At 34.6% G+C, this 70,204-nt stretch overlaps 10 protein-coding genes across 12 annotated transcripts in view; 2 read left to right on the top strand and 8 right to left on the bottom strand.

The window, feature by feature from the left end:
- The window catches only part of LOC116115804 (dof zinc finger protein DOF3.1), a 1,509-nt gene extending 482 nt beyond the window's left edge, over positions 1 to 1,027 (bottom strand). The window contains exon 1 of the mRNA XM_031401942.1: positions 1 to 1,027. This exon is cut by the window's left edge and continues 482 nt beyond it. Coding sequence (XP_031257802.1) covers positions 1 to 514 — 514 coding nt within the window. The 5' untranslated portion in view covers positions 515 to 1,027.
- A 6,707-nt stretch (positions 1,028 to 7,734) lies between these two features.
- Positions 7,735 to 8,816, bottom strand: LOC116115859. Its single transcript, XM_031401987.1, has 3 exons — positions 8,807 to 8,816; positions 8,364 to 8,627; positions 7,735 to 8,009 (listed from the first exon to the last, which is right to left on the bottom strand). The coding sequence occupies exons 2-3, from the start codon at positions 8,621 to 8,623 to the stop codon at positions 7,820 to 7,822; spliced, it is 450 nt and encodes a 149-aa protein (XP_031257847.1). The 5' UTR covers positions 8,624 to 8,627; positions 8,807 to 8,816; the 3' UTR covers positions 7,735 to 7,819.
- Positions 8,817 to 11,071: 2,255 nt separating this feature from the next.
- On the bottom strand, positions 11,072 to 19,761 carry LOC116115858 (serine/threonine protein phosphatase 2A 55 kDa regulatory subunit B beta isoform). 3 transcript variants are annotated; one of them, XR_004125734.1, is made up of 15 exons: positions 19,473 to 19,761; positions 17,187 to 17,290; positions 16,976 to 17,074; positions 16,747 to 16,866; positions 15,597 to 15,806; positions 15,038 to 15,129; positions 14,178 to 14,296; positions 13,560 to 13,683; positions 13,254 to 13,377; positions 12,732 to 12,800; positions 12,539 to 12,630; positions 12,377 to 12,454; positions 12,225 to 12,292; positions 11,737 to 12,090; positions 11,072 to 11,130 (listed from the first exon to the last, which is right to left on the bottom strand). XR_004125734.1 is itself a non-coding variant. In XM_031401985.1 (14 exons), the coding sequence occupies exons 1-14, from the start codon at positions 19,576 to 19,578 to the stop codon at positions 11,954 to 11,956; spliced, it is 1,542 nt and encodes a 513-aa protein (XP_031257845.1). In that variant the 5' UTR covers positions 19,579 to 19,761; the 3' UTR covers positions 11,358 to 11,953. The 3 variants fall into 3 exon arrangements, 2 of the variants coding, with proteins under 2 accessions (XP_031257845.1, XP_031257846.1); XM_031401985.1 differs by lacking the exon at positions 11,072 to 11,130 and having other exon boundaries at positions 11,358 to 12,090; XM_031401986.1 differs by lacking the exon at positions 11,072 to 11,130 and having other exon boundaries at positions 11,358 to 12,090; positions 15,600 to 15,806.
- Positions 19,762 to 21,313: 1,552 nt separating this feature from the next.
- Positions 21,314 to 27,946, bottom strand: LOC116115830 (serine/threonine protein phosphatase 2A 55 kDa regulatory subunit B beta isoform-like). The gene is made up of 10 exons (XM_031401963.1): positions 27,669 to 27,946; positions 25,383 to 25,486; positions 25,172 to 25,270; positions 24,943 to 25,062; positions 23,796 to 24,002; positions 23,234 to 23,325; positions 22,374 to 22,492; positions 21,756 to 21,879; positions 21,462 to 21,573; positions 21,314 to 21,355 (listed from the first exon to the last, which is right to left on the bottom strand). Exons 1-10 carry the CDS (start codon positions 27,772 to 27,774, stop codon positions 21,314 to 21,316), a joined length of 1,125 nt encoding a protein of 374 aa, XP_031257823.1. The 5' UTR covers positions 27,775 to 27,946.
- Positions 27,947 to 34,930: 6,984 nt separating this feature from the next.
- LOC116115835 (inorganic pyrophosphatase 2-like) lies at positions 34,931 to 36,434 on the top strand. The gene is made up of 4 exons (XM_031401967.1): positions 34,931 to 35,068; positions 35,158 to 35,279; positions 35,362 to 35,563; positions 35,886 to 36,434. Exons 1-4 carry the CDS (start codon positions 34,931 to 34,933, stop codon positions 36,258 to 36,260), a joined length of 837 nt encoding a protein of 278 aa, XP_031257827.1. The 3' UTR covers positions 36,261 to 36,434.
- A 2,821-nt stretch (positions 36,435 to 39,255) lies between these two features.
- LOC116115860 (inorganic pyrophosphatase 1-like) lies at positions 39,256 to 40,962 on the top strand. The gene is made up of 4 exons (XM_031401988.1): positions 39,256 to 39,454; positions 39,557 to 39,678; positions 39,803 to 40,016; positions 40,528 to 40,962. Exons 1-4 carry the CDS (start codon positions 39,317 to 39,319, stop codon positions 40,849 to 40,851), a joined length of 798 nt encoding a protein of 265 aa, XP_031257848.1. The 5' UTR covers positions 39,256 to 39,316; the 3' UTR covers positions 40,852 to 40,962.
- A 6,072-nt stretch (positions 40,963 to 47,034) lies between these two features.
- On the bottom strand, positions 47,035 to 48,211 carry LOC116115790 (abscisic acid receptor PYL3-like). Its single transcript, XM_031401922.1, has one exon. The coding sequence runs from the start codon at positions 48,145 to 48,147 to the stop codon at positions 47,569 to 47,571; it is 579 nt and encodes a 192-aa protein (XP_031257782.1). The 5' UTR covers positions 48,148 to 48,211; the 3' UTR covers positions 47,035 to 47,568.
- Positions 48,212 to 50,108: 1,897 nt separating this feature from the next.
- On the bottom strand, positions 50,109 to 56,764 carry LOC116115789 (ABC transporter C family member 8). Its single transcript, XM_031401921.1, has 12 exons — positions 56,523 to 56,764; positions 54,292 to 56,237; positions 53,888 to 54,208; positions 53,730 to 53,816; positions 53,020 to 53,649; positions 52,769 to 52,933; positions 52,367 to 52,661; positions 52,063 to 52,277; positions 51,664 to 51,969; positions 50,931 to 50,994; positions 50,598 to 50,837; positions 50,109 to 50,463 (listed from the first exon to the last, which is right to left on the bottom strand). The coding sequence occupies exons 1-12, from the start codon at positions 56,542 to 56,544 to the stop codon at positions 50,336 to 50,338; spliced, it is 4,419 nt and encodes a 1,472-aa protein (XP_031257781.1). The 5' UTR covers positions 56,545 to 56,764; the 3' UTR covers positions 50,109 to 50,335.
- An 8,068-nt stretch (positions 56,765 to 64,832) lies between these two features.
- Positions 64,833 to 66,722, bottom strand: LOC116115829 (putative disease resistance RPP13-like protein 1). The gene has a single exon (XM_031401962.1). The coding sequence runs from the start codon at positions 66,720 to 66,722 to the stop codon at positions 64,833 to 64,835; it is 1,890 nt and encodes a 629-aa protein (XP_031257822.1).
- Positions 66,723 to 66,813: 91 nt separating this feature from the next.
- Positions 66,814 to 68,289, bottom strand: LOC116115828 (putative disease resistance protein RGA3). The gene has a single exon (XM_031401961.1). It carries the CDS (start codon positions 68,287 to 68,289, stop codon positions 66,814 to 66,816), a length of 1,476 nt encoding a protein of 491 aa, XP_031257821.1.
- Between the last annotated feature and the right edge of the window lie 1,915 nt (positions 68,290 to 70,204).

Below are 70,204 nucleotides of genomic sequence, written 5' to 3'. Positions count from 1 at the left end.
GCACCATTTTTAAACCCGACCCATTTGGATTCAACCCATCCAGGACACTTCCCAGCCCACCAGTGGACGCCAGGAGTGAGCTGAAGCTCCCTGAAATGTCCAGCATCTTATGATCCTGATCCACGGGCAATCCGTATATCCTCCCCGGGTCACCGTCCGAGCCGCCACTCCCGCCCGCTTCCTGCGAAGAAGTGGCTGCCAACAATGACTGCGGGTGTGAATGCGATGGCTCTTGAAATTTCCGGGTCGGGTTGACCCGGGAGGGATCGGGGTCAGGCTTCTGGCGTTTCTTGGTGGTGTTCTTGCGCGTGCCACCGCCGACGGGGATGTTTCTGAGGGCGCCACCTTTGGTCCAATAACGACGGCAATTCTTGCAGAAGTGGCGCGGCTGAGAGAGATTGTAGTTGTTGTAGTAACAAAACTTGGTGTTGGTGGAGTCACAGCGCGGACATTTGAGCTGCTCAAGCTCTGGAAAATGCGGCTTCATTGCCTGGAACGCTGTTGGATCTTGCATTTTTCTGTTTTCCGACACCAAAAAAGACTGAATTTTGATTGATCGTTTATGAATTTCTGAAGATTTGGCGAAGTGGGTTTGGCTCAGAAAATGAAATTGAGAGTGATAAAGTGAAGATCTGAACTGGGATTAGTGAGGTTTCGAAGTGGCAAAAAGGCCAAAACAGGAACTAAAAAGAGGACAAAAATTCAGAATATCTTTTACACACAAACATAAGTTTCCCTGAAAGCTTTAAAAAATGTTTCCAATTCCATGCTTCCTTGAAACTCAACCAAAACCCACCTCAAGAAAGCCGAAATTTTAACACAAATTCTCACTGAAACTCGACTTTCCAGGAAGGACTCAACTTTCTTCTGTTTGAACGGTGGGAAAACTTAGCAGAGAAGATGATCTAATCCGTGTGAGTTAAACGCGTGAGAGTGACCACTAGAGTTGAAATAAAGAGAAAACACACTGCTGATTCTGTGTCGATTGGGATTGGGATTAGGAGTGAGTGAGTGAGTGTGAGTCGGCTGGGCTTTGTTTGTTTTGAAGACAAAAACCAGGGGAAGGAGGCAGAAGGGAGCCCCACCAGAGAGGTTTCCACTAATCCTGTAATTAATTAGAAAGTAATTCACTTTAGATTAAATAAATAGTAAATAAATAATGATTCTGATTCTTCATTCTTTTGTAAGCATGGCCAGACGTCAAAAAAGATTGAATAATTTACAGTTAGAAGAGAGAACAAATGTCAACTTCCATTATGCAATGTCTTTCTTATTTTATTAGTCGGTATGATTAACTCTTAAAGTATTATTTTATCATCTTCTTCCATATCTATTCTTAAAGTGTCTTTAGTGGCGGCATTTTTTTCTTTTTTTCTATATATTTTTGGCTCATTAAAATTGTAAAGGCCAAATTTATTATTAATAATGTTATCTATAACACATCAATTGAGATTTTGGACAAAAGGGTATTTCCAAATAAGGGTTTTATGTTAAATGTATTTGTAAAAAGCATTTGATTTTGATGCTGTAAGGTGAAAAAAAGTCAAACACAAGAATTAAATATTAGTTAAGTCGTAATCTTTCTAGAGTATTAGTGAATAATAGCCGTTAATAACCCACCTTAATAAAGAAATATTAGGCTCCGTTTGTTACGCTATTAGGGATACTATTATTAATATTCTTAATGAAGTTAAACAGTAAAATGTCATTATTATCAAAATATTATTCTATATTTTTTAATTTCTTTTAGACCCTTTTAAATTTGTTAATTTAATTAAATACCTCTAAATATGTTTTTTAGAAATTGTAAAAACACTCTGGCCACCCTCTAGGGGTGGTGGCCGGTGTCTATATTTAATGGACGGATTAGAAGTATTTTTGTTAACTTTTAATATTTTATATAAGGGTGTTTAGTAAATAAATAAACATAAGGGGTATTTTTATTAATTTTCAAATCTTACATCGTAATATTTTCTTAATTTAACTTTTTTTTTTTCAAAATATTACTCTAAAACTATCAGAATGATGAATCAAACGGAGCCTAACACGGAAGTAATTAAATATACGGTAAGATGTCACTAACCCCTTGCGAGTGGAATTAAAATTTAAAGTCTAACACGGGAGTAATTACGAACAACTCCTTTAATACCCTTTTTAGAAAATTATAATATTACTTTCAAAAATAATATTTATATATATTATTTAATAAATTTAATAATTATTTTAATTTTAATTTGTTGATATAATGATTATCATTAAGCCACAATAGCTAAAGAAGCCGAGCCAAATGGGCCAAGCCTGTGAGCCCACAAAAGCTAGCGTGCAAATAAAGCAAGATAGCCCAGAGAGGGCATCATTCGTATTCCATCAAAAAATCAAAGCCGTCCATGTATCACGGCTCAAACCTCGGCCGTCCAAGTGTTTGAAGGATTTTAGGAATTTTAGCGTTAAGCTGCCGTCACCCAGTAGCCAATGTCACCGGCAACACGTGGCAGAACCCCATGAGTATCATAAGCACTACTTAGAGCTGGTAAAGTGACAGGAAAAATAGGGCGGACTCAGTATGAAAGCTATGGATCATTACTGACGTGGCCCCCACTAATCTGTCATTTATTGGTCGGTCGTGTTGGTTTTTGTATTTATCCATATTTTTTGTGATTTTATTTATTTATCACATTTAATTTGGAAACTTCAAGGAAAATTTTGGTTGCTTTTATAATAAAATATTAAAAAGTTCATAAATTTTATTTTAAAGGGAAACCGTAAAAGATAATAATAATAATTAAAAAAAATTGAACACCAATTATTTTATGATTAGGTGCATAATCAACAATAAATTAGATTATCTCATTAAACTTATAAATTAATTTAATGCGAAAATGTATAACACAATCGAACGGTCCAAACATAATATCAATGTAATTAAATTTGTATCGAATAATTTATATTTTACTGGTAATATAGGATTAAGAGAAAATGAGGAATGTCACATTTCAATATAGATAATATTAATTCTAATGTAGATAATAGTTATTCAAATCAATAAATGTGACATGACACAATGAACCACCAGTGATAACAAATAAATGCTGAAAAAAAAAAATCAACAAAGATAATGTTTTCCTGGTTGTGATTATAGTAATGGAACGTTGTGTTAATTATAAATTAAAATTTAGTTAAGATATGCAGAAATTAGCCTAAATATCCTGTTTGAAAAAAAAAAAAAAATTTGTTCTATGTTGACATTAGGTTATGCTTGATCTTTATTATAGAAACAATTTTATGCATGAATCCATCTATCATTTGAAATTTAATTAACAATTAAGTTAAATAATTAATAGTTTTGGATTAAATTAGAATTCAAAATCATTATGCATTGTAAATATTTTTTATTCTTAAATAATAAAAAGATAGTAAGTTCGATAATATATATAATTAATCATATAAGCTTTTACTAATTCATAGATGCTTAAAACTTAAACCAATTTGAGTTGAGCTACACAATATTTGAAATCAATAATAATATTATAAATACAAAGTCTTGCATACAAAATAATCGTAATAATACTTTGTAATATTGTGTCATTCACCGTCATATAATGTGCATTTATTATTTTGATTTTTTACATTAATGCATTCATAGACTCTTTATAAATATAGTATTATTCTATTAGAAATATGAAGTGGATATATAGGGATAGGGGTGTTCAAAAAAATCGATTGGAACTGAAACCAGCGGATACCCGGGGTTTGGTTCCAGTTCTAAGTTTTTGGAATCGCTACTGTGCGGTTCTGGTTCTGGTTCCTATAGTTAGGAACCGAAACTGAAACCGGGAATCGAGACTAATATAAAACATAATTAAAGAGTTGGGGGGTTAATAAAAACTTTTGTAAAAAAAGTAACGTAAATACATTTATATTTATATTTCATAACATTTAAAGTAAGTTGGTTTGACTTTTGAGAATCTACCTTTATAAAGTAATTGAGTTTGTAATTTTGAATTTATAATTTGTAATTTTATTTTTGTTAACAAATGCAAGGTGGAGGGGAGGTTATTTGTAATTTTTTAAGGGTTTTTTTTTTTTTTTTTTGCCTTTTAAAAACTTTTGGGGGATAATTGTAATTTGATAGGGTACCTAGAACCGGAACCGAAACCATTGTTACAGGTTCCGGTTCTAGGTATCTAGGAACCGAAACCGTCGGTTCTAGTTCCCTTTCTCGTTTTTTCAAAAAATACAGGATGTCCAGAACCGAACACTCATATATATATATATATATATATAAACAAAACAAAACAAATAAAAAGAAAAGAGGTATATTATGACGTAAGATCTGATCATTTATTTGTTGGTTTGGTATTTGTGGGAATTCAGAGAGCTAAGATTTTATGATTGATAATCCTTGCTTTCTAGCTTGTCACTTATATTTAATGAAGATCTTACGGAAGGATACTCATTTAATTCCAATTAAAAAGACTTAGAATTTAGTCAAAATATTACTGTAGAACTAGCTACTCACATCCAATATTATATGACATATTATCTTATGGATTCAGTAACAGTATCGACTATCAAATAAGTTTACTCTTCAGTTCAGTGAATAAATTTGTTAATTAAGACGTTATTAAATATAACAACTTTATTTTCAAGGAGTGCTATACTATTATTTAAAAAAAAAAAAAAACTTTGATATCGTATCTGTGGTAACACGGGTGAATAAAATTGAAAAGTTGATATAAGTGTATAATAATGTGTCATTATATAGGGTAATCACAAATACCGAAAGATATTTTTCTTTTTAAAAAAAAAAAATATATGAATTATAAGATGATCCATGGAAAAATTAAACTTATAATTAAAATGGCAAGAGATTTGTGGTTCAATGAGTGCACATAAAAATACAGAGTGACACACATGGTAAACAAAGGAAAAAGAGGCATTGATTGAGGGAGCACGAGAGGGAAATGATGGGGATCAAGTGGGTCAATAATGAGAGTGGATGATGATGAAGAGAGGGGAGAGGGCCATTGATTGATGTTGTGGTGGGTCATGGTAGAGGAAATCGGTGGTGGTGGAAGTGGTGGTGGTGATGGTGCGGTGACTGAGGCCGGCCCAGGTGGCTCCAAAATGTCTAGTCTTTGTCGTGGATGCGTGCAACACGCCTTAGTTGGCGTGCTTCTCTTCCTGCTGTGTTTTTTTGCTTTGCATGCATGCCCTTGTTTCTCTCCGGATTCACCGCTGCTTTTACTAATATTATTATTGTTCTTCACTGTGTTTTCAACTTTCTAACAGTCGTGCTCATGCATGGTGATGGTGGTGGTGCCCTTTTTTTTAAAATTTATTTTTAACCTAAACTGTGGTTGAGTACTAGGATTGGAACACAAACAGTTTGGATGAATAATTTTAGTATGTGTGGTTCGATTGTGTGGGGTAGAGAGACTTCAAACTTCAAAGTAAGAATGTAATTTATATGAAAATTCTCAGATATACAGGTTCTATATTATGGTCTTACTTAAGATTAAGAACACATTACAATTTCTATATAATGTGTTTATTTTTTTTTTTTTTTTGGGTAATAGTCACCCCTTAAGGTGTCCGTCCTGGAAAAAGGTAACGCAGTAATCCACCGCTATAGTCTCTTGTATACTCATATGAGGGATCGAACCTGACAGTGTGCGTCTATCCATATTATCCCAATTCACTTTAACCATCTAGACTACCTATGGATGAGTATGGGGATATCATGCAATTTATAAAAATCACTTTCTCATCCTATTTGCAATTCGTTTGAAGTTATTTTTAACCGATGAATATGTATGAATCTAGAATTGTTTGTTACTCACTATAAATTAAAATGATATTATGATCTGGCATGTAGTTTACTCTTTTATAAAGTTTGAATTTCAAATTTTAAATTACCTCTAGGTAGTTTGATTGTTTGCTTGAGACTCTTGGTGTATTATTTAAGAGATATTGAGTTCGAATCTTCACGACTATAATAAGGGATAGCCACTGAAGGATTATCTGGCCGTTAACTTCAGGGCTCCATGAATAGTTGAGATGTGCGCAAGCTGGCTTGGTCACTCCCGGATGCCAAAAAAAAAAAAAAAAAGAATTTCAAATTTCCTTTAAGCACCTTCATGGCTAAATGTTTATCGTGTGTTTGGTAGAGTATTTAGAATAGTATTTTGAAAAAGTTGAGTTTGGTTGATATTACGAGAATATAATTTGATATGAATCAGAAAATGTGTTTGTTAAATTTTGGAAATTATTTTATGAAATATTTAGATTATTTTTTAATCTCCTACATTTTTAATTTAGTTAACACCATCTACAATAAAAGTTTTAAAATTAACAAAAACACTCTCACCCACTCAGTAAATACCGGAAGCTGACCACCACCACTAGATGGTGCCAAAAACGCCGAAATAGACATACCAACTGGATTTGGCTGATAGTGCGTCGATATGGCATTTTCCTACCAGATCCATCATGGACTTGACAGAAAATGGCCAGATCTACGCGAAAGATTTGGCGTTAATAGTCAAATTTGGTCGTTGACGATGGCCATATCTTGGCCATCGTTGGCAGCCGAGATTATGCTGTCGTTGACGACCAGATCTGGCCGTTAACGACCAAATCTTTGGCTATAGATCTGACTTTTTTCGATTATATCCATGGTAATCTAGTTAGAAAAAGTCATATCGGCGCACACCGACCACACTAACAAACCGTTGCCTTTCTTATAGTTCGCTGCAAAAATATGTGGGTGGATGGGAGTGATTTATCATTTATACACTTTATTCTTGGGTGTTTAATTAAATTAATAAATTTAGAGGTTGAAAAAATCTAAATATTTCTATCTGAATAGAATAGGATTAGTTTAAGAATATTAAACAATTATATATTTTGGATAGGAATGAGAATAGTTGTGTTGTTTTCCTATTTTCAATCCTATTTATGTAGCAAAAGTCATTGCTCAAATTTCAAACGATAGAGAAAAAATTACTATGTTGTCAGAATGCCGACAGATTTATACACAATTTTTGTGACAATATGGAAGTCAAAGAAACTAGAAGATGGATGGAAATTTTAATGGGACTCTGAGACGTTTATTTTTAGCTATTCAATGTGCAAACGTGTTTTGGTTACGTTAAATAGCGTAAAAAAATATTTACGCTTGATTCTCCATATTATTCACGAAAATTGTGTATAAATCATGTCGACATTCTGATAAATATTAATTTTTTCCCTATCGTTTGAAATTTGAAGCAATGACTTTTGCTACATAAATGCCTGCGCAGATTCTTTCAGTTTACTAAATGAACCCAGTTTTCTAATTTCAGGACCCATTTGCAGAAGGATCGATTCCATGGAGAATTGCTTTTATTCTCCATTTCTGGTTTCACATGGCATTGATTTGATCATTCAAGAACTATTTAGCTTAACACGTATTTTCTTCCTTCTTTTTTTTCAAATTCTCAGGTTTTTCAACGGCTCATAATTCTCATGCCGGTTTGATTCTTTGAAATGCTTGTTTACGAAGTCAATGCTTTCACATTTTGAGTTGATGGATCAGAAAAAATACTTCAGATTTTTACATCTAGAAGCGTTTCCGGAAATGCCTGGAATATTATTTATCGAATTTGACTGTTGAATGTTCTCTGGAATCTATTCTCCAGAAAATAGTTGAACAAAGAGTATCCAAAATGTGTCAATTTATTTGCGGAGCAAATTAAAATTAAACAAAAGGGACAAAACTGACTACTATTATTGGAATAGCAGTACTAAAATTCTGAAAATCCTGAAGGAATTTCAATCAAACATAGTAGCCTGTGAAGGTGAAGCCTCTTCCAATAATCTCACCTCCACAAAACCAAGCAAAACACTCAACGCCAAACAAAGCAGCCAGGCCAGCATTTTCTAGATTCAACTCCAGCTGCCTGTTCTTGATTAACAGCTTCACCCCATCAAGTTCCCTCCAGAACGCCTCGCGACGATGAGGGATACTGCAGAATTGCAAGTATCAAATTCGACAATTAACTAATTAACATAATGCATACACAAAACATAGATTTATCTGAATATTCTATTTGTCAAAATCCAAATCCTAATGAAATAGTCACTTTAAGGGTCCTATGAAACGAGGCATGGAACAGAGCTACTATGAACACGTTCAGGGAGTTACAAAGAAAACTTCGAGTTTATATTGGTTATGGGTTGAGAATTTGATTCATTCCGAATTACAGAATTCAGAATTAATTTTGATACAACTCATCTACATGTAAACAAGAAAATTGCAGATCAAACCAGTCTAATGAAATATATTATTATAATGAAATCGAATGAGCTTCAGGAATTACCTGGCGAGGCGAGTGTAGAACAATTGTTTGGCGAGTAATTTGCAGTTCTCAGCGCTTGGTGGATGCTGGACATGGTGCTTGTTCTGCTCCATTAAATTCTTGACATAAGAACTCCCACTCTTAACAACAAATTGTGAGACCTGAACAGCCTTTTCTTGTAACTGAGGCAACTTTGACGCCATTAATCCACTCCCACTCTTAACAACAAATTGTGAAACCTGAACTGCCTTTTCTTGTAACTGAGGCAACTTTGACGCCATTAATCTACTCCTTAAAACAAGATCAATACACAAATGTCAGTCTTTAAACCCTCATAAACAATTAAAAAAAAGAAAAAATAAAAACTCATAAAATTCAGACTTTTGATTCTTCAAAGAAGATATATAATTAAACAGGAGGATTACATAATTAAAGGGTATTAGCATTTAATTGAGAATAATTACCTTTGATTAATTTTTCTCTAGAATTTTTAAGAATGAGAAAGTTTTGGCGATAAAAGAAAAAGGTTTTCTGATCTCTATCCCTTCTGTTATGGGTGAGTTTCTTTGTAACAGCTTACCAAGAAATGTGTATTGACTTAATTTTCAAATAATATTAAAAGGGTATTACTACTATCTTATCATTCTACCAATAATACAGAAAAAATGATACAATGAAATAATTATTTAGTGAAAACTTTGGATTAAGATTGAAAAATTTAGAAATAATTTGTTTGATGGGCATCATCAGCCCTTTAAGATACATAGAGTTAATGCATTAAAAGGCTGATACTTCATAATCATTTGAGTCCACAGTTCTTAATTTTAACAAAAAGTAAAACAAAAATCTTAATTGGAATCATTATTTATGTTATGAGTAAAATGTTTATAGACATTAATTATGAAGTATACAAACTGATATTAAATATTTATAAAAATTTAATGTAAATATCAAATATCTATAAGAGTGATTCATGTCATCAAAGTCTTGTGGCTGAATCCTACATGAAATATTTCAGTTGATGGATGATTAGTTAGCGAGAGATTTTAAAACAAATCCCTGTTGAGATGAATTTCATTTTCTCCCGTTGAGGAATGTTCAATTTTCTCGGAACTTGATTGATGAATGATTAAATACTCAGAGATTCTGTTAGGATCCCACGTTAGGATCTCACACCTACCTAGTGTGATACTTAAACCTAGGGGCTCTTCCACCTATCAGGCCTGTCTTTTGAGGTTGGCTCTCCCTTCGCTTTGAGATCTAATATTGGTGCTTTTTGTTGAGAGTTGGGCTACGGAAAGGACTACCTATAGGCTAGATTAAGGTGCAATATGCATTGAATGACTAATAGGTGAGTGAAGCCGCCCAAAGGGAGAAATGGCTACCGTCAGGTCAGTGCCGATAGAGTGAAAGTCGCCGTAAACAGCGGCTCTTAAAAGAAGGTGCAATGTTAGGATCCCACATCGAGATCGCACACCCACCAAGTGTGGTACTTAAGCCTATGAGTTCTTCCACTTATTAGGCCGGTCTTTTGGGTTGGGTTCTTCCTTAGGCTTGAGTTCTAACATATTCTAAAACAAATCTCTATTGAAAAATATTCAGTTTCCTCCATCATCTTAATGGCTAATTTTCTGTTTTGATTAAATAAAATCCTAATTTTTCAATGGAGGAGGACAGCATTTATTATATATATAAATTAAGTCATTCTAACATGATGATGTTTATCAGCTTAATAAAATGAATTGTGCTACCATCAAAATGTGATAACAACATCATGCAAAGCAAGTTTAGATAATTCTTTAAGTTAGTAAACCCCTTTTTTTCTTGAGGACTCAATTGCGGCGTTTTATCAATTTACGGACACTTTATTTTTAAACTAATTAGAAAATGATCACACAAATAAAATGACAAATCTGTTTAGGTGTGAGGGATTTTGTTTGGTACCCTCACTCGTTTCTTAGTCCTCGGAAATGGGTTCTCTTGTAAAGGATTGTTCGTCCTAGTTTCTTTTGTTTTATTTTTGTTATCGATTCGTCTTGTTCTCAAGGGTCAATTCGTTTAAAGGTTTCCTATTTAGTTGTAATTCTTTATTCATTATAAAATTACCAGATACCCTAAAAGAATATGTTAGATTAAACTTTAAAGAAGGTAAGAAGGTAATTCAACAAATCAAAATATTTCATTAAATATTTATAAATTTAAAAATATTTTTAAAACAATAAAATCATATTTAGATAAAAAAAAAAAATTTAAATTTTAGTTTACTAATTATTTAATTATCGGGTTTAAAAATAAAAATTAAAACTATTTAAAAAATTTAACAATAATTAACAGAATTTTATCCCTTTTTTGTGTGTTTTAAAATTTTATGTTAGTATACCAGTTAACAGTCATTATATAACTATGTCTGGGCTAGGGTGGGCCGGCTGGATCCGGGCCCACAATGATCCCAAACTGATCCAAGTCTTCACCCACATTTATGCACCACCTCAGCAGCCCAATAGGCTAGCCGAAGGATGATCACACAGGCCCAGTTCATGAGATCAACCACAGTCGCATTTTGTGGGTTCCACTTAATCTTGATTAACGGTCAAGCATAGAAATGGATATGGCCGTTTGATTGATGGAGCTTAATTTCATCGATTAAAAGTTTAAGCAGGTTTAGAATTTCAGGATTTGAAGCAAATCGTCTACAATGAATGGACAAACAGTAAAAGCAGAGAGACAAATGGGAAGAACATCATTTCCTTACTATATAAGCGTTGGCTCATCATGGCTCAAAAGTATTCTGAAGAAAAAAAAACAAAAGTTTCAAGAACAAGTTTACAGAAGTACAATGCAAAATCTACATTTTTTTTTTCCAGGACGACAAAAGTTATGACCAAAAAAATGAACAAGAAAAGCAAACAGAGAAGCAATAATCTTAACCCTAGCGGCACGTCCCACCAAAGACTTGATGAAGCCTGGAAAATTTGAATCAGAAGTCATTTGGAAAAACCTAGTGACAAAGAATGAGGAAAGAAAAACAGAGGCTACATTTATCTTAGAACTAAAGGGTTATGTTCCAAACACAACAAAGAATCAATAAAAAAATGATGCACTGCAAGTTTTCAACAGCTCCTTCCCACCAAGATTTGTAAAAAAAATGAAAAAAAAGAAAAAAAAAAAAAAAAACTACATTTACCTTAAACCTAGTGGCAAATATTGAACATCCTTTAGTTTTTGTTGTAGGAGAGCTACAATCACATTTTTCTTCTTGGACTTCGACCCAACACAATTTTAAAACATAACTGCATCTACTATTTTACCAGGAGATGCGCAAAACAGAAAAAGGAAGAAGGAATTTGGGGGCTTGGGAAGAGGAATTAAGTAAAAAGAGAATCAAGCTGCCCACCCGGGAACAAAATCAGGTAGCTTCCTCGTGGATTCTGTGACAGCCATTTCACAACCTTCCTACTATAGCATGTGCTACAGAGTTAAGGGGCACTTGCGCCAGTGTGACGATTTTATGTAGCCTCCAGTTCACTGGTTGGTGGGAAAGGGAAAAGAAGCCTTCTCCGACAGCAACCCAAAAAAGTTAACCAAGAAATACATTTCTTCCCGCACCATCTTTATGCATAGTACATGTACAAGCTGTTTGCAGCAGCACAAGCAATTGAGTTTTCAGTTGGGTGCCATGCTAGGTGGAGCAACTTTGTCGTGAAATCAAAAGAATTTCCATTTGCATCAACTCCAGGACTGTCTGCTCCTGTTACAGTCCCCCAATCCACAGAATAATCAAATTCTAGGAAAGATAACAAAAGTAAATGACGGAGAGATGAAAAAAAGAAGTCCAATTCACTTTAAAATTTGGAACAAAAGAAACTATGAAGTTAAACTTACCTCGTCTGACAACACGTGTTATACTGCTAAGGGATCTGGAAGGCCTTGAAGGTGTTTGAACTTGTCTCCTATAACAGCATATTAAAATTTATATCCTGTAGTGTTTTTACATAAATCCTCAGTTATGCTATTCTTATTGATATCTAAATTACCTCATTGGATTTTTGCTGGCCTCCAACGTTGCTGCTTCAGTACTTCCCGGTGCACAACCAAACACACGGAATAGATTGCTGTGATGATAGTTACAAAATATCAATATGAAGTCCAGGGGTTCTCACAGCAATGAAACGGTGAATTTATACACAAAAACGTACCTGTAAGAACCTGTTGCTACTCGCAATCCATCACCACTTAGGCAACACTCGAATTTATCAAAGATTGAATCATTTTCATATAAATCACACAGCTGGAAACAAAAAAGAAAAGTTTAATCACAATAGACACAGGAAGAGAAAAAAAAAAGCGCAACGTATTGGGTTTGGTTTTGTCCAGAGATAAAATCCTCACCTTAGGTCTTAAATATTCATGAACCTGGAAAGTTGCAACAGGACCTGAATCCATGTTAATATCCCACAACTGCCAAAGAAGTAAAACACTCAAGTTAAAACCAGGAAAAAGTTTATGCAAGTTGCCAAAAAATCTGACAAGTCACATGTGTGCAAAAAGCTAGTCCTTGGAGAAACGCTCAAACTAGTGTTGAGATACAGATGAAGAATAAAACATACAGAAAATATTGTTGGACATGACAATACAGACACAACTAAACAAAACATGTGACCTATAGCTTAGAGCTTTTGATGTGAAAGCAAGGATGTAACTGATCATAATAATAGGAGTACAAAGGAAAACCACTAACAGCCAGGACAAAGGCTCGAAAAAGTAGCATTCAAAGAGAGCATTATGGTCACAATATCAGTAACACAATGAGCAGATAACACAAAATATTATTTGCAATTATGAAATGCAAGTAAAAAACATAGACAAAAATCCCTGAAATGCAAGTAAAAAACATAGACAAAAATCCCTAACCTTAAGAGTCATGTAGTCACGACTAAGTATATATCTTCCGTCCTTTGCAAATTTAATATCTGAGATTGAAGCAATTATCTCTGTGAAAAATGATCTAGAACCAGGCGCCTCTTGTTCCTCAAATCTGTGTACAAAGCATATTAGAGGAAACTGGAAGCAAATTTCTATCATATCCAATAAAATAACTGAAGAGATGCTTTTCCCTGTCTTCCATGAGTAAATGTGTCCAAGCCAATGAAATATCCACTTTTTTTCCCTTCTAGCACAGATGACATTCAAAAAACAAAAACCAACTGAACCACTTACAATTTAGCATGAGAATCACATAAAGCCGATTGTCGCAAATCAATAAGCCGTATTGAGCCTTTAGAACTGCTATATGCTAACGTATTACAATGGGTAGGGTGGAATTCTGCTGATGTTATCACCTCTGCAAAAACAAATAAAAATGGGTAAAAGGTTTCAGCAAGACATCAGTAAAAAAAAAGCATGAACTTAAAAACAAACAATAAAACAAGCAAACCAAAGAAAGAGGGAAAAGAATAGAAAGTTAATAAGGAAATCTATGGAAAAAGAAATGTTAAAAAAAAAAAAAAAGTTTGGCTAGTACAGTGGAAACCAGATTATTCAGGCCTAGCACAAACCAGCTAGCCTGATCAACTCAGTTTCCTACACAAATTCCAACAATCGCCAATTTAGTCCCCAAAGAATTTTAAAAAAAGGACAGGAACAGCGTGAAAAATGTCCAAAAATATGCACAGACAAGAGACACACATGAAAAGGCACAGGGTGAGGACACGAGAAGAAACAAAAGCTTCCATGACAAATCAAAGTACCAGAAATCATATTTCATCAGATCAGAATCCAATAGGAAACCACTGTGAGAAAAAATTCAATACTACCCTAAATACCAAGATATTTTACCAGTTAGATCCTCCATGTTTGCAGGCTTGACATCAACAATATTAAAACTCTGATTGCTAATTTCCAAGTTCCAAAGATTGATGCGCAGGTCATCAGCTGATATAAATGTTTCACCATCACTGTAGTGCAAGACAGAAAGAGGATCAGTATAATCATTCAATCCAATGCCAATAATGAGAGGGGAAGCACACATCACATAATATAACATGCTAGAAAGAGTCAATTCACTACATCGAATGAAGAGGTAAATTTGATGTTCTAAAGAACAAAATAGTGAAAGAATACCCTCAAAGAATGCCCCAATATAAACTCTGAACGACTGAAGTTACTAGCATCAATATTCAAAGATTTAGAAAGGTCAAGCGATTTCTAGGCATCAAAAAGTACATATTGTATATTGGAACATAGAGAGGAAAGAAAAGTAGAGGAAGGCCAGCGACTCCCAGTCCATTTAACATCTTACAAAATACCAGCAGACTTTGAATTTTTTTTATCTGGCTATCCAAACTGCTGAACTCAAGCTCAAATCCTGACCTCATAGAAAAGAAAGGAGCCCTAAGCTAATAATTAAAAAAAATCTAAAATCAAGCAACAAGATACCATGAATAAGTTTAGCTGTTATCACTTGATACTCTTTTCTACGGAAAAAATTTAGTGAATTCTATGTTATGAACGAAAAAGCAAAGGAATTGAAGCACTAATTAGTTATTAATAAGATTTAAACCTAAGACACATCTCAACACCACTTCCATTGCATGTATCTTCCGAGATTAAGCCAATAAAACATTCCAAATGTAAAGCATACAGACTAAAACATCTTCAGAAAGAGTTACAAACTAAATAATATGAGATAAATTTACCTATTGTTTGAGATAGAATTGATATGATAGTCATGAGCATGAGCATATACCCTTCGGCATCTAGCCATTAGGCTAATCTCGTTGCTAGTTACCTGAATAAAAGTTTGAGTCAGTATTGTATGTAATACAACAAGCAGTTCACCGATTGACAACAATAATGGTTATCCAACATGATTTTTTTTTTTCCATTACTAATTAATAAAAGTATTGAAAAAGTAGCATACTCGAGGTGATAAAATCATAAAAAACATATGAAGCTAAGCTAATCACACAGATCATTGATCCACGCCTACCTCAGTTGCAGATTTAAGCCCAAAACTAATTCATTAATATAATGCACTTTATGTAAGGAAAGGCTTTTGCAGGAGTAACTCCTGATTCCCAAGTCTTTTCTTCAGCTTAATTTAACTTTTTAAATGCTGACACATGTTTTTAGGTATGATAAAAATGGCAAAACTGATCCCCCCCAAGAATAACTGGAGCAGTTTAAGTTGCAGAAAATTACACCAATTCTAGATTTATAATCACAGGAAGGAGAATGGACTGGGCTGAGTACAACTACCGTCGGTAAACGTAGTGAAGGAATGCCCCCAGGTGGAATCGAAAATTCATTGCTCAGAGAACTATATGATTTGTCCAGACATCCACCATTTGCAAGATATGGTTTAGGGCTACTAGCATTACTTGAACTAGCAACACTTCCATTTGCTACAGCTTTCAAAGGGTCCAAATTCATGTCAGAAATTTTCTTGACCTTCTTTTCCTGTACCTGTTCAACTCAGACAGATATTGCTAATAAATAAGTAGGCGTAGGGCATAAGCATGCATATACTAGTGTCAAAATATACATGCTTGAAAAATGATCAAACAATAGAAAATGAAAAAAGAATGCGAAAAAATAAGTTAAAAGAAAAGCTGGTGAGAATGAATAAAATTGAAGGTGATACCCTACTTAAATTAAATATTCCTATCACAGTACATCCAGCAGCCTGAAGCTTCAGTAAAAGAATATTAATATAAAGCAATGATGTACACTAGTAACCCAGTCTAGCAAGATTCCAAGCAAACCTCCCTGCAGCTTATACACCTATGTGATCCAAATTCTCATGCACTGATACATTCCCCTTCATAAAGTCTAACACCACATTTTATGCAAGTAACTTCAATCATGTTGCAATACTTTTACAGGAAACTAAACAAAACAATTTTGAATGAAAAGGATATACAAGTGAATCTGCTGTCTGCATAGGAATCAAAGGAATGTTGCTTTTCTATCCACCGTAAGTATTCAAGTACAAAAGCTTTCAATTGTGCAGTTGACAGGTTATAAACTTAGAATCCCTCCAAAAGAACAAGCCCCAGAGAAAACAAAGATACAGAAAACCCACTACATGCAACAAATCTAAACATCAAGGCTCCCAGTGCATGCAAGTTATATTAACTTGAAAACACATGACCATGGATAACAGGTAACCCAAAAATGTGGAGTCGTCAAACTGGATATTCAAGTAGAACAATTGCATGTACTGCTTACATTATATCATACATGAATAAGCAGATACAAAAAGCGGTGGTTTTAGATGCCATATTCCAATTGTTATTAAAAAAATGTCATCTTCTGCACAATCTATAAACAGATTGGGAAAAAATATAGGAAAAGAAAAAGGCAAGAGAAGTAGTTTTTGCTGTTATAAGACCATCCTCCTTACCTTCCAAAATTTGATGGTTTTATCATTAGTAGAAAGGAGAAACAGTGCACCATTGGCTGTTTGGCACCATCTGATCTTGTTGATTTTCTCCTCTATTTCCAAGCTCTTTAGATAGTCAAACTGACATTAAGAAATGCAGACACGGTATGAGTACAAACAATTCAAACTCTGCCGAGTAAACAGAGCATATATATGAATTCAAGCAAGAGTAACAAGCAAAAAAGGATACCTCAGGTTCATGGCTCTGAAACTCGGTTTTGTAACGAAATTCAGGATGCCTAGTTATTGGATAATCCATTCTCTCCAGATCCCTTCTGGATCCTCCATGCTACAAATTGCAGTATAAAATATTTTATTTGTTGTGACAAACAGCAAAAAACAAGGTAATATAACAAAATTAAATCAAAAAAATGAAGCATGAAAGGGAAGAAAGAACCCACATCCTTATTGTCTGTTCGCTCAAAGAGAACCACCCGCCCCCCACGATCACCAGTAGCAAGATGATCGCCAGATTTGTCAAATTCAATTGCTGAAATTATATCAACTGCAGAGAAAAGAAAGGCAGCCAGTTAGAGAAATCCCATCAGACCTTCCAATAAAATAAAGAAATATACAATTGCATTATGATAAGAGAAATACCATCATAATCCTTCGACCAAAATGATGAGTGTAAATTTTCTTTTGTAGGAGATATATTTGATTTACTAGGATATGTGAAAAGTTATATGCTAAAACAGCATTTGCTCAGATGAAGGCCACCTATTATACTGCAAATACAACAACTACCTTTCCTAGTCCCTAGTTATAACTTTTTGTTCATCCCCAAAATATATTTACTATATATATTCTATATATAACAACTGAAGGTTTACACCTTGACATCTCCACCGGTTGTCTGCTTTGTGTCAACTCTTTCTACATAAATACATTGTGAAAACATAATGATGCCACAAAAGAGAGTCTGGCACATTTTCCGGTTTGATAAACTACTTTATTCAAAAACTAAAACACACTATACCAAGAGCACCTGTTCTGAGGATTGCACAGTTCCTCTAGGAGATCAGTCTCAACAAATTCCTGCCTGAAGCTATTACAAGACAGTGAATAAAAATTTCCAGCTCAGTTTGACTGTTCAATAATTCTACTTAAAATATTTCCTACTACCACAATCCTTGGAAAAAGAAAAATTATAGAGATTTGACCCATGGTGGATAAGCACATGCAGGAGGAAGATTATCAACTTAATTGCATTCATCATCTACTTTCTTGAGCACAGGTCTTCAATTCTTCAATGGTTTAACATAGATATCACAGATATAGTTCTTCATCAGAACCCATCTGATGTCAATGATAGGTTTAAAATTTTACATTTTAGTCTAAGTGGTAAAAGCCCTTTAACTTCAACCAAGGGTCAATTGTTCAAATCCCTGGCAACCTACTTGAGATATACGGTATTCAACCTAAATAATCTACTCATTAATGTCTTCTAGGGCTATATCCTCCGTGAAATCTGGAATCATAGTCTACACTCAATATGTTGGCCTACAATTGTTTTGGGAATCATAATATTATTCATGATCCTTCATCACAACTTGTAGCCACTTCTTTTGGAGCCCCATTGCAGTTGATTTCTGTTCCACATTATTTTAGTTCGCTTCCACTGTCTTTTCCTTCATTGGTGATGTCTCATACAGATCACAATCCTCATTCTTGTCCAAGTACAAGATAGTAAAACCCCTTTATTTCGATTTCCACTGATGAAAGAGATTCAACGTAAAACATTATTCCCGAAACGCATATCCAGATTCTCCTCATATGTATGCTAATCAAATCAAACATGGATACAGGCTGAGGTTAAATTATGTCCATAGATTGCACCAAAAGTTATCGCTCCTTAATACATATGATATCAAGATCAGAGATGACTAATCACCACATCCATCCCGATTTCCACAGCAATGCAACAGGTTTCATAAATTGAGCTTACTCATTTATTTCCACATAGTTGTTAGTAAGCACTCAACCCAAAGTATTCTGGGCTTAAACCTTTCTTAACATGAATTAAGTTCAGTTATTGAACTACCAAAATCAAAAACTAATGAACCACTAACAAGTGCTACAACCTCAGTAGCAATGTACATATCCTTTAACCTGAATAATTACAACGGGTGACAGCTACTTAGCTGGTAATACATTCACCATTAGACAACTAACTTGAAACAAAATCCCCAAGCAGACAATAGGGAAAAAAGAACTATCTCCCATGTAGCCAGTAGGTCCTATGCATCACCAATAGTTGCATAACCAAAAAAGAGAAATCTACATGTTATCCTCATTTATAAATCAAGCTAACAAAATACGCTTACACCCATATCACAATTTCAATCAAAATTCCAAAAAATCATAACTTGATGCATGCACTACAATCCCAATGTATCAATTAACAAAACCAAACAAGATCTAAAACATAACTCACAGCTTCAACTTACAAAAACAAAGTGCATGCACTTCATTTCAACACAATACAATCAAACAAAACCAAAACCAAAACAAACCCACAAATCTAAACCCCAATTACTCAATAACCCACGATCCATTTTAGATCCAAAACCCAAAATCAAACCCTAATTGCATCAAACACAAGCTAAACCTAATAGATCCAAAACACATAATAACAACAATACCAATAAACAAATAAAACAAATCAACAAAATAAAAAAATTCACCTTCCTGGACTTCTTCCCCGGCGGTTCGCTCACCGAAGACCTGAGAGAACTTCCACTCGAGCGGCTGCGGTGGAGTCACCGTGATAACCTCTTCACCGCCGTTCATTTCTCTGTTTTGTCCCTTGTTGTTGACCCAAAGTAACCAAAATCAACGGCCAAAGCAAATCAGCAAATCGAAGATCGCATCATTACAGCACCAATGAGATTCCGATTCCTAATTCAACCATTGAACACAACACAACTCAAAACCGAAACAAAAACAAAACTTTATTATTATTATGTTGTGTTGTGTTATGTTATGTTATGTTTTTGTTGTGCCTTGGTTTTTTGCTTCTCTCTCTAGAAAATTAAAATAAAATAAAATAAAATACTTTTTGTCTTAGTTTCTCTCTCTAGGAATTTTTATTTTTATTTATTTATGAAATTTAGAAATTTGGAGTTTTTTTTTTTTTTTCCAAGGGTTAAAACGTTCTTTGGTTCTTTCTTTCTTTTCACCTTTGTTGTTTATGGCATGATATACTAGTGTCAAAATATACATGCTTGAAAAATGCAAACAATAGAAAATGAAAAAGAATGCGAAAAAATAAGTTAAAAGAAAAGCTGGTGAGAATGAATAAAATTGAAGGTGATCCCTACTTAAATTAAATATTCCTATCACAGTACATCCAGCAGCCTAGAGCTTCAGTAAAAGAATATTAATATAAAGCAATGAGTACATAGTAACCCAGTCTAGCAAGATTCCAAGCAAACCTCCCTGCAGCTTATACACCTATGTGATCCAAATCTCAGCACTGATACATTCCCCTTCATAAAGTCTAACACCACATTTTATGCAAGTAACTTCATCGTTGCAATACTTTTACAGGAAACTAAATAAAACAATTTTGAATGAAAAGGATATACAAGTGAATCTGCTGTCTGCATAGGAATCAAAGGAATGTTGCTTTTCTATCCACCGTAAGTATTCAAGTACAAAAGCTTTCAATTGTGCAGTTGACAGGTATAAACTTAGATCCTCCAAAGAACAAGCCCCAGAGAAAACAAAGATACAGAAAACCACTACATGCAACAAATCTAAACATCAAGGCTCCCAGTGCATGCAAGTATATTAACTTGAAAACACATGACCATGGATAAAGGTAACCCAAAATGTGGAGTCGTCAAACGGATATCAAGTAGAACAATTGCATGTACTGCTTACATTATATCATACATGAATAAGCAGATACAAAAAGCGGTGGTTTTAGATGCCATATTCCAATGTGTATTAAAAAATGTCATCTTCTGCACATCTATAACAGATTGGGAAAAAATATAGGAAAGAAAAAGGCAGGAGAAGTAGTTTTTGCTGTTATAAGACCATCCTCCTTACCTTCCAAAATTTGATGGTTTTATCATTAGTAGAAAGGAGAAACAGTGCACCATTGGCTGTTTGGCACCATCTGTCTTGTTGATTTCTCCTCTATTTCCAAGCTCTTAGATAGTCAAACGACATTAAGAAATGCAGACACGTATGAGTACAAACAATTAAACTCTGCCGAGTAAACAGAGCATATATATGAATTCAAGCAAGAGTAACAAGCAAAAAGGTACCTCAGGTCATGGCTCTGAAACTCGTTTGTAACGAAATTCAGGATGCCTAGTTATTGAGATCCATTCTCTCCAGATCCCTTCTGGATCCTCCATGCTACAAATTGCAGTATAAAAATTTTATTTGTTGTGACAAACAGCAAAAAACAAGGTAAATAACAAAATTAAATCAAAAAAATGAAGCATGAAAGGGAAGAAAGAACCCACATCCTTATTGTCTGTCGCTCAAAGAGAACCACCGCCCCCCACGATCACCAGTAGCAAGATGATCGCAGATTTGTCAAATTCAATTGCTGAAATTATATCAATGCAGAGAAAGAAAAGCAGCCAGTTAGAGAAATCCATCAGACCTTCCAATAAAATAAAGAAATATACAATTGCATATGATAAGAGAAATACCATCATAATCCTTCGACCAAAATGATGAGTTAAATTTTCTTTTGTAGGAGATATATTTGATTTACTAGGATATGTGAAAGTTATATCAAAACGCGCCTCTTGTTCCTCAAATCTGTGTACAAAGCATATTAGAGGAAACTGGAAGCAAATTTCTATCATATCCAATAAAATAACTGAAGAGATGCTTTTCCCTGTCTTCCATGAGTAAATGTGTCCAAGCCAATGAAATATCCACTTTTTTTCCCTTCTAGCACAGATGACATTCAAAAAACAAAAACCAACTGAACCACTTACAATTTAGCATGAGAATCACATAAAGCCGATTGTCGCAAATCAATAAGCCGTATTGAGCCTTTAGAACTGCTATATGCTAACGTATTACAATGGGTAGGGTGGAATTCTGCTGATGTTATCACCTCTGCAAAAACAAATAAAAATGGGTAAAAGGTTTCAGCAAGACATCAGTAAAAAAAAAGCATGAACTTAAAAACAAACAATAAAACAAGCAAACCAAAGAAAGAGGGAAAAGAATAGAAAGTTAATAAGGAAATCTATGGAAAAAGAAATGTTAAAAAAAAAAAAAAAGTTTGGCTAGTACAGTGGAAACCAGATTATTCAGGCCTAGCACAAACCAGCTAGCCTGATCAACTCAGTTTCCTACACAAATTCCAACAATCGCCAATTTAGTCCCCAAAGAATTTTAAAAAAAGGACAGGAACAGCGTGAAAAATGTCCAAAAATATGCACAGACAAGAGACACACATGAAAAGGCACAGGGTGAGGACACGAGAAGAAACAAAAGCTTCCATGACAAATCAAAGTACCAGAAATCATATTTCATCAGATCAGAATCCAATAGGAAACCACTGTGAGAAAAAATTCAATACTACCCTAAATACCAAGATATTTTACCAGTTAGATCCTCCATGTTTGCAGGCTTGACATCAACAATATTAAAACTCTGATTGCTAATTTCCAAGTTCCAAAGATTGATGCGCAGGTCATCAGCTGATATAAATGTTTCACCATCACTGTAGTGCAAGACAGAAAGAGGATCAGTATAATCATTCAATCCAATGCCAATAATGAGAGGGGAAGCACACATCACATAATATAACATGCTAGAAAGAGTCAATTCACTACATCGAATGAAGAGGTAAATTTGATGTTCTAAAGAACAAAATAGTGAAAGAATACCCTCAAAGAATGCCCCAATATAAACTCTGAACGACTGAAGTTACTAGCATCAATATTCAAAGATTTAGAAAGGTCAAGCGATTTCTAGGCATCAAAAAGTACATATTGTATATTGGAACATAGAGAGGAAAGAAAAGTAGAGGAAGGCCAGCGACTCCCAGTCCATTTAACATCTTACAAAATACCAGCAGACTTTGAATTTTTTTTATCTGGCTATCCAAACTGCTGAACTCAAGCTCAAATCCTGACCTCATAGAAAAGAAAGGAGCCCTAAGCTAATAATTAAAAAAAATCTAAAATCAAGCAACAAGATACCATGAATAAGTTTAGCTGTTATCACTTGATACTCTTTTCTACGGAAAAAATTTAGTGAATTCTATGTTATGAACGAAAAAGCAAAGGAATTGAAGCACTAATTAGTTATTAATAAGATTTAAACCTAAGACACATCTCAACACCACTTCCATTGCATGTATCTTCCGAGATTAAGCCAATAAAACATTCCAAATGTAAAGCATACAGACTAAAACATCTTCAGAAAGAGTTACAAACTAAATAATATGAGATAAATTTACCTATTGTTTGAGATAGAATTGATATGATAGTCATGAGCATGAGCATATACCCTTCGGCATCTAGCCATTAGGCTAATCTCGTTGCTAGTTACCTGAATAAAAGTTTGAGTCAGTATTGTATGTAATACAACAAGCAGTTCACCGATTGACAACAATAATGGTTATCCAACATGATTTTTTTTTTTCCATTACTAATTAATAAAAGTATTGAAAAAGTAGCATACTCGAGGTGATAAAATCATAAAAAACATATGAAGCTAAGCTAATCACACAGATCATTGATCCACGCCTACCTCAGTTGCAGATTTAAGCCCAAAACTAATTCATTAATATAATGCACTTTATGTAAGGAAAGGCTTTTGCAGGAGTAACTCCTGATTCCCAAGTCTTTTCTTCAGCTTAATTTAACTTTTTAAATGCTGACACATGTTTTTAGGTATGATAAAAATGGCAAAACTGATCCCCCCCAAGAATAACTGGAGCAGTTTAAGTTGCAGAAAATTACACCAATTCTAGATTTATAATCACAGGAAGGAGAATGGACTGGGCTGAGTACAACTACCGTCGGTAAACGTAGTGAAGGAATGCCCCCAGGTGGAATCGAAAATTCATTGCTCAGAGAACTATATGATTTGTCCAGACATCCACCATTTGCAAGATATGGTTTAGGGCTACTAGCATTACTTGAACTAGCAACACTTCCATTTGCTACAGCTTTCAAAGGGTCCAAATTCATGTCAGAAATTTTCTTGACCTTCTTTTCCTGTACCTGTTCAACTCAGACAGATATTGCTAATAAATAAGTAGGCGTAGGGCATAAGCATGCATATACTAGTGTCAAAATATACATGCTTGAAAAATGGTCAAACAATAGAAAATGAAAAATGAATGCGAAAAAATAAGTTAAAAGAAAAGCTGGTGAGAATGAATAAAATTGAAGGTGATACCCTACTTAAATTAAATATTCCTATCACCGTACATCCAGCAGCCTGAAGCTTCAGTAAACGAATATTAATATAAAGCAATGATGTACACTAGTAACCCAGTCTAGCAAGATTCCAAGCAAACTTCCCTGCAGCTTATACACCTATGTGATCCAAATTCTCATGCACTGATACATTCCCCTTCATAAAGTCTAACACCACATTTTATGCAAGTAACTTCAATCATGTTGCAATACTTTTACAGGAAACTAAACAAAACAATTTTGAATGAAAAGGATATACAAGTGAATCTGCTGTCTGCATAGGAATCAAAGGAATGTTGCTTTTCTATCCACCGTAAGTATTCAAGTACAAAAGCTTTCAATTGTGCAGTTGACAGGTTATAAACTTAGAATCCCTCCAAAAGAACAAGCCCCAGAGAAAACAAAGATACAGAAAACCCACTACATGCAACAAATCTAAACATCAAGGCTCCCAGTGCATGCAAGTTATATTAACTTGAAAACACATGACCATGGATAACAGGTAACCCAAAAATGTGGAGTCGTCAAACTGGATATTCAAGTAGAACAATTGCATGTACTGCTTACATTATATCATACATGAATAAGCAGATACAAAAAGCGGTGGTTTTAGATGCCATATTCCAATTGTTATTAAAAAAATGTCATCTTCTGCACAATCTATAAACAGATTGGGAAAAAATATAGGAAAAGAAAAAGGCAAGAGAAGTAGTTTTTGCTGTTATAAGACCATCCTCCTTACCTTCCAAAATTTGATGGTTTTATCATTAGTAGAAAGGAGAAACAGTGCACCATTGGCTGTTTGGCACCATCTGATCTTGTTGATTTTCTCCTCTATTTCCAAGCTCTTTAGATAGTCAAACTGACATTAAGAAATGCAGACACGGTATGAGTACAAACAATTCAAACTCTGCCGAGTAAACAGAGCATATATATGAATTCAAGCAAGAGTAACAAGCAAAAAAGGATACCTCAGGTTCATGGCTCTGAAACTCGGTTTTGTAACGAAATTCAGGATGCCTAGTTATTGGATAATCCATTCTCTCCAGATCCCTTCTGGATCCTCCATGCTACAAATTGCAGTATAAAATATTTTATTTGTTGTGACAAACAGCAAAAAACAAGGTAATATAACAAAATTAAATCAAAAAAATGAAGCATGAAAGGGAAGAAAGAACCCACATCCTTATTGTCTGTTCGCTCAAAGAGAACCACCCGCCCCCCACGATCACCAGTAGCAAGATGATCGCCAGATTTGTCAAATTCAATTGCTGAAATTATATCAACTGCAGAGAAAAGAAAGGCAGCCAGTTAGAGAAATCCCATCAGACCTTCCAATAAAATAAAGAAATATACAATTGCATTATGATAAGAGAAATACCATCATAATCCTTCGACCAAAATGATGAGTGTAAATTTTCTTTTGTAGGAGATATATTTGATTTACTAGGATATGTGAAAAGTTATATGCTAAAACAGCATTTGCTCAGATGAAGGCCACCTATTATACTGCAAATACAACAACTACCTTTCCTAGTCCCTAGTTATAACTTTTTGTTCATCCCCAAAATATATTTACTATATATATTCTATATATAACAACTGAAGGTTTACACCTTGACATCTCCACCGGTTGTCTGCTTTGTGTCAACTCTTTCTACATAAATACATTGTGAAAACATAATGATGCCACAAAAGAGAGTCTGGCACATTTTCCGGTTTGATAAACTACTTTATTCAAAAACTAAAACACACTATACCAAGAGCACCTGTTCTGAGGATTGCACAGTTCCTCTAGGAGATCAGTCTCAACAAATTCCTGCCTGAAGCTATTACAAGACAGTGAATAAAAATTTCCAGCTCAGTTTGACTGTTCAATAATTCTACTTAAAATATTTCCTACTACCACAATCCTTGGAAAAAGAAAAATTATAGAGATTTGACCCATGGTGGATAAGCACATGCAGGAGGAAGATTATCAACTTAATTGCATTCATCATCTACTTTCTTGAGCACAGGTCTTCAATTCTTCAATGGTTTAACATAGATATCACAGATATAGTTCTTCATCAGAACCCATCTGATGTCAATGATAGGTTTAAAATTTTACATTTTAGTCTAAGTGGTAAAAGCCCTTTAACTTCAACCAAGGGTCAATTGTTCAAATCCCTGGCAACCTACTTGAGATATACGGTATTCAACCTAAATAATCTACTCATTAATGTCTTCTAGGGCTATATCCTCCGTGAAATCTGGAATCATAGTCTACACTCAATATGTTGGCCTACAATTGTTTTGGGAATCATAATATTATTCATGATCCTTCATCACAACTTGTAGCCACTTCTTTTGGAGCCCCATTGCAGTTGATTTCTGTTCCACATTATTTTAGTTCGCTTCCACTGTCTTTTCCTTCATTGGTGATGTCTCATACAGATCACAATCCTCATTCTTGTCCAAGTACAAGATAGTAAAACCCCTTTATTTCGATTTCCACTGATGAAAGAGATTCAACGTAAAACATTATTCCCGAAACGCATATCCAGATTCTCCTCATATGTATGCTAATCAAATCAAACATGGATACAGGCTGAGGTTAAATTATGTCCATAGATTGCACCAAAAGTTATCGCTCCTTAATACATATGATATCAAGATCAGAGATGACTAATCACCACATCCATCCCGATTTCCACAGCAATGCAACAGGTTTCATAAATTGAGCTTACTCATTTATTTCCACATAGTTGTTAGTAAGCACTCAACCCAAAGTATTCTGGGCTTAAACCTTTCTTAACATGAATTAAGTTCAGTTATTGAACTACCAAAATCAAAAACTAATGAACCACTAACAAGTGCTACAACCTCAGTAGCAATGTACATATCCTTTAACCTGAATAATTACAACGGGTGACAGCTACTTAGCTGGTAATACATTCACCATTAGACAACTAACTTGAAACAAAATCCCCAAGCAGACAATAGGGAAAAAAGAACTATCTCCCATGTAGCCAGTAGGTCCTATGCATCACCAATAGTTGCATAACCAAAAAAGAGAAATCTACATGTTATCCTCATTTATAAATCAAGCTAACAAAATACGCTTACACCCATATCACAATTTCAATCAAAATTCCAAAAAATCATAACTTGATGCATGCACTACAATCCCAATGTATCAATTAACAAAACCAAACAAGATCTAAAACATAACTCACAGCTTCAACTTACAAAAACAAAGTGCATGCACTTCATTTCAACACAATACAATCAAACAAAACCAAAACCAAAACAAACCCACAAATCTAAACCCCAATTACTCAATAACCCACGATCCATTTTAGATCCAAAACCCAAAATCAAACCCTAATTGCATCAAACACAAGCTAAACCTAATAGATCCAAAACACATAATAACAACAATACCAATAAACAAATAAAACAAATCAACAAAATCAAAAAATTCACCTTCCTGGACTTCTTCCCCGGCGGTTCGCTCACCGAAGACCTGAGAGAACTTCCACTCGAGCGGCTGCGGTGGAGTCGCCGTGATAACCTCTTCACCGCCGTTCATTTCTCTGTTTTGTCCCTTGTTGTTGACCCAAAGTAACCAAAATCAACGGCCGAAGCAAATCAGCAAATCGAAGATCGCATCATTACAGCACCAATGAGATTCCGATTCCTAATTCAACCATTGAACACAACACAACTCAAAACCGAAACAAAAACAAAACTTTATTATTATTATGTTGTGTTGTGTTATGTTATTTTATGTTTTTGTTGTGCCTTGGTTTTTTGCTTCTCTCTCTAGAAAAATAAAATAAAATAAAATAAAATACTTTTTGTCTTAGTTTCTCTCTCTAGGAATTTTTATTTTTATTTATTTATGAAATTTAGAAATTTGGAGTTTTTTTTTTTTTTTCCAAGGGTTAAAACGTTCTTTGGTTCTTTCTTTCTTTTCACCTTTGTTGTTTATGTAAGCATTTGTGTTTATGTGTTCCTATCAATAATGGAATTTTTTATTTTTTTTATTTTTTGGGGTTTATGATAGAGTAACATATGATGGGTTTGGATGGTATGACAGACGGGTTTGATTGGTTTATTGGTGGTGAGTTAGCAAGTTGTGGGGATGATTCATGAGGATTGAAGATATTAAAAAAATATAATAATATCTAAATCCAGGTATTATTAAATAATATATGACATTATTTTATTAAACGAGATACATAAAATTATATGAATATGAAATGTAATGTATGAGATAATAAATTTAATAATCTTTGATCAATATATTTGATTACATAGTGAAGACAATATGATCGCATGTGTTTATTACATAATTGTATTGTTTGATCGCTTTAAATTTATGTATAATTCTCCGTGAGTTAATATATTGATTTAGTAATGGTACCCAATCAATTTTAATACAAAATTAATGATATTTCATATTATCATATAATATTCTTGCATATAAAAAGTACTTATTCTCTATAGCCAAAAATTAATATGAAGAGTGTCATAACCATACACAATTATAGAATTAGTAATAAAGTTTTTTCAAAAAGTAGTGTAAAGTACAAGATTTGGGAATCAAATTCAATCAATAGATTTACTATTATTTTCGCAAAAAAATGTGATAGGAACCTATTGTCAAATCGAACGTTTTTTTTAGGGTTTATATTCTTCCACATTTCAAAAACAGAAAATCTCATCGCCTTAAAATGGTATACGAAATATTTTTATAAAAAGTATATAATATTTTTCTGATAATCATGGGTACGTTTCGAATCAATTGATCTTAGATAAGTATGCGGAATAAATTTATTGTTTAATTAGCAATCATCATTAAGCGAATAATTAGTTGAAAAAAAAGGGTTAATTGGTCAGGCTAATATCACCATAGTCTAACCAAGTTATAATTAAAAAAGTTGACAAAATGACACTAAACTTTCTAGCCTTTCAAATCAAACAAATACAACCAGAGTGAATAACACTAACCCCCATTAAGAGGAGAAGAAAAAAGGGGAAATGAAGTCATGAAGGAGATTAATAGGTGAGTTGAATTTTATATAGTATTGTTTTGGCTTTGGCTTTGGCTTTGCCTTGTTTAATATTATCTATTTACTCAAAAGTCACAAAAAGGTGAAGCTTTACAGTCAGCTAATTTAGCTTCTTCTCTGTGTTTCTGATACCATCACCAAATTTTCTACTGTTTCATGGGGTCCAGCACCCACATCTCAGTGAATCTATGGGCCTANAGGGGAAATGAAGTCATGAAGGAGATTAATAGGTGAGTTGAATTTTATATAGTATTGTTTTGGCTTTGGCTTTGGCTTTGCCTTGTTTAATATTATCTATTTACTCAAAAGTCACAAAAAGGTGAAGCTTTACAGTCAGCTAATTTAGCTTCTTCTTTGTGTTTCTGATACCATCACCAAATTTTCTACTGTTTCATGGGGTCCAGCACCCACATCTCAGTGAATCTATGGGCCTACAAATGGGCCTAGCAGCAAGATTTGGGCTGAGCCCAATGGGCTTTTAGCTGCTTGACAAGAAGTGAACCCAGTTGTGAATTGAGTCCCTTTTGGGGGATTTTGGATGGGTTTGACCTAGAGGATGAAAGGCAACATCTCACTTGGTCCCATTTGTTGCCAAAGGCCCAAAACTCAGTTGGTATTTATAGATGTTTTAGACGTCGGAAAGGATACAGTCATCGAAGGTTATACATCGAATGACATGGTAAAATCCTGACAATTATCACGTCATTCGGTGCATGAATTCGGTGTACTACTTCGGTGACTGTAGCATTACTCTTTAGACTTTTAGGTAATATTTGAGATGGTATTATCGGAAAAAAATTAATGTTACACACCCCAAGTTGTATCGGAAATTTTCTTATTTGAGTGATGTAGCATTGTGTATTTTATTATTATATCAACCCATCGTTCATATCACATGTCCGTGTCATAAAATAAAAAATAAAATAAAAATTGAAAAATTTGGGAACAGTTAGGGCGATATGTTATATAATAACAAAGTAATGTAGCATCTTACAGTATCACTTATTTTATCGGCTCATGATTACATGTCAACGTCATAGGAAAAAAAAAGAAAAGAGAAAACGAACAATTTAGGATATGGTTCGAAAGAGTTGTATAACGTTAATTATTCTAAAAAAAAAAAAAAAAAAAAAAAAAAAAAAAAAAAAAAAAAAAGCTACACGAAATAGATAATTTTCTCTAAAGAAGGTTATCTCTCTTGTTGTATATTTATATTGTATGATTCTTCCTAATGCATCATCTGAGTACTCTTCCCCAATAAAAAAACTTATCCCATATGCATCATCTCTCTTAAATTTTAGACATTTGTAGAGAGACTAATTGATTATATAAAGCAACCCATTTTGTCTTCAATCAAGGTTCAATCTCTTTTTCAATGAAAACGATTCCTCATAGGGTAGGCCATTAAACAAATATATATACAGAATTTATATTTGTAGCTAGAAAGATACTGTCTCAGCAAGAGATTTAAAGCCTCCACTAGTTAATTAATCCTCAACCATGTGAGGCCTAACTTTAAAATAATGAGCAAAACTGAGATAGATTGAATCACAGAACATGCCAGAAACAACACTATATATATATAAACATTTATCTTTTATGCCCAAATGGAATGCACACACAAAAGTAGCTTTTGGACGATTAGCTATGGCAAAAAGTTTATTATTAATAAGTTAGTGCGCACCTCAATTAATCTTTTAAGATCTTAGAATTACAGGTTGGGGTAAAGCTCCAGTGGTCATCCCTATTAGAGGTCGTGGGGACTCGAACTCGAAAGAGCATATTAGATCTGACTCTTACTCTTTTACCATCAATGATACTCGAACTTAGGAGACCGTATTATATCTTTCTTTACTCTTTTATCATTAGACCGCCCAGTGGTCGTTAGTTTATTATTACTTTGCCTACCTAAGTTAGCTTTGCTTGGCTCCAAATTGATTGCTATTAACACTTATTTTAGCCAGTGTTTTGAAAATTGGACTGGACTGGTTTGACGGAGAACCGGTGTCATCTCCTGTCCAATTTCCCCTGGAAACCGTTATCTTAATCAAACCGAATTGAGCCGTGGTTGGACCCGGAAATGTATCGAATCACGGTCCAATCGCAAGTCAATCCTACGGTTCTGGCATCGTGCGAGGGAGATAACACTACCATAAGACCTGGGGGCATCTCCATGACAAAACCCATCCATTTCAGTGGCCACCGTCCAGCCTTTCGTCGTTCGCCATGGCCACCTATTGTTCACGCAACCGTCGGTCTTCCTTCTTGATTCCAGCGAATTCCGACGCCATTAGAACTCCTGACACCACCATAAGATTTGTTGGCACCTCTACATCAAAAGCCCCATCATTTCAAACTTCAATTGGCCGTCGATCGCTGTCCACCTTTTGTTCACGCAACTGTCAACCTTCCTTCTTGATTTCGGCGTCGTTAGAACTCCCTAACAACAACCATAAGAGTTGTCGGCAACTATACATCAAAAGCCCTATCATTCCAAACTTCGATTGGCCGTCGATTATCACTGCCACCCACAACTCGCCAGTCTCTTTGGTGATAGGGGTGTTTTGGATAGATTTTAAACCTTTGAGACTCATGCATAATTATTTAGGGGTGTTTTTGATGAATTTCAAATATTTAGGAATAAAAAGTTTTTACAGGATACGGTCCGACCGATCAATCCAACCGGTCAAACTGGGAACTAGATCCTGAATGGGTCAAGACCCGGTCCGGTTTTCAGAACATTGATTTTAGCAACGTTGAGGCACAAAGTGAGGACATTTAAGTGAGAAGATTTATAAACTATGTATGATAGATTGATAGTGGGCAAATTTGATGAACGACCTAATATGCTGAGTAATATCCTGTCTGTCAAAGAAAATGGGAAACACATCAAGCATCAAAGAACAATAAAATATTCTTATAAGTATGTGTTAGCATATGATTCCGTAATACAATTCCTTCCTCGTGGACATATGCTTTCCAAACAGCCTCAAAGGTGCAATATGGATATTCTTGAAAAGGGTTTACGGTGTGATTGCATGACAAGCAAAGAAAAAAAAATGTATTTTTACTTTTATTTGGAATTTGTGAAAAATTTGATTATCGAGAAGATTGGACATATATATATATATATGGAAAAGCTAAATCACAAGCAGTGTTTCTATTTTTTGGTCTAGCCAACGGCATAAAAAGATGGAGCCGGCTTTCTTCAATTCTGGTCAAAAAATTGTGTTGTGTTATTGTGAAGTTGCTAAAAATCAGCCGAATTTAACACAAGTAGAATGAGTTTGAGTTTATAAGGAGATAAGTCATGATAGAATTTGAGGTAAGACTCATTTTATATATAAGCCTTGTTGAATGAGAAAATTATCTCATTTATAAACCAATAAGCTGAGCGTGTTAATCAGTGCGAGACTCCAACACTTCCTCACGGTCAAGTCCATATGTTGGGTCATGCATGTTGGTCAAGCACTCAGTCAACTTGACCCAACTCTGATACCACGATAGATAGAATTTGAGGTGGGTTTGACTCCTCACCCAATAAGGTTTGTTGAATGAGAGAGGATTACATCAGTAATAGGCTTGAGCGTGCCTAATCAGCGTGCGATTTCAAGAATTCACTCTGTATAAAAGAATAGTTTTATGCCCAAAAAAAAAAAAAAAAAAAAAAAAAAAATTCTTAAGAGGCAGACCAGCAATCATGGACAGAAAGCAAATAAAGGCCAAAGTTCTCGTGACATTTGGATGTGCTTGTAATATTATGCAACTTTTAGGTACTCACGTTATGCAGAATGACAAATGTTGTTAACTACTTTGCAGAAAAAAATCATTTAATTTTCTAGATTGTAAACACCTCCCAAGCTTGATCTCCGGTTCCAGCAAAACCAACTGGAAAAGAGAAGAAATCCATTCTTATTTTGGTCTTGCTTGTGCCATTCTCCATTCTTCTAGCACTTTTGGTGAACCGTCAAGATATTGCCAACATTTTTTAAAGGTCTTTCACTGAAAACACGTTTTAAGGATAAAAGAATATATGAAACTTATTAGGTTCTTCATAATGCTACAATTGGGTATACGATACATCTTTTCTTTCGTTTTTTTTTTCACGCAGAAGATTGAGCTTTATTATTCCAGATATCAAGATATGGAAGCCCATGTTGTTAAGTATCAAACATATTTTTCTTTTAAACAAAATAAAACGGCATGGATAAATAAAGCACAGAATAATAATATACGTAAGAAGCTCAATGGGATGACTCAAAGACACCACCAACTCACAGAACATAAGGGGAGCCATATAGCACATGATTCTTCTTGGAAGAAGCAAGAATCAAATCCTGTAAGATTATACGAGAATAACAACAAATTCAACCAGAATCAATGCCTAGGAGTAGGGTAAAGTATAATTTCTGCACTGTTTATAGGAAATAGTAGACCTAACCAAGTTGAATATAAATTAACCTGTAACCAAACAAATGTCCTCACTGTTTGGAGCTTAGTTGTATCATTTATTGTCCGAATTATTATTTCAATATCTATTTATTGTTAATGTTTATCCGATGTGTTGTTAGTCTATTAAGTAGTCCGAAAAGTAGGACCAAATCATTAAAATTGAAATTTATAGCAATAGAATCAATGATTTCATTGATTATAAACTACCTCTAACTAGTGTTTGATAGAGATTTTGGGTGTTTACCAAAAGGTCTTGAATTCCTTTTTTAATACTAATAAAAATGTTACTAAAACTCTTATCTAGTTGGTAATTCCAAAGGATGGGAGAGGTGGCGGTCAAAAAAAAAAGAAAAAAAGATTTCCCAAATTAAAACTTGTGTTTTGGATATTTGAAGAAAGATATATTTATATCGGGGAGTGCCTCTCATTAATACCCAACAAGACCTTCTTAAAAAGGATTTGAGTGCTTATGGTACTCAAAAAAAAAAAAAAAAAAGATACATTTTGGAAATTGTTGAAATCATACATTAACTCATTTAGAAACATAAATTTATTGGTTTAAAGTTAGGCAAATCCATTAATAAATCATCAAAAACTCGAATTCTATTTGGCCAAGGAACTGGGCTTCATTGAAATAAAAATTATCAAAGCTCAGCAGCCAGAGAAAATACTAGGAATCAACCCTGGAGGAGCTATCCACAGGATATTCCAATAAATGTGAAGTGGATATCACAGGCGGCCAAATTAATTAAATCCTGAAGAATATTCTTTGTTCCGCGTTTCAGGATGTGATAGCTTGACCTCCCAACAAAAAGTTAAAGCTAGTCCGTAAATAAATCAAATACAATTAGACCCATTTGACCCTTCGATCTCCTGACCACAGCCAGCCAACAACTTTGGTCAAATCAAGGTCACCAAATCAGAACGGCTAGCATAAAGTTGTAACAATAATTCATAAGTTGTAACAATTGTTTATTTAATCAAAGCTTATTCTAGATTGATCAACAGCATTGAGTACTAGTTTGGCCTCCTTTTTTTTAACAGTTTCACGTAATATTCCTTTGGCATAACCCATGATTCTTTAGGATTGCGCCCACTTTTCTGAGTATAAATAGCCCCCTCTGATTTTCCCTGTAATATATCAAAAACTTGTTCGTTCTAGTCTGGTTTTGTACAAGAGAAAATCTCTTTTCTTTGCAGTTTGCAGTAGTGAAATCAATGGCTGGCATTGTTGTTGTCTTCGATTTTGATAAGACCATTATCGACGTCGATAGCGATAATTGGGTTGTTGATGGGTTGGGAGCTACAGAGTTGTTCAATCAACTCCTCCCGACCATGCCCTGGAACTCTCTCATGGTAAGTGAACTTTCAGTTTCTGGTAAATTTTGTTTGTTTTCTGGAATGTTTCAGCTCAAAGTTTTTACTTCTTGTTTGAATATTTCCAGGATAGGATGATGGACGAGCTTCATGCTCAAGGCAAGACTATTGAAGATGTTGTTGAGGTTCTGAAACGGATTCCTATTCATCCCAGGATTGTCCCAACCATTAAAGCAGCCCGTGATTTAGGGTAAAATAAGACCCTTAATTTTCCAATTCGTGGACATAAATTCTGTGTCTTTCATTTGTTATAATCGTTTTTTTTTTTTCAGGTGTGATTTGAGGATTGTTAGTGATGCTAATCTGTTCTTCATTGAAACAATCTTGGAGCATCTTGGGATCAGGGATTGTTTCTCTGAGATTAACACTAATCCCGGCTTTGTAGATGAAGAAGGGAAGCTCAGAATTTCCCCTTACCATGACTTCACCATTTCTGCTCATGGCTGCAATCTCTGCCCTCCAAATATGTGCAAGGTATTTGACAATTTTAATGTTCTGTAAATCTTCTGTCAAAATTAATTTGAGAAGTTAATTTTGATGAGAAAGATAAAGAGAAATCTAGATTTGGTTTAGTGTTTATATACGAAGCTTCTAAGTTTGGTTCAAATTCTAGAGAAAGTGTCACATGTGACATTCGAGACTTTAATTTGAATAATCAATTAATTAATTACTTCTAAGTTTGACCTAATCAAATTAAACAATCTTTGATTATCTGTTGTCAGCTTATTGTCTTTTATGACCCCACTTGATGTTGTCATTTCTTACATATTAATTGACAATTGAATTTGATCAACAGGGTTTGATTATTGAGAGGATCCAGGCTTCTCTGGCAAAGGATGGCAGCAATAAAAAGATAATCTATCTTGGAGATGGCAGTGGTGATTACTGTCCAACCTTGAAGCTTGAGGAGAGAGATCATGTCATGCCAAGGAAGAACTTCCCAGTTTGGGATCTGATTTGCCGGAATCCGATGCTCGTAAAGGCGGAGATTCATGGCTGGACTGATGGTGAAGATCTTGAGAAAATTCTTCTACAACTTATCAATTCAATTTCTGCTGAAGAAAGCAATAACAACACTGCTCAAATGATTTCTGGAGATTGCAAGATACAAATAATATCAGCTGCTGCTGCACATGAAACCTTGCCACAAGCTCTCCCAGTTCCCCAATAATTACAGGATAATTTTCGTTTCAGGCTGATGCAATTATGCTAGCAATGGCGCACAAAAATGTGTAGCATTGCCCATAAGAACGTAAATTTTTAGTCTTGTGACTTCTTCTTCTTGTCAATTCTGCCAGGAAATACAAATGGGTACTGAAGTTTAAAAGCTTTATTTACCCCAATTATCTCACTTCAATTTCTAATTCTCCATTCTCTCTTTCTTTTTTTTTTTTTTTTTTTTTGGGGGGGGGAGAAGGGGAGTGTGGTGTAATTAAGGTTTAAATAGGAAAATAAAAAAAATTGTAAAAAAAGGCCTATAAAGGCCACTATCCTACCATAGGACAAACCTTTAGGAGGATTAAAAACAAAAGTCTAACAAAGACAAAAGAGTTATATAAGATACTAAAAAAAATTGTAAAAAAAGGCATATAAAGGCCGCTGTCTGACCATAGGACAAACCTTTAGGAGGATTAAAAACAAAAGTCTAACAAAGACAAAAGAGTTATATAAGATACTATCTCCCAATGTACATCTTACCACAGGACAAATCCTGGGTTAAGACGAAACTAAAGCTTATACAAGATCATCTCCATACCATACACAAGACAACCATCACCAAATCAAATCCAAGCAACAAAAAATCACCCTTTAAAAATGCCCCCAATCCTGAGCAAGACGCCACTCTTTTGATCCGGAGTAATTGCATTTACCCCTGGTTTAGTCCACTAGTCCAATTCCTGCCCCTTGATTGTAACAGCTTGATTCCTGTTCTTTTTATCGTGGCTTAATTATAACAGCTGTTAAAGGAGAAATATAGACCATCCAAGATCTAGACTATAATTGATCATATTCTCAGGTCTTTCTCTGTTTTGATATGGGATTAATTTGTTTTCTTAAATTTGGTCACCAAACTTCATAAAATACACACTCAAATTTGAAGCCCCACCAAAGTTCTCGAGGATTGTTATGGCAGGAATGAAATTTGGAAACAGTAAAAGAATTCTTGTCAGGTTATAATCATCATCCACAAGTTCATTGAACTGGAAAAAGATATCGGTGGAGAAGGAGGCCCAAAGTGACAAGCACAATGTGTAATCTATATTGTTGAACATATGGCTTAACTGAAGCCACTATTAAATTGCTGGAATTTTTGTCTCTTGGTTAACAAAATAGAGTGGCCACCACCATTTTTTGTTGTCTTCTTTAAGAGAAATGTAAACCTCTGCTTTACTTTAAAATGGGGCCTGTCTTCCTGATGGTAAAAACAGTGACAGGTTATTCGAATATTGGAATAGTTATGAGAATGACTAAAGTTATACTATGATCTTTTAGTAACGTTTTATAGAATATCCTTTTTAGTAACATTACCATTAACAATAAATCAAAGTAAAGACATTAGATTTAATCTTGAACAATTCTAGTTAATAGCAATTTAATTGAATATATTTTATCATTTATTCATATACATGCATTATTTTATTATTTTTTTTGGTAATTAGGGGTGTTTGGACTAATTCGTGCATACCTCTCAACTAATCTCTCGGGGTCTTGAAATTGATAGCCGGATAAATCCTCTTAGTGGTCATCCCTATTAGTAGATCAAATTTAAGTCCTCTTGAATAATACACCCAAGAGTCTTAGTTGACCGCTGGACCACTCACCCGCTGGGCAATTTAATTGAATATAATTTATCATTTGTTCATATGAATGCATTATTATCGTTAGATTATTGTTATTGATTTGATATTTTAACCATTAAAATAGTTGATAAATTTTAAGACGTTTAACAATATATTAGCTGTATTACTCAAAAGGTTCTAAGTTTGAGTCATTCCTCAATTGCTAATAGAGGTAGTTAGCCACTGAAACTCTTACCCAGCCAATAGTTCTAAGATCCCGTAGGAATAGTTAAGGTGCGCGTAAGCTAATCCGGACACCCCTAGTAATAATAATAATAATAAATAATAAAAAACAAAATATATTAGCTCAACATATATAGTTGATGGTCTTTTCTTTTCCCCTTTTCACTTTTTCTTTGGAACTTGAGATTGTTGTTCTTTTTTAATGTTATATTCACAAAGACATATAATTAACCATGATAGAAACATACAAATCTCCCATTTGACTATAAAAAATTGTGTGAAACAAACTTTAGACGTGGAAGTGTTGAGGATGTCAATACGTCCAGAAATATAGCCGATCAAACAGACAAAGACAAGGTAAAATATTCGATAGATGATATAAATCTCATTGTGCATGCAATGTCTTTCATTTAGCTAAAAGCTCCAGCTGGTTCTGAGAAAAGGCGCCACTGTAAATTGAAAAAAGATTAATGGAGCCAGTAGCCACCAAGGAGGACTGCACAAGTCATAAAGCTTGTGCCATCATAACCATTGAAATAATTTTATTAATGTCTTCTGTTAACTGCAGCCTCCACGCATTTGAAACTTCAAAGTATCTTCTTTAATTTACCACATGCCAGTAGTCTATTTGCAGCTTTAGTTTTTGACCTTCATATTCGTCACCCATTTAAATGAACTATAAATTTTAATTTTTAAGTAATTAAATTCTGAACATCCTACAAGCCCTTAAAGGTGGAACAATTTGGATGATTCCCAATTTTTGTTTAAGTTCATAAATGACCTAAGAAAAAACTTACAAAAAATATTATATATAACTACTCCAATAAATAGATAATTCAATGATAAAAAGTGAGCAATGTGTGACTTTGAAGTCTAAAAATGGGTACCAAATTTTGTAATATTCCTGTGAATATATCATATCGTTAAAATATTGATAATTGAGAATGAGTGCATGCAATTAAAAGTTCTAGGAAGCATCATATAGTTTATTTTTTTGGCCAAAAAGGACCATAGAATTAGAATGACACATGCATTCAAAATTCAGGTATGATATATTGACCTATTTCCAAAATCACAGACCTATCAAATCTATAAATACCGTCAATATCTCAGGTGGTTAAAACCCTAAAATATACACATAAACCATTTACAAGATCAAAAACCCTCTTCTCATCACCTGAAAACAGCTTTTCTCCATCCAAAAATGGCAGGAATTGTAGTGGTTTTTGATTTTGATAAGACGATTATCGACTGCGACAGTGATAACTGGGTGATTGACGAGTTAGGTGCCACTGAATTGTTCAATCAACTGCTCCCTACCATGCCCTGGAACTCCCTCATGGTTAGTCCATATTACATGCTTGATCTTTATTGGTTTCGTTCAAGGTAATTTTCTTTTAAGACTGAACTGAATTAATGTTATTTTATGTGCAAAAACTTGCAGGATAGAATGATGAAAGAGCTTCATGACCTAGGCAAAACGATTGAGGATATTACAGAAGTTCTGAAACGAACTCCTATACATCCCAGGAATATTCCGGCCATTAAGTCAGCTCATGACTTAGGGTAATTAATTAAATTTATATATAAATTATTTCCATCTCTCTTTCAATCTGTTAAGCTGTGAACTACTTAATTAACAAGTTTATTAATGAATAAATTGATTTGGTGGCAATGGTGTAACTTTCAGGTGTGATTTGAAGATAGTAAGCGATGCAAATACGTTCTTCATTGAGACATTTTTGAAGCATCATGGGATATGGGAATTGTTCTCAGAGATTCACACGAACCCCAGTTTTGTTGACGATGAAGGGAGGCTGAGGATTTTCCCTCACCATGACTTTACCAATACCAAATCTCCTCTTGACTGCAATACCAATCTTTGCCCTCCAAACATGTGCAAGGTGATTTTTCAATTTATTCAATATTAACATAAATAGCCAATAATATTTATAACTATTTAAAGATTCCTGAAAACATACATACCATTTAAGATACAAAATCCCTTGAATCTCCTTAAAGATCACGAAGAATAAGTTAAAAAGTGAGTATTATAATTAATCTCATATAATACACTTTTTTTCTTCTTAGTACGAGTTTAGTCCGTGCAGTGCATACTATGATGACATTATATGTTTGTTTTTAAAGAGTTAGGTGGATTAATGATCCAATATATAGATCGGATCTAAACACATGGGAACTTAATATCTTCAACTCCTGCTTTCAGATTTTGACACAGAGAACCGAATGTGGCACCATTACTTAATTATTTTAACCACTTCATCTGTTTTATTCTGAACCCTATTAAGTTAATTTAGAGTTTTAGATCCCACTTGGATTAATCAAATGAGGGTCATGACAAAATCACAGGCAGTCATTAGTTTCTTTTAGCTAACTCTAGTTTGAATTTTACAGGCCATGGTGATAGAGAAAATTCAAGCTTGTAATACAGACAAAAAGTTCATCTATCTTGGAGATGGAATTGGGGATTTCTGCCCAAGTTTGAAGCTAAAAAACGGAGACTATTTGATGCCAAGGAAGAACTTCCCAGTTTGGGACTTGATATGCAAAAATCAAAAGCTAATAAAGGCTGAAATACATCAGTGGAGTGATGGACAAGAGATGGAACATGTGTTAATTCGCCTTATCAAGGCCATCTCCACTGAAGAAACCAACAATGGTGATTCCACTCAAATAGTTTCAGTTAAGTTGCAGACAATTCCAGTCACTGCCCATTAAGCCCTAGCTTGATTTCATGAGGATCATCAGGCTCATCCTGGCTAGTTCATTATTATTATCATTATTTTATTATAAAGCTATGATTTAACGTGTCACATTTTGGTTTGTTTTAGCCTTAGGATTTTTTTTATTTTTACTTTGACCTTGTAAACTAATGATGTTTGTTGTTGAATAATATATGAAGTAATTGAATGAAAATACAAATTTAGGAGAAGAAAATAGAGAAAAAAGATCAACAAAGAATAAATTTCCCTGAAGAGCATAAATATATAAGTTAAGGCACCTGACTTTAAACCATGAGTTGTGGTCTAATTGCTAATTGGACTTCTAACAGGTGAAATTTACCTGTAATATTAAGAGTTTAAATCTCACCGAAAACAACCTGTGGTCAGGGCATTTACTTGAACCCTAATCAAGAATTAGTCTCATACCTTTGGGTGTGGGTACATCTCAAGGCTTTCACCAAAAAAACAAAAATTAGCCCAAAAGCTTACGATAAAAAAGACAAGCAAAAGATATGTAGTGGATACGTATAGAATTGCTACATATCTAGATTAGTCTGGCCCTAATTATTTGTTGTCACGTAACAACTTGCAATGTTTCTTCTCCATGAAGTCAAATGTTTTCAATATTATCGGATCGATTTTTATATATATATGCAGCTGTGTGGAAGTTCCACGACAAAATGTTCAAATGAGAGAGAAAATGGATCACCGCATGCAAGCTCCTCCACTAGGAATATTATCTTGAAAAGGGTTGTTTGCTTTTGTTGTGTTGTGTGTCCTTTAGTATTATGGTTATTCTTCATGGAAGTACTTTACCAAAAAGTGATTTCAGAAATAGTGAATTAACAGGAGCCGCATATATACATGAAATTTTTTTTTATTTTTTTGTTTTTTTCCATATTTTTCCTCCTTTCGCACGAGAAAGTTGATCTTAACATGCATTTCCTGATTAATAAATACTTTCAGAAAGTGACTCGGCAAACTGGTTGATAAGAGAGAGTATTAATTATTTAATATTTATAGTTGATTATCTTTATAATTAAGTCTTTTGATGTTATTGTATTGAAGTCAATTCGTGCAATCCCACTTTATAGTACACAAAAATATATTAGCTTAATTAGAGTATTGTTATTTTGATAATTGGTCATACTTTTCTGGATATTCTACAAGTTGAAGATTGAAGAAGAAGCTTTGAGCTTAAGGCAACAGAGTTTTCGATCAAAACATTTCATTTATGATTTGGGCATATCATAATTGATTTCTTATGATTTTATGAATTTATGAACTAGAAGGTCTAATTCTGCGGCAAAGCAATATTTTAAAGAGAGTTCTAGCATTTCACTTAGCCAAAAATGGTAGGAAATGTTCATCATGATGTCCAGCTGACAAAGCTTATACATAGTAGTAATCAAAAGAAAATTAATGATGAAATGATCATCAATAATTAGTGAAAAAATATAATTGTTTTTTATCCACTGAACACAGTAAAAAACTTACAACAATTACCCATCCAAATGTTTTTTTTTTTTTAATGACCGGGGTTGTCCGGGTCAGTTTATACGCACCTCAACTAAATCTCCGGAACCCTAAAACTATCGATTGGATACAAGACAACCCTTATTAATAACCGTGGGGACTTGAACTCGGGAGATCAAGTTAGATATTTCTCTTGCTCTTTTAGCCTCAAGGAGACTTGAACTTTGGAAACTATGTTAGATTCTTTTCTTGAGAGACCTTTTTAGATCCTCATCTTGTCTTTTTACCATCAAGGAGACTCGAACTTGACAGATTTAGATCTTCATTTTTTCTTTTATCATCAGACCACTTAACCAGTAGTTTCCCATCCAAATGTTGATTCCAAAGATCTCAACTTCCTATTTAAGCCCATTTCAAAATCCTGAAATCCATTTTCAACAGAAAGGTTTTTGAAATTTCAACTGAAATCCAAAGCACATGTGCAGAAAATTAAGACACCTAATTGTGTTCTTTTCCACATAATTCAATCGAATCATTGTATAAAAAATTAAATAAACCGATATTATATTCAGTAAAAGTACAGAAAACTTTCAAAATCAATGTTTTAAAAATAAAAAATGGTTTATCCTAAAGTTTTAAAAACTAACAATGACCCACCAGAGAGCGTGATCAGTAAGTAACTCATTAAAATAAGCGGTAGAGGGGTAAAATAGTCTTTTCTCATATATTTATCCTAATTTACTGTCTTTCTTCATGGGAGGTCAGATCATTGTAAGTTTTGAAAACATTGAGGAGGTCAGTAGGCTTACCAAACTTGGAGTACATCCCTGAATTTTTCCCAATGGTTATTCATGACAACTAGCAATACTGTACGTATTATTTATTTTAATTATAATACTAAACTCAAATAAATATTTTGGTCGGCTATGGTGGTGGTTTGGCCAGAGCGGGAGGACAAGAAGACGGGAGTAGGAGGGGTAGATAAAGATGAAGAAGAAGAAGAAGAAAGTAAGAGGATAATTTAGTAATAATATCTTCTTTATATAGGTAAGAATCCCACCTTAGTGTCATGTCAATTAGAAGATGAGAATCTATAATATATGTATCTAAATATTCTTTATATATGTTAGAATTTATTAATAAACCTTAATTTAAGGATAAAAATCTAGAATATATAAGTCAAACATCCTCTCAATGATCAGTATTAATTTAATAATGAGAATTTAAAATGTATAACACCAAGGTGGGAAATGGGAACTAACCATTTCCTAAAAATTGGTGAGATTAGATCATGTAAATGTCGGTTGCTCTTATTTTAATTATAATACTCAGTTGAGCAATTATGTTGCACTCTATTAGCCAATGGTAGTCGAAATTTTTGTCGGTTTAGTTGTGTCATGTCGACGGAAAAGGCCAAGTCCTGTCAGGAATTTTGGCCATTAAGGAGCGAAAGAGTAATGATACAATATACTATGAAAGACAAAGAAAATTTGTTTGTTTTCATTTGGCATATTTTTAGTCAACAACTTTGAATAGTTTTGTCCCACAAAGTTACTAATCCAATTGTACAATTCATTCACGAGTCCCTGCAGCCGTAAAGAGACAAGCTAATTGAGCTACCAGTTTCAACTTGCATCTCATCTTTATCATTAATTGGAGTGGTACTATATTCTTGATCGGTCATATTCACTATTGAATAATATGTTATCAACAGTAACATGAAGATACTTTATAATTAATATCTTATTTGATATAATATCTTATTTGATATGATATTGTCCGTTGAATTTAAGGTCAGTGTTCTAAAAATCGGATCAAACCGTCTGATCGAACTGATTCGACAGACAACGGACAGTATTTCTGATCCGATATATTATAAAAACCGATATTTACCATTAAACTAGATTGAGTTGCGGTTGGACCATCGAAATACTGTCGAGTCGCAGTCTAATCGCGGTCCAATCGCAGCTCCATCCCGTCAAATTTCAGCATCGTTCGACAGAGAAAACACCCCCATTTGACGTGACGACATCTCCATGACCAAACCTATCCATTTTCAGTGGCCGTCATCCAGCCTTCGTCACTCACCGTTAGAGGTGGGCAGGGACCGGTCCTTTGCCGGCCCAGGCCTGGGCCCATTTGGGACTGGTCCCAAATGGGACCAGTCACTCATGGGCCTGGGATCGGTCCCAGGCCCATGAGAAAAACCAGGACCTGGACCAGGCCCTAGGCCTGGTCGGGACTGGTCTCATGGGCCTTAGATAATTTTTTTCCCCCCTCAATTTTTTTTATATTTTGGGGGCAAAACAAAATTTTATTGGGGGTTTTTAATATTTTTTACGGGTAAAATTTATAAAATTTATAAATTTTTTAGACCTAGAAGATTTTTTTATTTTATAAATTTTATAAAATTTCATTTTAGCCCTCATAATTTATATTTATCTAAAATTAATAGGGAGTTTTAGTAATTTGGCAGGAGACTATATTAAAAAAATACAAAAAAATTTGGGCCCAGGCTGGGACCTTGGAGGAGGGCCTAGTGGAGGGCCCAGGCCCTCTTCCTTAGGCCTGGTCCCAAAAGGTCCAGTCCTCTCAAAGACCGGTCCTAGGACTGGGTTTTGGAGCTGGGCTTTTGGGCCCAATCCCAAATGCCCAGCTCTACTCGCTGTCCACCAGGTTTCTTTTGTTGATTCCGGCAAGTTCCGACGCCGATGGAACTCCCTAGCACCACCATTAAAGTCGCCGACACTTACATATCAAAAGCCCCAAGATTCCAGCTTCGATTGGCCGTCGATCGTCGCTGCCGCCACCACTTATTAGAATTTTCGCACAACAAGGGTGTTTTAGACAGATTTCAAATCTGAAGGGAGTATATAGGGGTGTTTTTGATGAATTTCAAACCTTCAGGGACTAAAATTTTTTTACAGAATACGGTCCAACCGACCGATCCAATCGGAAACCGGACCCTTGAACGGGTCATTGTCCGGTCCAGTTTTTAGAACATTGTTTAAGATGACTTAAGTTTTTTTTTTTTTTTAGTCAAGGCGTCCAGATTAGTTTGTGCATATCTCAATTAATTTTTATGGTATATTAAACACCTTACAAACCCAAAAAATAGATAAACGATCTCTATGTTTGAACGTAAAAATTCAAAGAAGGGAATAAACCTTCTTAACTGTCAGACCAACTCCTTAGGGTTAAGATTTGATGGACATGAAAAATCTCACATCATTAACTAATTAGGAGTTCTGAGGTTAGCAAATAAATAAATAAATCAGTCTGATCAAACAAAACTAAATCTATGTATGAGTTATACTAAGATGGTGTATCCTAAGTTAATAATCTCATTCTCGTGAATGTGCCCACCACTGGAAGAATTGCTTCACACAAAATATGCGTTTATAGATGAAAATCTTGTGTTTGGATCGACATCTTTTAACACAGAATGAAGCTATTCTAGCTGGTAACGAGATTTTCAGTGGGTAACTTTACCTGTAATGTCAAAGGTCCAATCTCACTTGAAGTAGTTTGTAGTTTGGGGGAATTAGGCTCGTACCTTCGGGTGTGGGGACATCTCGAAGTTTTCATCAAAAAAATAAATAATAGTTATGACTGATCCCATCAAGAATATTGGATAGCTGGTAATTAGGAAGCCTACACATTATTTGATGCCCCACCAACACAAGCTTGTTAATTTATCCATCGTCTTCTACCTCCAGCTAGCATCCAAATCCTTGATCAAAACGATGAAAAAATTATATAACATTTTTTCAGTTGGATGTTGGGTCATTTTCTTCTCCTTAAACCAAGGCAAAAGGCTGTGTTAGCAACTTAGCATGCGTGCTTTCGCTGTGTGTACACATCCATTGCACTTGTTGTATATACTTATTTTTTTTTTTTTGTTTTATGACAAGTTATCTAAACCAGTTTATATATATCTCAACTAATTTTTTGGGACCTTAAAACTATCAACCGGATAAGAGCTTTAGTGGTTATCCTTATTAATAACCGAAGAAAGACTCTCATAAACTCTTGAGTAATACATCCAAAAGTTTTTACCGAATCACTTGATCACCCAAAAATAATTTGTCGTATGTACTTTTAAGAGACATGAAATTTTCAGCTGCATGAGCTTCTAGCCGTCTACATCTAACTGATGACGCTAAGAAATATCTTTTTTTTGTCCTTTTCTTCTTGTATTGTAATTGTGTTGTGGATTAGTGAATAAGACTTGTATTGCTTCTTTTGAAGATATTTCCAGTTCCACTGTCTTCCCACTGGCTAGGTCACATGCACTTGGGACAGAATAATGTACTATTTTCGATTCAATAGATAAAAATTAAATATGTCAAAGTTTTGTATATATACCAAGTGAATTTTCTCCTCTAATTTTTTTCATCAATCAGGACTTTAAATTTGAAACGTTAAATTTTGATGAACATTAAAATTGTATATAATATATACTTTAATTCTCTCATTTTATCTCTCTCCTTTTCTCTTTTCATAAAGTTATCTACTTCAATTTAAATGATTCTGAATCATTACAAAACTTTGATGTTTCAAATTCGATGACATCTTGATAAGAAAAAGACTAGATATATATCAACATGCTATTCTCTTTAATTTACAAATATAATAATATTTCAAAGATAAACATTGAGATTTTCCCAAGATTAATTCATATTTATCAACTCCATAGCCCATAATTAAACATGCTTAATTAATAGCCATAATATAATAAAACATTTACAACATTACACACAATATATATAATAATAACACTAAACCAAGTCATAATCACAAACCTAGGACACAATTAATCTAAAATAATTAATTACACACACCTATCTTATCCATCCATTTCCTTTTCAAAGACGCCAAAGCCTTTGCCAACTTTTCAAGCTTTCCAAGGTTCGTCTTCGCCAAACTGTTCACAAAAATTCTTCTCTCCTCTTCACTGTTTACATCAGGAATATATATCCACAACATAGGACTTTCGAAACAACGCTATAAACTTCAAATTCACTATCATTACCTGCCTTCTCAAACTGACAAACAGAAGTGACTGTACAATAGTTCTGCAGCCTGTGATCACCCCCCGAAAACTTTGGAGCTCACAACATGCTTCTCATCGTCGAGCATCTCCAATCTTTCGGTGCTCGAGGAAGGTGGCAGCCGTGAGACGATTGAAACATCTAGAGCTAGCTAACTTATTATCACACACCAGTTATATCCATCAATTTCCTTTCAAAGACGCCATTGCCAATTTTTCAAGCTTTCCAAGGTTCGTCTTCACCAAAGTGTTGACAAAAGATCTAGTCTCCTCTTCACTATTTCCCAAAGGAATATCCACAACATAGGACTCCAAAACAATGCTATAAACTTCAAATTCACTCCCATTACCTTCCTTCTCAAACTCACAAACAGAAGTGACTGAACAATAATTCTGCAGCCTGTGATCACCCCCCAAAATTTTGAAGCTCAGAATATGCTTCTCATCGTCGAGCATCTCCAGTCTTTCGATGCTTGAGGAAGCTGGCAGCCCTGAGACGATTGCAACATCTCTTATGCTACCGATAACTTCTCCATCACCGGCTCTTATTTTGCAACTCTTGATGAAGCTCTTGTACCTTTTGGGGTTCGCGAAATCGCGAACGAAAGGCCAGATGTTGGTAAGAGGAGCTTCTATGCGTTGTTTGATGAAGGATGTGCATGTGTTTGGAGATGGAGAAAAAGTGTGGTAGGTTTTGATAGTTTTATCGAGCTTGGAGAGTTCTTGGGGATTGAGTGAATTAAAAACTTGGTTTGGCTTCATGGTGGCAATTTATTAATTTTTTTTTTTTTAGTTTGAAGGAAGTGGAAGAGGAGAATGAAAAGGAATGGATTTGTTCTCTCTATGTTTGTGCATGGATTTGTTCTCTCTTTATAAGGCAACTATCCATTGACTGCTTTTTTTTCCTTTTTTTTTTTTCATTCTTTTAGGGAAAAAAAAAAAAAAAAAAAGAGTGGTCGAAATTCAAGGGATGTGAGGACTTTGTCTTCTAGTTTGTAAAACTGTTTTCTCTCAAAGTGGATATTTTATTTTCAGACACTTTTTTTGACACACTGGCAAAATATCTGTATATTTCAATTTTTATTACCTAAAATCATTTTTGGCCACATAAAAAACGTTTACAAATACGTATATTAATCTAAAATATACTAATCAAATTCAAATACTAAACGTACATCATATTCACTCTTTTATTTATTTTTTGCTATATTAGTTTGTATAATAATCTTTGTAAAATTGATTATCTTAAAACACATTAATTTGTATATGAAGTATTATCCTTAAATCTTTTAATAATTTTGTCTATTTGTAATTCAAAATTAAGTTTTATTTATTGGTATATTGTGAGAAATAGTATAGACTCTCACCAAGCTTCATATATGAAATAGTAAATACGTGGATCCGTGGATGAATGACGTGAAGCACATTTTATTGTGATGAAAAAAAAATTAACATGTGTAATTTAGTAATGTATTATACGTTGGGACCATAATGTAATTGATTCGTCATGGGTCCGATGAAATTCATCAATACTATAGAGGACATCTACGATAGTTTTCCTACGACAAGGGGTGTTTGTGAAATTAACCTAAAATTATTTCAATTATCTTATTTCATACATAAAGTTCTTTACCTACAATTTTCTTTTTCAATTTCTTGCCATCAACTCTTAGCTACAATAGTTAAATGGAGCATCATATTTCTTCTTACTATTATTGAAAAAAATAATTGAACTGGATTCACTACATATACAAACAATTGTAAAAGCAAAATTCTGTGGATCACCAAGACGATGCCGTATTATCCTAAAAGCTAAAAGAAAGGTTCTTTAGTATTTTGACAAACAAAGGAGAGAATGGTAACAATGGTATACGATTTATAGGAGTTAATATTGTCACCCCTGAGGTTTAAATTTTTTCTTTTCTTCTCTAACTTTAAGAAACCAACACTGACACCCCCAAATAGAGGTTATGTCAGTTAAATGGATAAACATAAAAGGTAGAAAAGATATTTGAAAGAAATGGTTGGCAGTTTTTTCGAATGACTAACCATTTTTAGATTCTAGAATTATCACAAAACCAAATCGGTAGACCATTTGGCCAAAACTTCCATCATTCTTGATAGAATTTGAGGTGGACATAACTCCTCACCCAATAACGTCTTATTGAATAAGATGATTATCCCTTTTTATAAACCAGTAGACTTGAGCGTGCCTAGTTAGTGTGGGATTCCAACACTCCCCCTTACGGTCAAGCATATATGTTGGGTCATGCCTGTTGATAGAGGTAGTTGTTGGCTCTAACTCCTCACCCACTGGTCAAACACTTAGCTTAACTGAACCTGGACTCTGATACCATGATAGAATTTGAGGTGAGAATGACTACTCACCCAATAAGAAATTTTTAAATGAGAGGATTATCCTCTCTTATAAACCAATAGGCTTGAGCGTGTCTAGTCAGTGTGAGACTTCAACACTTCTACCAAAAACTTCCATCAGATTGGCCAAAAATGTTTATATCTTTTTTGTCCCTCGACTATTATATTTAACTAACAAAAACACCATTCAGGGGTAACAACATTAGTTTCCCAAAGTTGGGGGAGTGGAAAATATTTTTGTGCCAAACCTTAGGGGTGACATGCAATAAACCCATATTTTATATATTTTCTAAAAATCCAGACTTATTTTGTAAAGACTTTAATCTCTCAGTCTCTTAGGCATCATATTCTATTACATGCGTCTGTATTTCTGCTCCGAATAATTGATACATACACCAAGAACAGCCTTCACAAATTGTTCAACCATTCCAATACACTAAAACCAATTAATTACTGATTTTTTATTCATCTATAAAAATACTATGAACTTATTATTAGCAGACTCTAGCTAAGTGACAACTGACAACAATGTTAATTGCTCTAGCTCTCCTTTTATTTTCTAATTATATTATCATCACTGGTAGCTGTTCAGGTTTTGGTAGGAGTTTTTCCTGCAACTGGACCAGTACTCAGCTACAAGCTTTGAAAAGGATGAATTTGTCTCCATAAGCTTTGATGGTTCATCATACTCTAACAATTTCCCTGAAAATTTTAAACCAACATGCACAATCAGCTAGAGGGTGTTTGTTTATATGTTCACAATCGATTAATTCCATTTAAATTCAATCCAAGCCGATCCATTTAATCTGTTTTGTAAGTGAGAAATAGAAGCTTACCAAAAGAGAGGACCATGACCATGTCACTATCAATAACAGTTGGGACTCTGTGAGCTACTGTGATCACTGTGCAACCGGCGAACTCCTGCCTGATAATTCTCTGTAAAATGGCATCAGTTGCAGAATCTATTGAAGCAGTAGCTTCATCTAGAACTAGAATTCTGTTTCTCTTTAGGAGGACTCTTCCTAGGCAAAACAGTTGGCGTTGCCCCGCGCTCCAGTTTTCGCCTTCATCACTCACTGCATGCCAACCACAATAATATCACACATTTTTATTCTGAAAAACACACGAGAAATCAATACACAACTGCAATTGTTCTGAAATTAGCTTACCAGATGAGTCTAGTTTATTAGGCAGGCTGCTGATTGTTACCTTGAGCTGACACTTCTCCAGAGCCTACAAATCAAACACAAATCGCAATATGTAATTAATGGCTAATACAGAATACAAACTAGTTTGTGAAGATGATAGATACCCATCTAACAACTCAAGCAATTAGGCTAGGCAGTGGACCTTTTGTGGGCTTGGGTAGAACTCTCCTTGGAAAACCGGCTTGTCAAGGGTGGGTGCCCAAGCCCATTACAGTCCACATGCCCACCATTTTCCTTTCCAATGTGGGATCCTAACATTCCCCTATGCTTCGAGACTCAATGTCCATGTTGGCTCACTCTGGACGACTTCACTCTAGGTGGCCTACTCTCCTAGGTTGCCCCTTCCTAGGTAGCCCTTTTCTAGCCCACTCTAGATGACTTCACTTCGAGTGGCCTACTCTCAGAGATCGCCCCTTCCTAGGTAGCCCTTTTCCAGGTTGTCCTTTTCAGACATGGGCTCAGGCAGGTTTTGGCTTTGATACCATTTGATAGATACCCATCTAACAACTCAAACAATTCGGTTGGGTAGTGGACCTTTTGTGGGTTTAGGTAGAATTCTCTTTGGAAAACCGGCTTGCCAAGGAGGGTGTCCAAGCCTTTTATAATCCACATGCCCATCCTTTTCCCTTCCAATGTGGGATCCTAACAGAAGATTATGAAATCAATAATCTAAATCTAGAGTCAGCTGGTGCACCTTCCATATTTCATCGTCTGAGTAGAGGCCTAGAGGATCCAAGTTGGTTCTAACACTACCCCGAAAAAGAGTTGGCTCTTGAGGGATGATGCTGAGCTTCATTCTCAAATCTTTTAGACCCATTGAACAAATGTCAAGTCCATCTATCAGAATTGTACCACTTGCAGGCTCTACCAAACGAAACAAAGCGCTTATAAGTGTAGTTTTGCCGCTTCCAGTCCTGCCCACTACTCCTACTCTGGTTCCTTCACTGAATGTGCAGGTGATTCCCTTGAGTACCAATGGCGCATTCGGACGATACCTAATCTGTAATCAAACAGCAGAAACAACAGTTAAATTTTAAGTATAGTGAACAAAAGTGATCTCCAGTGAATCAGTGGCGAACATTAGGTAGCTTACCTGCAGTTCCTGCAGTTCTATTCTTCCCTTAAAAGGCCATGAAGATGGTGGCCTCTTGTCTTCCACAATAGCTGGAGGCTCTGGTGGTATGTGCATGAACTGTTTGATCCGTTCAACTGAAATAATATAGTTCGCCAAGTAGCAGTACCATCTCGACACGAAAACTTGAGTGCCCGTTAGAGAAAAAGCATACGAAAGAGAGAGTCCAACAAGCCCTGCAAAAGAATTTTGAAACATAAACGTCTTTCAACAATCTAGAAATTTATGAGTTGTGTTCAGGACAATTTTAGTGAAGTAATTTTACCTGGAGCTACATAGCCTTTAGGAATTAAAACAAGGAGAAAAGCAGCAGTGAAAAGGGTAAAATTTTGAATTGCTTCTATTCTTAGAACTAGCCACTCCATGACAGCATTGGAATGGAAGAAAAGTATGGCGTCTGTATCGACAAGCTTTAAGTAGTTTTGGAAGAACCTATCCACCATATTAAAGGCTCTTATTGTGATCACTCCAAGTGATGTCTCAGCTGTATAATTCATAACAGGAGCTTTTGTTGTTCCATTGATTCTGATAAGCTCCCTCGCAGTTGCTATGTAATAGTCCTTCAGAAAATAAAAAAACGAATTGAAATGAAGCAAAGTCAGCTTTTGCCTTCTTTCACTGAAAGAAAGAAAAATTGATGAAATCATGAAGTAGAATTTGAATCCACCTGGATATATTTCACTGCAACCATAGCAAGAATGGCCACAATGAGAACTTGCCATGTTACAAAGGTCATAATTCCAATAATTGCTATAAGTTCAACACCAGCAGCAGCAACAAAAATAATTGCGAAAGGTATGTCGAAATCAAGGACACTCAAATCTGATGATGCCTGCAAAATTAAAAATGTTGAGATCCATGATTGTTAATTTACAAGTAAATTACTCTTAAGAGTGTATATATTTGAGATGGTCTTACTCGGGTTAAAATCCGACCAACAGGAGTAGAATCAAAGAAGAGCATAGGAGCTTTAAAAATCGAATTAGTGAAACCGGAGAAGAATGCTTTAGAAGCTTTTAGCCCCAGAAGTGCTGCATAGAAGGACCTAAAATATACAAAGACAGCACTGGTTGTTGCAATTCCAGAGTAGACACCAATTAGAATGCCATTATTGATTTTAGGAAATTGAATGGCATATGCTAGCCAATAAGTTGAACCAGCCTGAAGAGCAACAAAACCAGCCTGAGCCAATAGGCCTAAACCTAATAGAAGTGATCCTTTTGAGATGAGAAGATAATCCAGGAATGGCTTCCATCCAACATCACCAATCTCCTTTTCCTCTTCTTCTGTTAGTTGTACTCCTGGTAAACCCTTTGCAGAAATCTCCCCCTGGCTGTTTTCTTTAACAACAGAAGTCCCATTAGGCTCTTCTGCTGTAACCATCTGGTCCTTATCTATCTTTGCAGTTCCTTCTTGGCCTTCATTATTTGCAGGATCCAACACTGTTATTGCATCTCTGTGAGCATTCACAAGTTCTTCAAATGCTGTACCGGCTTTCAAGAGCTCTTGATAGCTTCCTGATTGAATAACTTGTCCACCGTCCAGAACCTATGATCAAACAAGAACATTTTGTTTAAATGAATAAAAAAAAAACTTGAAATGAGTCACTGGAATGAGAGTTTAATTACCAGAATTTTATCAACTGCAGGGAGAAATTCCACTTGATGAGTCACTAGAATGACAGTTTTCCTTTCTAAAGCAGCCATGACACAATCCTGCAATCACATAACTCAACTTGAGTAAATGGTTTCATAGCTTAAAAAGAGGCTTGAAAGATTTTTCTGACATTGAATAGAGTTGCAGCTGTATGTGCATCGACTGCACTGAAAGGATCATCGAGGAGATAGATATCGGCATCATTATAGACAGCTCGAGCAAGTTGAATCCTCTGTTTTTGTCCTCCACTCATGTTAAGTCCTCTCTGACCTATTTCTGTGAGATCACCATGGTCAAAACTGTTGATGTCCTTATCCAAAGCGCATGCTTTTATAGCCTTATCATATCTTTCCTTGTCCATTGGCTTCCCATAGAGTACGTTATCGCGAATGCTTCCACTTTGGATCCAAGAAGTTTGAGATACATAGGCAATGGAACCATATACATCAACCTGTTAAAAGGCCTCAAACAATTGATTTCAGTAACACAACTTATTGCATGATATAGACTTAAAAATTTTAGTTTACAACTCACACTTCCTGAAGTTTTGGGTATTTCTCCTAGTATGGCAAACAAGAGTGATGATTTTCCGGCACCAACTGACCCACATACAGCAATCTTTTGCCCCCATTTCACTTCCAAATTTACATGTCTCAGAGTTGGAATGGGGAGCTCTGGATCCCAACTGAAATTGCCTTCTTGTATATTCACACTTCTGTCTGAGTTCTGCAATGAAATTCTCTTTACATCATCATTCTTGAGCTCATCATCAAGCAAAACAGCATTGATCCTGTCAAAGGAGACCTTGACTTGGATCATAACAGAAAGAGCCTCAGGGATCATTCTGACAGGTTCTCCCATGCTCCTCAGTGAGGCAAGAACTGTGAAGATGGTACTAGCATTCAGGGGTGCACTTCCAATCAGGGCGCACCCCAAGAAGATAACTGAAGAAATGAGAGTTGGAGACATCCAGTAAACGACTGTGCCATAAGCCTTTCTCAACTGAGATTCAGACAACCATTTAAATTCTCTGTCGCGGCGTGATTCAATCAAGTTCTTGAACTTCTCTTCCCATGATTGTAACTTTATAATTTTCATACTGTTTAGGATCTCAGAGGTGGCCCTGAGTCTCTCATCTTGGGCAACCATGAATTCTGATTGACACTTCTGTAGTATCTTCGCGAATGGCACATTAAGGAGTCCACAAATGAAAAGGGGGACTAAACCAGGAAGAGCACCAAGACCAACAACTCCAAAAAGGACAGCAATGGATAAAAAGAGTTGCAGTGACAAACTCCATGTTGAATGGAACCACCAAGGAAATTCTCCCATTCGGTAGGCATCAACCGCAATATAATTCACAATCTCCCCAGTTGAGTGCCTTCTCCTTCCAAAACTAGAAAGCTTTAGCTGCTTGTGATATACTGCCACCATTAAAGCTGATCTCATCCTCATTCCCGACCTCCTCGAATCAAAGTAACAATGCCTCTGAGACAAAGACTCAACAGCCTTGGTGATTACAAGACACCCAACTATTGAGAGACCTTCATGCAAATTTTCCTCACTGCGGTTGGAATAATTTACAAAAGCATAGAGCAAAAGAGGAAGTACTACCACAGCAATTGTCCTGAGCAACGCACAGATTGCTATGACTATATTCTCTTTCCAGTAAACTTTTGTTATGGCTTGAAAGACCAAGTTCCCGGATTTGTTTGAGTTCTCTCTTACAAGGGAATCCCACACATTAGCAAACTTTTGGTATGCTAAATTGGCTTCATCTTCAGGAACAAGAGAAGGAATGTCTTCCAGAACTAATGGCTTTGAGTAACCTAAAGAAAGCAAAGGATTAATCCAAGAAAATGTCAATTTGCTAAGAAAACCAGCCCTGCCCAGTGCTGTTTGATTTTTCTCGGCCTTTTCACCCAAAAGAGGCTCGGATAGACTCTTATCTTCTGTAAGCTGAGAAGCAAAATTACTGAAGTTACTGAAAGCGCAAAAGAGCAATAAAAGATTGATAGGCAAAGGCACCACATCAAATATTTGAATACTCTTTGTTCTTGACAAGATTTCAATGTTAAGAGCTGAAACCAATAAAGAAAATGATATCCACCAGAGAGAGATGAGAATTATGATCCATTTGGACCTTTTGACAAGTAAGGAGATTGCCAATGTGGTCCAAATAAATCCTCTAACAATCTGAACCAAGCAGCTCAAATTATTAAACCCTTCAGATTTGGCTACAAAATTCCACAAACCATTACTGAAGTAAGCAATGCTAACAAGAGCACAGCAAATTGAAGCAACTACTGAAACCCGGTCCCTCCTATTGCTCACACTGCTGTGATGTTTTCTGATAGAACTTACAAGCAAAGACAGATAGAAAACACATAGAAATACTACATTTATGAAGTCTATGATGGTTCTTTGAATGCAAAAAGAACCGAACTCGACTTCGCCTTCACAAATCCAAGAGAGTCCCTCTGAAAATTCATAGAAACGGAGATTTTTAGAATTAGCAGAAGAAAAAATCAATACTTGAACAAAAGTATGATTAATCAACAAGAAGAAAAGTGAAGAATATCCAAATGATGGTATAAACATATCCAATATTTATGTTGTATACATCAAATTGTTCAAAAAACTTAGTCTGTGCTATTGCTACAGAACAGAATTCTACAATCTTACGTAACCAAGGACCTCATAAAGAGATATAAATGCTCATAAAAAGATTCATAGAAGAAAACAAGAAGAAGAAAGCATGATACCAAGTGAGCTCCAGAAAGCCATTGTTGCTGGAGGGACTTCCTTTGTTGAGTTAGTTTTTGCACCAGTCAGTAGCCTAAGTAGTCAAGACTCCACCAGAACTCACTTTGAAAGAAGTGAACCCAGAGAAACTAAACAGCAACTGATGCATTCAATAAATTACCAATGCTTACACACATATTGCCATTTTTTTTTTCTGCCTTCCTGTGTGATTGTTTGGGGGCAGCGTTGTTCAGCCACTAGCTTTATATTTTAAGTAGGCATTGTTTGTCTCCACATATCAAATGTCCAAAACCCCTTATTATAATTGCTACAGCAGCTCCAGCCTCACAATTTTTTTTGGCTTTATGCAAGTTAGCCAGCCAACTTTGGTAAATCTTTAATAATAAGAATCTAAGTAGAAAATGTTTGAGACATTTTCTAGGCCTTTACGGATTGGATTTTAAACTTAATTCAAGCACCTTTAATTATCCAGGTTCTTCACTGTAATGTAAAATTTGAAAAAAAAAATGTTATAAAGAAGTATTGTGTTTCTTTTGATACAGAAACATATATAAAATAATACTATTCAAGATCAATAAGATTTTTGTAAGTATTCCTGCAGGCACAAAAGAATTCAAATATAACTGTCAATTTCAGTCCATTCAAAATCAACCAAGCTTGTCTTTAAATTTGTCTCTTCAGCACATATGCACACGCTAGATCTGGCAGTTCCTTATCAAAATTATGTAACCTTCTTAACTTTATTCTCATTTGACAGTAAACAATTCATGCAGAATGGAAATTTATCTTGGGAGAATAATATTTATTTATACGAACGTTTATAGGTGTTTATTTGTGAGCTGGTAATAAATGAAGAAAAACTTACCAAAAAATGGGAACACCACTGTCAGATATAGCTGCCATCATAAGAGATGACTGAATTATGCTTACCCCAGATGGATAGTGGCAGGCATTTTTATGCAGATTCCACATGATAAAAGTGCAATAATTCCATTTGGGATCATGAAATGGACCCTGAAAGTGACATGCAGTTCCAGTTACAGCTAGCGATATCAATATGAACCTGAACCATGACCATTAATTATGCAGCAGCTGCGTGTCGAACTCCTGTGCTGTGCCATATTTTATCTCCCAAAATTAGAATATGAAAGGGGTAAAACTTGTCCACGTACGCTTCAGGAATCTTGAAAAGCCAATGTCTTCAAATCATGGCTATCCATTATCATTTTCTATTGGTATTAGACTTTTAGTTTCTTCATTTTAGCCTCTTCTTTCTCATTTTAGCTAGCTTCTTTTTTAGCCTCCATTTGCATGCCCAATTTAGCAATTCTTTTGCCACCTGCAACTACGTCTTCTTGCTTTGACACTTGCCAATTCATGTGATTCCAAAATGTGAACGAAATAGAGACAACAGTGATAACAAAAAAACAGCAAAACAAATCACAGACAGTAAATAAAGAGAAAATAACACGCATGATTTACCTTGATTCATCTAATATGGGTTATGTCCAGCTGAATCAATATTATTGTAACACTTCTTTTCACCTCTCTCGTTTACAATGAATGAATTGCTCTAGCATTTGCTATCACACTCATAACAAGAAAAAAAATATGTTTATATATTATGTTTAAAGTGACAAAACCCAATGTTATAAGGATTCATATTCATAAGCCCAACCCAACAAACCACCTACGGGTCTGAGATGTTGCCCCCACGACCCCCACCCGTTCACCAATGAGCGGGGCTTCCATCCTTTGACTGGACAACAAAACCCTAAATACATCTATATAACCTATTAATGATAAAGTAGTCCACAACTCCAACAAAATATGATTATCTTTATAATATAAAAAGCAAAATTTTACGAAGTCTTGACACAAAAGAAAAAGCCAAAATTGCTTCCTAAATCGTAAAAAATAAAAAAAAACAAGTTGATAAACGAGGAAAATACCAAACTGAAATCCCAATATAAAGCCATTAATTGCTGAATGTGGACTTTTGTGCATTAATAAGGTGTTCTTGGCAGCATGTTAATATATGTTTGGCACAGCACTAGAAGCAGGAAACTAAAGACAAACCTTCGTTGAATAAAATTACTAGTAAAAGGAAAGCAACAACAAAATATTAAAGAATCTAGTAATTAATTAATTCGTTTGTTTATCTTTTGTTCAGTACCGATTAGACTGATTGTCTTTATAATATGTACGCTCACAAACTTATTATTATTAATTCCTTTTATGAAGCCCTTTAATTTGTTCACATTACATATTCGTTGTCAATGTCAAAAAAACCGACCGTTATAAGGCTGTAAAACTCCTATTCGTCTCATTTTAACTCAAGCTTTTCCTGTTGTTGATGCGGAAATTTGTACTAGCCAAACATATCTAGTCGATCTCAAGAGGAATCAAGTAAGGCATACGTGTGGTTATGGATAACTACTGAGATTGATAAAACGATGTATAAAAGTAAAGAATAAGATATATTTTTATAGTGGTTAAGTGGTATTAAGACAAAGCTTACATCCCCTGTTTTTGTTATTACTTAGATATGTTATAGAATCGAATGAGATAACAAGAGAAACGAGCGCGAGTTAGATGGAGGACATTTAACTCTTATGATCTTTTCTCACTTGATGTTTTTTTACACGCATGAGTGTGTTTTCCTCTTGAACTTTACTAAATTGGAATTTGTCCCTTGAAACAAAGGTCGTATGATCCTTTTATATTTGGTCGTCTGACAATGGTTGAGAGTGGGTGTTACGGGATTGTTTACACGCATAATCTCCCTTAATTAGGATTTGACTACGTAATTCTTATGCTTGTGACAAATCAAGTTATGCTAATGACAACTTAACTCGTGCTTATGACAATGATGACCTTGTGAGAAGAGGTAAGCACCAATGGGAGGATACGCGGGAGAATCCTAGCCTCAGGTTTGATGTAAGTTAGGGACACGTGGCACAAATTTAGCAGTTTTCCTTGAAATGAGGCACAACACCTATAAAAGTACATGCAGACGTATTTTCTTCCTTCTTTATATTAAAGAATCCATATAACCATGAAATTAAATCATTTATCTATCTTAATGATACACATATTAAATATCATATCGATTTATAACCATGGATGGACTCATATCATGATGAGTGGAGGCTGGTGACCCCACTCAAAATTTATTCTTCGTTAATTTAGTTTGATTTTTTGTTTTAACCCTCTGTATTTATATTATTATTTCTTGATTTGATCTCTTCATTTACTTCTTCTTTATTTTATATTACATTATTTTTAACATGCCCCTCTAAATTTAGTTCCTGGGTCTGCCCCAATTTATGTCATTGTCACTTTGATGTTCTACAGCAACTTATATCTAATTCTTAGATGGGGCGACGTTACCTTACCTCAACCATTCGTTTTGTTCAATAGTCGTCATTATCAATGTGATATGACGTTTCATGTTATTAAAACCATTCTTTCTGTAACCTCGTCAGCAAGTAACCTTAACTTCATCTAGTAACATCTTGGATTCTATCATTTCCAAGGAGAAATTTACGAGTCCAAGTGAAAAGAACTGTGAGCTGTGGTTGTTTATGGCTGAAACCTAGATATGTATATATCTATGAAAATGGACATGCATGAAATGATTGATAACTCAATGTTTATGCATGCGTATGGGCCACAACCACAAGACAGCAGTGACCAGTGAAGTTGGCATCACCGTTAGAGAACTTGGCGTGTCTCATTTCTGTGGCAGTATCAATAATGCAGTTCCTCAACTTTTGCTTTCAAGTAGACTGTGACTGGTAGGTTTTTTTCAAGATCAACAAGCATCTTCTAGTTGGTGTTGAAGGTTAGATGGAGAAGGTTAGGTTAGTTTATTTGATGTGAAATTACAATACAATATGACAAAACTCATAAAAGCTGAACATGTCAAGAACAGTAGAGAAAAAAAAGGCATCTAATTAGAATTGAAAACAAACTTTTCTTCAATTTTCTGTGCTGAAAATATGCCCAAAGTATTGGACTGCAGAGCACCTAGCATCTTTAAATTATGATTTGAAATATTGTGTTTATTGTCATCATACCAATGATTTCTCTTTTCGGATTTTCCACTACCTTATCTTAGTGGTATCTTTCCATCATATTTCTATTATTGCCAAAAAAGTTATAAGTAAAATAACTGTAAAATGTTGGTATACGGGTTATCCAGACTTCAAACATTGGAGCTTCTTAATCTTCAAAGTCACGGAACATTATAAACCCAATGAATCAAAGTAATTAATAAATGTGATAGGTATCACCTTATGATCGAACAAAGACCATTAAGTATAAGTAACCTAATGCCGGAGGATTGTCATCCGGCTACAAGGGAGAGATTTGATAAGTACTTTTTATTTTGATAGTTTAATTAAATACTATAAAAAACTTTCTTTGATTGATATTTTATTAACAATATTATACATCTTTCACTTAATTGTCAACTCAATAGCTTTAAATCTTTCAATTTGTAATTAAATTAAACAAGGATTAGAGACGTGTTTAAATTTGGCTTGATTATTAGAACAAGACAAATATAATCAAGATTTTTTTACTAATTAAATCAAATTATGATTAAAAATTTTATTATCATATATTAAATTGGGTGAAAGTGAGTTTCATTCAGTCATTTTCACTTGGTGGGAAGGTAGATATATATTTGTCACATTTATGAAGGCTGAATAACATTTTCATCTCCAAGCTATTGCAAAAGCACATTTTTCTCCCTCGGTTTTGAAACACCCATATAACCCCATTTTTTCAATTCAAGCGTTGAAACTTAACGATGAAAGGTGATTTTGTCAGTCATAATGTTTGATTAGGTTTTCTATCTACAGTGTTATATATGTGAGTAAATTGACAAGATTATTCTTTCACAATTAAGTTTTAATACTTGAATTAAAAAAATGGTAGTAACATGGGGTGTTTCCGACACAAAATGAGGTGGTATCATTTCACGATAGATAGGGGTCAATGTATTTGGCCCATTTTTTAATTAAGTTGACAAACATTCCCTTAAACAAATGGAATAATTTATGGTTAAATGAATAGAGAAAGCTTTTTCTTGTCAATGAATATTATTTAATTTTTTATATTAAAAAGGAGAAAAACTATAAATTGAAAACAATTTCTTGGTGTTTTGTGGCCGTTCTGTCTTTTTTTTACTACATGAATAACAACTACAATTTGTTTGATTTGTCCCTTCCATTAGAGATTAGGACCTTTGAAGAAAGAAGAAGATGTTTCTTTTGTCCCCTCCCATCGGAAATTTTTGCAAATATAATAGATGTAATGATTAAATACAAAACCGAAAATATGATAAGATGTGATGTATAGTTAGAGGATGTTGCTTATAGTATGAATAAAATACTTACTTAAGGCTATTCGTTTTCATTCGAGATACTAAATAAGAAGACGAAAAACTCATACTAGAGTTCATCTTCCGGATGATGGAATGTGATGGTGAATTAGGTACAATAAGTTACTCAATGAGAGTGATGTGGGCTTATAATTGTTACCAAAGCCCACTGGCGTCATGGGCTCAACAGCACAACCCATCAACCTTTTAGATCCAAACCGGACTCCCGACCCAACCCCACTTTACTTTTAAGACTTCAAAGGGTTTAAAAGATAAGGAAGGACTGCATAGGCTTTCTAGGACGAGGCTTGCTAAGCTTTATGGTTCCAATTAAAGATAATTCCACCAAATTTAATGTCCATTCCCCAGCCCAGCTCAACCTCCGGCTTAGAGCGAAAATTCAGATAAATTACCACAAAAAAAAAAAAAAAAAAAAAAAAAAAGGGAAGTAGGGAAGAAGAAAGTGAACACAGTATTTATCGTGGTTCGGCCACAAACTCGGCCTACGTCCACGCCTCAAGCGGTAAGCTTTGAGGATTCCACTATGAAATTTGACCTTATGGGGTCTTGAAATACATTTACACTTGTATACACTTTAAACTTTCAATTCCTTCAAAATAAACATGCTTACGGTTTACATCAATAACCTTACATTATATTAAATAGGAACAGAATATGCGCAAAAATATAAAAAAAAAAAAAAAAACAACTTTCTTACCCTTGAAAGATCGGCAAATCAAGCCATAAGAATGATTTCACAAGTTTAATGCACTGGAATGAGAATGGAATTTGAATTGATGATTCCTTCACAAATAAAACAAATTCCATTTTTCTAACATGCTTTTGAAAACTTCAATTTTCCCTTTCCTCAAATCTAAAAACATTTTCAAAATCATTGATGCATTAAACTTAGTGCACTAGCCATAGATTTAGCCTATTTCACAGTTAAAAACAATGACAATTTTCTGGCAGTCTTCACATCAGGAAGCTTGCTTTCTTCCAATACACTTGAACATCTCGGGTCCAATTAACTTTTGGCGACGACATCAAGCCTAACAAGAAGGAAAAAGAAAAAAAAACATATTGTTCTCTTAAATGATCAAGTTATTATCATCAAATCCAGGTTAATTTACTGAGGCCAACACCTTTTTTCGCGAAAAATAATAATAATAATAAAACCATCAATCATGTATAGAATAATGAACTACCAAGCAAACCTCAAACCAGGAAGTAACCACTAGTTCATAGAATGCATTTTCCTTCTGTTTCAAAATTGAAATTATTTGCCAAGGCCTTAAACAACAGCTTCTTCACTCTGTTACAGAACAAATTTGGAGAGAACAGAGGAGTTGACTAGCTAAACTGCATTAGCGACAAAATGATAAGATGAATTCAGTGACACAAACATATATAATTAATGTACTTCGGAAATGCTATAGAATCTAATAAACGAGTTCCAATATATTGGATCTCAGCTATCGATAAAATTTTCCATAAATCATTTTTCTTACCCTCTAGCATTCTCTCCTATTCTGATCATACTCATCCATGAGCCTGGAATCCAAACTTTTGTACCTCGTAGCATCTGCTGTACTGTACACCTAAATATTTTTTAACCAAAGTTCAGAATAACAAACTCAAACGGAGTCATAAACATTCACTATACGCATATGTAATAAATTAGGAAAACAAGAGCAATATTTAATATGAATATTTCAGCATTCCTTCTGTCCTGTTCCACACTAATCCCTAGTAATATGCTCTATATTTTGAAATTATAACATGAAAAGTCCTGTGTTTTTTAATTAAGCAATCAAGAATATGAAGAAGAGTGTAATGATTACTATTTGAGTCCTCTGCTTCATTCTTCTCGCGCCATTCTTTTGAAAGAGAGTGTAATAGTTGACTTTATAACAGCACATTTTTCCTCCTATAGTTTGTTGCATATCTACCGTCCCACCACTCTTCCATATAGCAAAGCAAATTCCAGCTGAGACTCGAAAATATATATATTTTTGGTTGGAATCCATGATGGGAAGGAAACTTAAATGGTAAAGAACAATGAAAAGAGAGAAACTGTAATATATATTAAGTAGTAACAGAACATGACTAACCAATTTGATCTTTGTGGCATAAGATATACCGTTTGGGTCCTCTCCTTTGCTCTTCTTACTCCATTCTCCAGCCAATTCACAGAACTCAAGGAGAATCTAAACACATCCAAAAAGCTCACCAGCATAACTTCCCCACATAAGGCTTCAAATGCACAAGAGGAAGCACCTGTTTTCCTTGATTCTGATCATTCACAGTGACGGCTAGCACACAGATTATGCCAACAAGCAGCTATTTGACAAAATTGTAAAGCCAAAATCTTATTTAAAAAAGAAAAAAATCTTCAGTAGCCAAAGAGGGCATATTAATATTATATTTCCAAATATGCATGGTAGCAGTTGCTTTGACTGAAATGAGTAATTTATGCAACTAGCAAGCACACATAATAAGAACTGGGTGATGAAACAAACGCTACCATTTGAAATTAAATTTCACTGTGTTTACTATTAAGTTGAATAATATTCTTACAATAATATCTGAGCAAATTAATGTTTGTACAATGGTTGACTATTTAATCTATATATCATATATACTTGAATTGTAGAAGTGTACAGTGGCAAATGTTATATGAAAGCGGATTTGGCCAAAAATCAAAAATAAAAAATTTCTAGCACAAGTACGAAGGACATTCTATCTAATCTTAGAGTAGTAATTTGAAGAAATTTTTTCATATTTCTACCCATTAAACATGCATAACTATAAAAATGCTTTAACTAATCATATATAACAACTAAAAATGGGAGGAGAAGAAATTACCTGTAGGTCAATGCCAATAGCAGAAGCGGCCATCGTCTTGCACATATTCCTATTCAATCTTGAAAGTAGTCATACGAGAGATTTTGGGCCAGTCATCTCCTTTGTTCTTTTTGAAACGTTGTCTTAGAACACGGCAGTTATATATGTTCAATGCCTCCAGTGTTTTAAGTTGAAAAAGGCGTTCCGGCAGTAGCTTTAATTTGTCGCATAATTTAATTGTTAACGAGCGAAGACATGGCAAGATAACTCCATCTTCCTTTGGAATAACCCAATTTTTCCATTCTGTCATATCCTCAAACTCAAGAGTTTGTAATTTGGGGAAGACAGTGCCAATGCTAGTGCCAGCACTTTTTATTCCCAAAAAGTCATGACCAACATTTCCCACACTCTCCATATATTTTATAAAGAGTGATTCAAGTGATGGTAGTTTTCCTAAAGGAGGCAAACACTCACAATCCATGCAACCACCAAGAGATAGAACCTTTAATTTGGAGAATGTATTGGTAGTTTCACACGAAAATATCCCTAATTTATTAACAGAGCAATGATTGATAGTCAATTTCTCCAATGTTGGATTATACGGAAGGTCGTCAGGCAATTTCTTCAATTTTGGGCATGAAACAAGTTCCAACGAACAAAGGACTGGCATAATTATAACTTTATTTAAACTCTTCTCAATAATCTCATATATCCAATCTTCCCATTCTTCCATGTGCTTAATGGTGAGATATTTCAGTTTGGGAAAGATAACCATTGATGTGTTATTACTTTGCACTCCTAAATTCAACTCTTCCCTGTCTTCCATATACTTAATGGTGAGACTTTTTAAGCCGTTATTGTATCTAATGTTGAGTGACTCAAGGGATGGTAATTTTCCCAAAGGATCAGGAAATCGCTCCAGGTTCATGCAACTATGGAGAGTTAACATTTTCAGTTTGGCCAATGACATCAACCAGGGGGGGAACATAGATTTGCAATCAAACTCATCTATCCTTAATTTCTCTAAATTCAAAGGTGGTTGTAAGGCATCAAGAACTATGTTGTCATGCTCACTCTTCCTCTCTCCTATAGATTCCAGCTTATAGAATGACAAACTCAAATCAGTAAGGTTTTTCTTAACATTGAGTTTTGCTTTCTCAGCTTCTTCGGCACTAACCACATTTCCCAACCTCCTTAAAACAAGAGAACCTTTAAGGTGGACCATGTTTCCCAAACATTCAAGAGTATCATGACCTCTACCACCAGTACTTCTAACGAATTCACTTAATTCTCTAAGACAAGTCAACCTCTCCATTCCTTTTGGCATGTAACTTAATGAATAAGTCTTAACATTTTTCAAATACCTCAAGTTGATTAACCGCCCTATCTTTTTTGGAAGTTTTTGTAGACTCAAACATTTAGTAAGATCTAAGGTTTGCAAATTATACAATTCACACAACTCATCAGGCAATTCCTTTAAATATCTATTTTCAGATAATTTAAGATATCTTAAGTGTATCAATTTCCTGATTTCTCTAGGAAGAACTTGACTTGAACAATAACTCAAATCTAATGACCTTAGATAAGTCAACTGGCCAAACAATTTTGACACTTTAAACTCAAATTCACTATCAACTATAAGGCTATGCAATTTTTTCTTACTATAGCTAGAGTTAGGAATTGAGTTCCCTAATATCATCAAATGTTGAGCCTTTTTATGAACAAACCTCGAGCGGTATTTTACAGAATGCTCAGCGTCTACAATAAAACATTCATTATTAGTAAGCGATCGAGCAAAATCATGCACTATATTGTGCATCTTATAACGTGTTATGCTACCATCACTCTCACTTCTTTCAATATCTTCTAAGAAAGAGTGCACCCTTAAGTTTTCAAAATACTTTTCACCAATTAGCTCCATATCATCCATTCCTTCTACTTTAAGATAATCTTGAGCCATCCATAACTTGATTAACTCACTTTTGTTTATCTCATAGTTTTTTGGGAAGATTGCACAATATAAGAAACATTTTTTCAATTTAGATGGCAAATCATAATAGCTCAACAATAGATAAGGGAAAACTCCNTAAGAAAGAGTGCACCCTTAAGTTTTCAAAATACTTTTCACCAATTAGCTCCATATCATCCATTCCTTCTACTTTAAGATAATCTTGAGCCATCCATAACTTCATTAACTCACTTTTGTTTATCTCATAGTTTTTTGGGAGGATAGCACAATATAATAAACATTTTTTCAATTTAGACGGCAAATCATAATAGCTCAACAATAGATAAGGGAAAACCCCCTTTTCTGTGTCTTCTAGTTCCCATACTTCACTATCTAAGACACTGTTCCACTGTTCAATTTCTGTTTTCATACTTAAGAGATTTCCTAACATCTTTACAGCTAGAGGCAAGCGATTACACTTTTTCACAATATTTCCACCAATTTTTACAAATCCTTCACACTTTTTATCTGTTTCCTCCAAGAATGGAACTTGATCACTAAACAACGACCAACATTCTTCATCTGACAATTTCTCAAGTGTGATCATTTCATTGCTTCCAATCTCTTTTGCATGTTTTTTTTTACGTAAGGTCACCAAAACTCTACTTTTTGTTGAACCCAACTTAAGAGATTCCATTAATTTTATCCAATTTTCTTGGACCTCTTCAATCCACACATCATCTAGGACGAGCAAAAATATCTTTCCCTTAATATATTGACCTATGTTTTGCAAGACAGTTTCTAATTCAACTAAATTTTTTTTCTTATTTGTAAGAGATTCAAGGATTGCTTTCGCAATCCTAGATACACTGAAAGGACGAGACACACACACCCATATTCTTATTTCAAAATGAGTTTTTATCTTATTATCATTAAAAGTAAATTGAGCAAGTGTTGTCTTCCCAATTCCTTCCATCCCTACAATGGAAATGATAGAGGGGGCTATCTCTTGCTGACTCTTACTCACCAAGAATTTTACTAAATCATTTTTCTCCTGATCTCTTCCATGAAGCTTTGATTCAACATTGGTAGTTATTGGTTGTTTTAGAGTTTCAGTACCCTCAGGCAAGCTGCTAAACTTAAATCTACCTTTATCCTTGGCAACAACAGCTAGTTTTTTATTTAGCTTTTTAATCTCAGCAGCAACATCAAAATGCAGAGCAAATTGCCTAACACAAGATAGATAGTAAGGCTTAAGGGAACATACCTTTCTCAAAGGCTTGGAAGCATTTTCAACTTCCTTAAGTTGCAATTTGCTGATCATCGTGTTCCATTCATCCAATACGTTGTTTACTTCTGAGGATGAGTTTTTGAGCTTTTGCAACCAATCTCTCACAGGTTCCACTTCCACTTGTTTCTGCTCCGCATCTTTAACCACAGCTTGAACGGCCAGCAAATTGTCAGTGAGCTTTTCAACTTCTTTGTCAACACCAACATTCAGTGTTGTTCCCTTTTCTGTCTGTTGACAGAGGATTGAAAACAGTTGTTCCAAGGTTGCTGAAACGAGAGCCTCAGCCATCTTTGAAGGTGAAAATGGATTCAAGAAATATAATTGAGAAGAAGAAATATTTTGTGGGCTTATTTTGTGCAATGCTACTCTTTCTATTCAGTATTTATAGCCCAGAAAAAAGACAAAGGAATCCTTCACCTGACAGCTTAAAGTGACATATTGCTTTGATGCTAGTTAAGGTATGTTTAACTTAATTTACTCCAAGCTTAAGCAATGCCCATATTCTTTTCTTTGCTTCCCACTAAAGTATCATTTGATGCTAGCTACTTAACGTGTAGAGTGTTTGTAGTTTTTGCTTTAACCCTTTTCTCGAAAGATTTGAAAGATAAAAATTAAAAAAAAAAAAAAAAGTAAAAGAAAATTCAATGAATAAACTTACCCATATAAAGACCTCATCAGTTAATCCAATTTACCAATAAAAAGAGAAAAACCCGGATGTTAAAAGACCATAAAAGCTTGTATGTATAACAAAAAAAAAAAAAACAAAAAAAAAAAGATTAAAAATGGAGGTAAGTGAGGTTTTACCGAACAGATGGTGGGTTTACTAGAGTTTATCTGGAAACCAAATCCCGTTACATCCTCCAGTAGCTTTAATGTTAACTTACGCGTCTTCACTTTCTCATAAATGTCATTAAGACTCTTGGAGGTAATTATCATCCCAACAAAAAATCCTGTAAATATTTTAAATGGTAGTTAACTTTTTCATAATTGAAGTTCAGTGTAATTAACCATCAAATCAAAGTTCGTAAAGTGATTTTTTTATTTTTATTTTTTTGTGTTTGTTAGTTTTCAAAAAAAGAAAAAAAAAAAAAAAAAAAAAAAAACCCTTAAATAACATAATACCTTTAATTTTAGCTGTTGGCTTCTATTTGGAAGCTGTTTTCGTTGACATACTTGGGGTTTGAGAACATGATATTATATGTGCTTCGGTTTAGATGGTAACACACTTGAAGGGGTGGGCGGGTTCGGGTACCCACCCAAAATCAAAGGAACCAGAAACGAAACAAGAACCGATTTTGTCGGTTTCAGTTTCTTTGATTTGGAATCAAAATCGGAACCGTCGGTTCTAATTCCAAAAACTTGGAAACGGAACCTATGTTACAGGTTTTGATTCTGTTTCGGGTACTCTAAAAAATATCAATTACCCTCATATTTTCTAAAAAATGACAAATAAACCGTTATAAAATATAATTACACCCTAAAAATTAAGTGCAAAACATTAAATAATATTGTTTATATTTATTTATGTTTGATGTTACTTATAAGTATTTAATTGTTTGTTTTCACCGATAATAAATATTTAAAAGCTATTATTTAACATAAATGTCTTATGTATATAATCTTAATTAAGCAATAAGTGAAACTTAATATTAATAAGAAATTTGAAAAACTGATCTTTTAATGAAAATTAATAAGATTTTTGATATGAAGATAAAAAAACCAAAATTTTTTATATTTATATGATATGCAAAACTATAAAAAACCCCATATTCTTTAATATTATATCAATTAGTCTCGATTCCCAGAACCGGAATCGGAACCACACAGTATCGGTTCCAATTTTTGGAATCGGAATCTACCTATTACGTCGATTCCGGGTAGGAACCTAACCGACACCGGGTACTCGTTGGTTCTGATTCTACCCTAAAATTTTGCCCACCCTAGCCAAAATACACTGAAACCGCCAATGTAAAGAGACGAGAACAGTAATACACAGATAAGAGAAAATCAAGAATAACTTGATAGGAATCCCCCAATAACTCAAACAATTTGGGTTGGGCCATGGGTCTTTCATGGATTCGGTAGAACGTGCTTACCATTTTCCCTTCTAATGTGGGATCCTAACATTCCACCATGCATCGATCTCTTTACCCTTTGGGTGACTACACAGATCCCTTTTCTCAGGGTAATAGCCCGGGCCCAA

This window comes from Pistacia vera, unplaced genomic scaffold (genome assembly GCF_008641045.1).
Source record: "Pistacia vera cultivar Batoury unplaced genomic scaffold, PisVer_v2 Contig754, whole genome shotgun sequence".
Classification (NCBI taxonomy): Eukaryota; Viridiplantae; Streptophyta; class Magnoliopsida; order Sapindales; family Anacardiaceae; genus Pistacia; species Pistacia vera.
The sequence above is the reverse complement of the archived record's forward strand: the minus strand, read 5'-3'. Positions and strand labels throughout refer to the sequence as shown.

Bases quoted from the DNA above. Each gene is read 5' to 3' on its own strand.
- LOC116115859 (XM_031401987.1), bottom strand. From the start codon at position 8,623: ATGGCGTCAAAGTTGCCTCAGTTACAAGAAAAGGCAGTTCAGGTTTCA. The intron at 8,010-8,363 runs GTAATTCCTGAA...GCAATTCTGCAG, and splicing joins TTCTACACTCGCCTCGCCAG to TATCCCTCATCGTCGCGAGG.
- LOC116115858 (XM_031401985.1), bottom strand. From the start codon at position 19,578: ATGAACGGCGGTGAAGAGGTTATCACGGTGACTCCACCGCAGCCGCTC. The intron at 15,807-16,746 runs GTAAGGAGGATG...TGAGTTGAACAG, and splicing joins AAACCATCAAATTTTGGAAG to GTACAGGAAAAGAAGGTCAA. The intron at 13,378-13,559 runs GTAAGTGGTTCA...CTTTGTACACAG, and splicing joins TGTGATTCTCATGCTAAATT to ATTTGAGGAACAAGAGGCGC.
- LOC116115830 (XM_031401963.1), bottom strand. From the start codon at position 27,774: ATGAACGGCGGTGAAGAGGTTATCACGGCGACTCCACCGCAGCCGCTC. The intron at 25,487-27,668 runs GTGAATTTTTTG...TTTTCTCTGCAG, and splicing joins CGGGGAAGAAGTCCAGGAAG to TTGATATAATTTCAGCAATT. The intron at 23,326-23,795 runs GTAGTTGTACTC...ACTTTTATTCAG, and splicing joins CTTCACTACGTTTACCGACG to GTAACTAGCAACGAGATTAG.
- LOC116115835 (XM_031401967.1), top strand. From the start codon at position 34,931: ATGGCTGGCATTGTTGTTGTCTTCGATTTTGATAAGACCATTATCGAC. The intron at 35,069-35,157 runs GTAAGTGAACTT...GAATATTTCCAG, and splicing joins TGCCCTGGAACTCTCTCATG to GATAGGATGATGGACGAGCT. The intron at 35,280-35,361 runs GTAAAATAAGAC...TTTTTTTTTCAG, and splicing joins AAAGCAGCCCGTGATTTAGG to GTGTGATTTGAGGATTGTTA.
- LOC116115860 (XM_031401988.1), top strand. From the start codon at position 39,317: ATGGCAGGAATTGTAGTGGTTTTTGATTTTGATAAGACGATTATCGAC. The intron at 39,679-39,802 runs GTAATTAATTAA...TGTAACTTTCAG, and splicing joins AAGTCAGCTCATGACTTAGG to GTGTGATTTGAAGATAGTAA. The intron at 40,017-40,527 runs GTGATTTTTCAA...TGAATTTTACAG, and splicing joins GCCCTCCAAACATGTGCAAG to GCCATGGTGATAGAGAAAAT.
- LOC116115790 (XM_031401922.1), bottom strand. From the start codon at position 48,147: ATGAAGCCAAACCAAGTTTTTAATTCACTCAATCCCCAAGAACTCTCC.
- LOC116115789 (XM_031401921.1), bottom strand. From the start codon at position 56,544: ATGGCTTTCTGGAGCTCACTTG. The intron at 51,970-52,062 runs GTAAGCTACCTA...GTTTGATTACAG, and splicing joins TAGAACTGCAGGAACTGCAG to ATTAGGTATCGTCCGAATGC. The intron at 50,464-50,597 runs GTAAGCTTCTAT...TAAAATTTTCAG, and splicing joins GGTCATGGTCCTCTCTTTTG to GGAAATTGTTAGAGTATGAT.
- LOC116115829 (XM_031401962.1), bottom strand. From the start codon at position 66,722: ATGGCTCAAGATTATCTTAAAGTAGAAGGAATGGATGATATGGAGCTA.